This window comes from Pantherophis guttatus, chromosome 4 (assembly GCF_059756535.1).
Source record: "Pantherophis guttatus breed Tessera chromosome 4, ASM5975653v1, whole genome shotgun sequence".
NCBI lineage: Eukaryota > Metazoa > Chordata > Lepidosauria > Squamata > Colubridae > Pantherophis > Pantherophis guttatus.
This window is the reverse complement of record NC_142066.1, coordinates 22,725,348-22,793,843: the sequence shown is the minus strand read 5'-3', so window position 1 is coordinate 22,793,843 and position 68,496 is coordinate 22,725,348. Positions and strand designations below refer to the sequence as shown.

General features: G+C 38.2%; 8 protein-coding genes across 8 annotated transcripts; 4 read left to right on the top strand and 4 right to left on the bottom strand.

Annotated features, from left to right (window-relative positions):
• Positions 1-2,619: 2,619 nt before the first annotated feature.
• LOC117662226 (olfactory receptor 11G2-like) lies at positions 2,620-3,576 on the bottom strand. Its single transcript, XM_034411542.2, has one exon. The coding sequence runs from the start codon at positions 3,574-3,576 to the stop codon at positions 2,620-2,622; it is 957 nt and encodes a 318-aa protein (XP_034267433.2).
• A 9,429-nt stretch (positions 3,577-13,005) lies between these two features.
• LOC117662225 (olfactory receptor 11G2-like) lies at positions 13,006-13,959 on the bottom strand. The gene has a single exon (XM_034411541.1). It carries the CDS (start codon positions 13,957-13,959, stop codon positions 13,006-13,008), a length of 954 nt encoding a protein of 317 aa, XP_034267432.1.
• A 10,605-nt stretch (positions 13,960-24,564) lies between these two features.
• Positions 24,565-26,035, bottom strand: LOC117662261 (olfactory receptor 11G2-like). The gene has a single exon (XM_034411583.3). It carries the CDS (start codon positions 26,024-26,026, stop codon positions 25,073-25,075), a length of 954 nt encoding a protein of 317 aa, XP_034267474.2. The 5' UTR covers positions 26,027-26,035; the 3' UTR covers positions 24,565-25,072.
• Positions 26,036-36,494: 10,459 nt separating this feature from the next.
• Positions 36,495-37,439, bottom strand: LOC117662224 (olfactory receptor 11G2-like). The gene has a single exon (XM_034411540.2). The coding sequence runs from the start codon at positions 37,437-37,439 to the stop codon at positions 36,495-36,497; it is 945 nt and encodes a 314-aa protein (XP_034267431.2).
• A 6,951-nt stretch (positions 37,440-44,390) lies between these two features.
• Positions 44,391-45,482, top strand: LOC117662260 (olfactory receptor 11G2-like). The gene has a single exon (XM_034411582.2). The coding sequence runs from the start codon at positions 44,532-44,534 to the stop codon at positions 45,468-45,470; it is 939 nt and encodes a 312-aa protein (XP_034267473.1). The 5' UTR covers positions 44,391-44,531; the 3' UTR covers positions 45,471-45,482.
• Positions 45,483-51,317: 5,835 nt separating this feature from the next.
• On the top strand, positions 51,318-52,247 carry LOC117662259 (olfactory receptor 11G2-like). Its single transcript, XM_034411581.1, has one exon. The coding sequence runs from the start codon at positions 51,318-51,320 to the stop codon at positions 52,245-52,247; it is 930 nt and encodes a 309-aa protein (XP_034267472.1).
• Positions 52,248-59,976: 7,729 nt separating this feature from the next.
• Positions 59,977-60,936, top strand: LOC117662223 (olfactory receptor 11H6-like). Its single transcript, XM_034411539.2, has one exon. The coding sequence runs from the start codon at positions 59,977-59,979 to the stop codon at positions 60,934-60,936; it is 960 nt and encodes a 319-aa protein (XP_034267430.2).
• Positions 60,937-65,292: 4,356 nt separating this feature from the next.
• On the top strand, positions 65,293-66,261 carry LOC117662222 (olfactory receptor 11G2-like). The gene has a single exon (XM_034411537.2). It carries the CDS (start codon positions 65,302-65,304, stop codon positions 66,259-66,261), a length of 960 nt encoding a protein of 319 aa, XP_034267428.2. The 5' UTR covers positions 65,293-65,301.
• The last annotated feature ends 2,235 nt before the right edge of the window (positions 66,262-68,496 follow it).

The following is a 68,496-nucleotide window of genomic DNA, read 5'->3' as shown; positions in this document are numbered from 1 at the left end:
AGAGCTGCATCCCAGATGGCAAGGATTGTTTTTGCCCCCCTAGGAAAATATATGATTGATTTGTTTCCCCCACCAGATTGCCTCCTTACACCAACGAAGTAAGGGGCTGGTAGCTATTGACTGTCCTCCTATGTCATTATAGGCAAATTGCATGAAGACTCTTGGTGTCTTAGAGACAATCATGAGTTTACTTTATTGACATTGCACCTCGTACAATGAAATTAAATGCCACCTTCGGTGTACTTCATACATAAGAAAACTATAAAAATAAAACAAAAACACACATCCCTCACATTCCATACAATTGAATTGAAGACCCCTGATACTGCATTAGTATTACACTTTACAGTAGAATTCAATATAGTCAATGCTGTGGGATAAAAGCTGTTTTTCAGCCTATTTATCCTTGTTTTTATTGTCCTGTACCGTCTGCCAGATGGTAATAGTTCAAAAAAAGGGTGTCCAGGATGAGATGGATCTTTAAGAATGTTTGGAACTTTCTTAAGGCAGCGGGAGCAATAAAGTTCTTCCTAAAATGGGAGAGGGCAACCAATAATCCTCTGGGCAATGATGTTAATCCTCTGGAGCACTGTCCTATCTGCCACTGTGCAATTAGCAAACCATACACAGGTGCAGTAGCAATTTTTCATTCAGTTGTTGTTTCCTGAGAAGTCTCAGGTAGTATAATCTCTGCTGGGCCCTTTTGACCAGTGCTGCAATATGAGTGCCTCAGGTCAGGTCCTCTTTTATGATAACAGCCAAAAACTTAAAACTGGCCACTTGCTCCATTCGGTCTCCATTGATAAGCAAGGGCTGGGTGTCTGATCTACTCCTTCTGTAGTCCACTATAAGCTTCTTGGTCTTATTGGTGCTAAGGACCAAGTTATTGTCTCCACACCATGAAAACAACCGGTCCACCTCATCTCGATAGGCAGACTCATCCCTCATGGAGATGAGTCCCAACACTGTTGTATCATCTGTAAATTTAGTAGTGTGAGTGGGATTTCAGTCATGTACATAAAGAGTATAGAGTAAGGGACTCAACATGCAGCCCTGTGGTATACCAGTGTTAAGAATAAGGGCCGAGGAGATATGATTAACTAATCTGACCCTCTGAGAGCGGCCAGACAGGAAATCCATAATCCAAAAGCAGATTGAATAAGAAAGCTCAAGATCCATGAGTTGAGACACTAGCCTATGTGGAAGAATTGTGTTAAATGCAGAACTAAAATATACAAAAAAGCATCCTCACATAGCTCCCTCCCCCCCACTGCTCCAAATGAGTCAGAGCAGTGTGAAGAGTGATGGCTATAGCCCAGGGGTGGTTTCTGCTTACCTTTACTACCAGTTTGCAATGGGATTGCGCATGTGTGCTGAGCTTCTGCGTGTGCGCCAAGCTTCTGCGCATGCGCAGATCATCTATGATGACATCCGGGTGGGTGGGTGGAGCTTCCCCCCAATTTTACTACCGGTTCACAAGAACCGGACTGAACCGGGGCAACCTACCAGTGCTATAGCCTCCTCTATAAATCTATTTGTTCTGTATGCAAACTGCTGTTTATCAAATATATGCAGAAGACCGGAAGTGATGTGCTGGCAGACCAATTTCTCAAAGCACTTCATGATGATAAGAGTGAGTGCCACTGGTCTGTTGGAGAACTTTACTTGCATGTATTAGTTAGCTTGTATGTTAACATTGGATCCTTCTAGTGGTCCTGCTTCAATTCCACAGGTCAGAATTATTTTATTTTGAGATCTCTTGTAGGGATAATTCACATTCATGGATTCCTTTATTTGTGCTTGTTCTGCCTTGGCTGTTCATTATTCCATTGGAACTTCTATATTCCTTTCTACATTTGCCTCCTAGTTACATTGGTATTTTCTACACTAGGAGATCTCCCCCTCTCCCCCCAAATTCAAGAAACATGATGGAAGGAGAGAGGCCTGCTCTGGGACCCATCCATCTACTGGCAGTTCCATAGCACTCAGGGGGTCAGTTATTTTAAAGGTAATTTTATGGAATTAAAAAAAAAAATCAGTGGCAAATAACTTTGGAAAAATGCCAGAAAAATCATGATATGAAATGGTCATGTGTAGATATAAGCATCCATGTATTCATAAATGTACAATTGTTGCCTATCCGGAAAGTCATATAATTCATCCCATCATGCCAAAGAAACAGAAGGTCTGTTCACTTCATTTTTATTTACGATGAAAGTATTTTTATTTCACAACATCATTTCAAAGAATAGACCAGACGAAACTGGAAACATGGTTAAAAAGAAAAGTATCTACTTAATATTTGAGGAAACAGAGGTGGTATTTTTTTTTCCTCCATTAAATATTTCCCAAAACCTTGTGCCTTTTTTGTTTAATTTTGGGCCATGAAATTAGCTAATATAAAACAAGTGTGAGAGAAAATGTTCCTATATGAATACATCCCTTGATATTTTTCACATAGTCCGACCCAATCCAATTTGATCCAATTCAGCCCAATTTATTGCAATTAAATCAAATCCAATCAAAGTTTTTGTTTTTGAGCTATTCTAAAAGCCAACTAAAAATGCACTATAAATATTTTTGAACGTATTGTTTTGTTTTCCTGTTCCTATCCCCTTTTCATGTTGTCATCTTTTTTCTCAGCCATTGCTCTGTCCTTCTAAGAACTCTACCCAGAGCTTCCTTCACCTGATCGTTCCTCAGACAGTAGATCATGGGGTTGAGAAGGGGCGTAATGGCAGTGTAGAAGACAATGACTATTTTAGCAGAACGTGACTGAGTTTCTCCACTTGGAGCTACATACATTCCTACCACAGAACCATAGAAAAGGGCCACCACCATGAGATGGAACGATATGGTGGAGAAGGCTTTCTTCCTGCTACTTTGGTTAGAGGATTTGATCAATGTGACAATGATAACGCCATAGGAAATAGTTACAAAGATTAAATGGCCTAATATGAGGAAAATATTCATGGCAAAGAGGATAAGTGGAGTATTTCCAAGTGGAGGACAAGCTAAGGTCAGGAGCCCTTGATCACACAAAAAGTGGTCAGAGACATTGGAACCACAGAAGGACAGTCTGGAGATTAAAGTTATTGGGACAGCATATGCCAAGAACCCAGCCATCCAGCAACCAGTTACAAGCTTGGAGCAGTTCTTTGGAGACATAATTGTTGGGTAATAGAGTGGGTGGCAGATGGCCAGACAGCGATCCAAGGCCATGGCCGAGAGGAAGAAGGTTTCATTGATGCCAAGGGAATAGAAAATGTAGAACTGAATGAAACAGGCTTGGAAGGAGATGATCCCTTGAGGAGAAGCCAGATCGAAGAGCATACGGGGCATGGTAGTGGTCACGTAGCAGATTTCAAGCAGGGAGAAGTTTGCCAAAAAGTTGTACATAGGGAGCTGTGCTAATTGCGTATCTACATGCACCAGCATGATAATAGTGGTGTTCTCAATTAAAGTGCTGATATAGATAATAGTAAAAAGGATAAGGAGGAAGAACCGTTTTTGTGGTCCACTGGCCAAGCCTAACAGAATGAATTCCTGGACTGTGGTCCCATTGGCCAGTTCCATCTGAAACCAGAAGAAGTCATAATTATACATTGTTAAAGATCATCAAATATATCAACATAATTCTGACAAATTTCTAAAATGTCTGATCCTGGCATTACCAAATTCAGAAGAAATAGTTTGCAATGTGGATCTCTTCTAAGGGTATCATTAAAAATTTTCAAGACTGGTCCCAGTGCCTTCTAACACTGACGGGACCATTTTCAATAATGTTATGAAAGTGTAAATTGAATGGAATTTCACTTTATATTTCAGTGGATAAAGTGTGTAGCATTCAGTGGAAGCTATTATATTATCCACACAACTGCCATGAACAAAATGTTTAAGCTGCACCACTCCTCAGATGCCTTCATTGCACCTGTAGCCAAGTACTATAATCCATTTGTTATAATTTAAAACTTCTGCTTCTCTTAAAGTTCTTTGTGTTCTTTGAGAACTTTAAGATGTATGGATTCCAACTTCCAAAATTCTGCTTGGGGGAATTCTAGGAGTTGAAGTCCACACATCTCAATGCAGCCAAGTTTGAGAAACACTGTTTAGAATGAACAACATATGATAGGAGACGTCTTTTGACATCTGCTGATAGATAGATCCTCTCTAACATGGTAGCAAGGAACAGAAGTAAACTTAGAGGATAGCAGAGTTTGGTTTATAGGTGTTGGGAAAGATAATGCCTTTGATTACAACTGAGGTTGGACACAAAGATGGAGATAGGTAGAGGAAGACACAAAATTTAGACATGAGCTAATCCCCAGGAGTGGCTGTCTTGATAGTGCCTACATTTAAATTAAAATTCTCAGGATTCTGAGAAAGAAGTTCCCATTCAATGCACTATCAACACCAACAGGAACAGAGCAGCTCCGTTTAAGGCATAACATTACACTCTTGTGTAGTGTAAGCTCAGACTTGACTCTAGAGCAGTGGTGAAATTCAATTCTTTTTACTACTGGTTCTATGGGCATGGCTTGGTGGGCATGGTGTGGCTTGGTGGGCGTGGCTTGGTGGGCATGGCAGGGGAAGGGTACTGCAAAATCCCCATTCCCTCCCCACTCCTGGGGGAAGGATATTGCAAAATCTCCATTCCCACCCCACTCTGGGGCTACAAGAAGTGATATTTGCCGGTTCTCCAAACTACTCAAAATTTCCGCTACCGGTTCTCCAGAATCTGTCATAACCTGCTGGATTTCAGCCCTGCCCTAGAGACTGTCCTGGAAGGAGTGAGGCAAGAACAAGAGAGGGCCAATGAAAGATAAACAACTGCCCAGAGTCAAAAAATTTCCAGCTCTTTCTTTGATATACTTAGTAAATCTGTCAGTAGTCGGTAAGTGAGGCTCTTTAGCAATATTAATGCATCAGAGCAGAGTCAGCTATTAAACTGTTAGAGCTTGTGACACAATGAGGGGGTTAGGGACAGCAGTTTTCCATCTCCTTGTCTAGTTATCACGGTGTTTTTCTGGTTGTGAAGATATATCCAGGAATGCATGTATCAGATTTAGGTCCAGATCTAATCTTATTTTCTTGTAGGAGAACAGGAGACAAAAACATCTATAATGCAGGATGGTTACAACTCAATTTTACTCATGGAACCAAGGAGAAAATTATAATAAGTGGGGAGCTCACAATCTTCATTTCCACCAAACTGCAGGCCCCAGTCACTAAACATGCCACATATAAGTGGGTTTCAGTGACACTGCTGATCAAATTCAAGCTTTGAGTGCATTGCTGATAAACATTTCACTGTTTCCTGTTGTATTAAATGTCCATGTCCTGAACTGGGAAATTGCACAGTTAAATTAACAGCCATCCAACCTCTAGTTGAGTAGCTGTTAGGTGGAGATTTTACTGACAGGACAACAGAAATCACTCAGTCCTAAACTATAGATGTAGAATTTCAGCATCCTCCTCCATGCAACAATTTCCTTAGATATATTTTAATCCAAAAATGGGAAATGAAATACTACAAAGTCTATCCTGATGCAATTTATCAGCCAAGGAAATGTCTCCGTTATGAATTTTAAAAAAAGTTTATGGCAATGGAATAGACCAAGAAAAGGTGATTTTGATTGTTTCTAAACTGAACACTGCACATAGCTATCTCTCAAAGACTTTGAAACCTATAATAAATATTAGATCTGCTTTCTCTCCAGGCAGATTATGATCATGTACCTTAGTTCTGTTCATCCAAAGGATAGGGATGTGTGTAGAGTCCTTGTTGTTCCTCTCAACTGCTGAATGAGGAATCAGTCTGTATCCATAAAATGATCGATATGTATCAGATCAATATGAGCTAAGATTTTGAATTTCCAGAAGCAAGGTGCAAAATAGTTATAAGCCATCTGAATGGACCAATGCTTGATGCCATCAATCCTGATTCAGCTGTACTGGCAGATAACAAGTTCTTTTTTTGCATTCAGCTAGAGCATGTTATCCAGCATGGATCTAAATATTGGTGTGAATAGGTTTGATTTTATGCCAGCAAAAAGCCCCTGCCTGTCCTTTATAACATCTTCTGGCAACACCAGCTGAACACGCCTTATCCAGTAGAATATCACAAATAGTTACAATCAATTAAAAAAAAAAACAATAATACAGAAATTTCCTGGAAGCAATCAAGAGCAGTTGTCAGATGGAATGTCCAGGATAAATTTTGGAGACTTGCATCAATTCCCTGGGCTTGAGCGAAATGATTGGTGGTTTCAGAAGGAGGCAAACTAATTAGCCAAATCAAGTCTAGAAAGGTCCCTGAAGAGGATTAATGTATTTTGAATTCATAGAGAACTATTTGTCTAATGGGGAAACTATCCTAGTTTCACTCTTCATTTACAGTGTAAAATCAGGTGGGCAAACACACACCCTTGTGTGTGTGTGTTTGCCCATAATTGTCAGCATTTCCACAAAAGTAAAAAAAAAAGGGTTCTCTTAACTAACTTTTGGTCAGCAAGCTAAATCTTGGTCACAAGCCCTATTAGCTTCTTTTACTTGTTTTTATAGCTATGCTAGAAGTTCCTGGAAATGACAATGAGGGTGGGGGGGGACACCTTGGCATGTGACCAGGATGGCCTTGGATCAAACCAATCTTTGTGTGATCTGAACTCCATATTTTATAATTTGATCTTAAAGTAGTTTTGTCTATTGCTTCCAGAGGATTTCATAAAAGGCTTTTGACCCCGTATCTAGGAAAACCCTTTGGCAGAAACTCAAAGTCTCTTCAATGACTTGAGCAAGGACTAGCATTGATGATGGTATCTAGTTTGGGTAATGAAATGTCTACAAGGAAACAAGCAAGCTCAGAGAGCCCCAGGGACCTTTCAATGAAGAGTTATTTTCTCCCTCCAGAGCTGGGCTACTATTTTTTTTTTTAATTTGATTTATATGCCGCCCTTCTCTGGAGACTCAGGGCGGCTTACAATGTGCTAAGCAATAGCCTTCATCCTTTTGTATATTTATACAAAGTCATCTTATTGCCCCCATAACCGGGTCCTCAATTTACCTACCTTAGAAAGGATGGAAGGCTGAGTCAACCTTGAGCCTGGCGAGATTTGAACCTGCAGTAATTGCAGGCAGCTGGTCTTAATAACAGGGTGCATTAGACCACTGTACTACCAAGGCTCCTACTATGACCCCTCATCCTTGGTGGTCTCTGAGCTTGGTTGTTTTCTTGCAGATGTTTCATTACCCAAACTAGGTAAGCAAATAAGTGGTATATTAGTTACAGGAGTGGTTTCTACTTACCTTTACTACCAGTTCGTAGCGAGGCCGTGCGCATGCACGAGTGAAGTGAGCACACACGCACAATCTTCTGCGCATGCGCAGAAGCATTTTAGTGACATCAGGGTCGGTGGGTGGAGCCTCCCATCCGTTTTACTACCAGTTTTACTATAGAACTGGTGCGAAGTGGGGGCAACCCACTACTGATTAATTACCTAGTCACTGAGTTTGGGTAATAAAACATCTGCAAGAAAACAATCAAGCTCAGAGAGCACCAAGGACTCTTCCTTACAAATCCTGAGCTACAAATATTCTCCTTTGTTGATGGGCAACTATGGCAACTTTATGATTTATGTACTTCAACTCCCAGAATTCCTGAGCTAGCAGTCTACCCTTACCTTACCCCTATGCTTTTGTTACACTATATCACCTATTGCAAGATAAAGTGCAAATCTGTAGAATGAACATCTTTCGTGGCCAGTTCAAATAGGAAGGTATGTAAGTCAGGATGTTTCTTTAATTCACCTGCCATTTCACATCAAAGCTAAGAGGGCATTTAACTAGGGAAGATCATTGTCTCATGAAGTTTCTTAGGAAACCTGTCCCAGTAGTAGATCTCGGCATTCAATATTTCATCATTTTTCCAATACTAACAATATTGTTCAATCTCTAGACCTCTTTTATGGATACTTTGCATGATTGAAGTCAGGGGTGAAATCCAGTAGGTTCTGACAGGTTCTGTAGAACTGGTAACATAAATTTTGAGTAGTTTGGAGAACCAGTAGCATAAATTTTGAGTAGTTCATAGAACTGGCAAATGCCACCTCTGGCTGGCCCCAGAGTGGGAATGGAGATTTTGCAATATCCTTCCCCTGCCATGCCCACCAAGCCACACCATGCCCATAGAATTGGTGGTAAAAAATTTGGAATTTCATCACTGATTGAAGTCCATTTTTAGGATTTTTGAGTCCTAGTTCTGCCTCTGCTTTTTGATGATCACATCAGAGCTTCTATTCCCCTTTCAATTTTGGCCTCCTACTTATTTATATATTATTAAGAGGTCTTCTTTCCCTTCTTCTTAAATTCAACCAAACATAATGGAATTAGGGAGTCCTGCTCAAAGTTCTAGTTACCTGAGTTCTAGCACTCAGGAGATCAGTTATATGAAAGGTAATTTCACAGGATTTTTAAAATTTATTGGCAAACAGATGTGGACACGTGTCAGAGACAACATGATGTGAAATTGTCATGGTTTAGAAAGTTGTATAGACACACAATTGTTGCCTACCAGAACAATCATATCATTCATCTTGCCATCAAAAGAGCAGACAATCTCTTTCATTTCATTTATAATGTTAGAGATTGCATTTTTATTTCACCAATGAATAGACAAACCAGAACAATGCTGAAATGGGAGGAATAGTTAAAAATGAAGTTATGTATTTAATATTTCAAGATGCAGGAGTGGTCTTTTTTTTTTTTATTGAAAAAGTTTTCAAATACAAATTTCCCCCCCCTTTTTTCCCCCTCTCCCTCCCCCTCCCTAACCCCCCCTCCCCACCCATCCCCCCCTGTGACTTCTTCATAACAAAAAAAAAAACCCTAATTCATAACAGATTACTTACTCCCTCCTCTAGATATTGACCTTTACTTACTAAAAATATTATTAATATTATAACATCCCCCTTTATCCATACATATCAAAAAAGAGAAAAGAAAGGAAAAAAAAAAGACATTATACTATGACATTATAAAATAACTTTTCCACTTTAAAACTATACGATAAGTCCTACTTTAACATTTAATCTTCTATATATATTACTATAACATTCCAAAGCGGCCTTCCCCATAAAATCTAGTTTAACATTTATTCCACTCTATCCATTTCCTCCACTCCCCTAAATATAACACTTAAAAATCCCTTTTCTTAGACTAATCAATCTACTAAATAGCTTATTCACCCACTATCATGCAAAATTGCCATACACAACATTTCTTAACATCTTTGATTCACTGCCCACACTTCTTAAAAATATATGTCTATATTTTCCATTATATCTAAATAAAAAAAAGAAAAGACAATGACTTTAAATTTATAATCCATATAGTATCTTCTTTGAGGTCTTTCCACTGGATTGGTAGAACCAACATCCATAATCGGGTAACATAGCTTACTGGTGCAACAGTTTATTCAGGATCTTCAATCATATCTGCCCCCATCAGTAGTAAATATCTTCTTATATGTATAAAAGTAAAAACAACCACCCGAGTGACATTATAATTATATTCCATATAGTAATAATTGTGGGTTTCATCAGGATTATTAATTCCCATCATCGTAGTGGGTAACAACCCGATCTTCTGCATGCCCCAGCATAATTCTCTTGCCTTGTGATTCAAGATAATATAATATGTTTATCAACACAAAAAGAAATTCCAAAATGGATAATTCAAATCCATCAGTTTAAGGCTCGTTTCACGTCCCCGGATTACGGCCATGCAGAGATCTGCCACAAACCTCAGGATAATATTAACCAATACGTCGCCTCTTCTGTGTTTACCCATAATCGTTCATATTTTAAAATCACTGGCTTCACTGTTGCCTGATTAGAAATTTCTGTTTTTATGCCACCTATTTCTTTTTTTCTTTTCTTTTTGTGGGTTTGGTTTCCATCCTGGTTCCCTTTCTATAAAGTGTGTATCATCTGGTCGGTTTTTATTCTGCTTTGTAGATTGGTCTTGTTGGTTTTGCTTTTGTATCTCATATTTCTTTTTTATCCCTTGTATATCCCCTAATTGGTTTCCATGTTTATCCTTGCCTTGATAAGTCATCACATTAGGATTAGATGCCTCTTCTCTCAAATTTGTAGATAGTCCAGCTGGGGTATCCAATAAATCCAATGGCAATTCATCTGGTACAGTCTCTGTAATTCGATATTTTACCTTTATTTCCGGCTCCTTCTGCTTATCCTGTATTATACCTGGAGATGTTAAGTTCATTTTCAACCTATTTTGATAAAATTCTTCCGCTCTTTCAACAGTATTTAGCTGATATCTTTCTCCTTGGTATCTAAATATAATACCCACTGGGGCGTCCCACCTGTAGGAGATATTTCTCTTTTTTAACTCATTCACCAGAAAACCAAATTTCTTCCTTTCCATCAATATCTTAGGTGGAAGTTCCTTGTAAATCCAAATCTTTCTTCCATACAATTGCAAATTAGAATTGAAGGAGTTTTGAACGATATTATTCCTAATCTCCTTATCTGTAAAATAAATCACCACATCTCTAGGCCATTGCCTTTGCTTAGCAATCCAGGAGTTGATTTGATAAACTCTGTCGATCCTACAAAACACTTCGTCAGGTTGAACCTTTAGAATCCCAGCTAGAAATTCAGAAGATATTTTCCTTAAATCATCTCTATTATTTTCCTGCAAACCTCTTAATCTTATCGCATATTCTGTAAAATTATATTGTACCATTAAAATCTATTTTTCAATCTTCTGTTGCAGATTTTCTACATTACCATACTTTTGATCAGCATCCATTTTAGGTTTTTCTTCTAAGCTATTATCCTGAGTGTTTGTCAAATCATTTTCAATTTTTTGAATTCTATTGTCCAATTTATCTTGAATTTCTTCCATTTTAGACTCTAGTACATTAGTATTTGCATCCAACTGTTTCATAAATCCTGTAAAACCATTAACCACTTTTGAGAGTTTTTTCTCCAAAAAATCAAACTTAGATTTCACCAATTCTTTAATTTCCTGCTTAAATTTTTCAAATTGCTGATTCACAATCTCCTCCCTTCTTTCAATCTCCTCTATAAAAAATTCTATTATATTAAAGTCAGGTTTCTGAGACTGAAGAATTAAGACTTGTTCCTTTAAGTTGTTGGTGGGGGGATCCCCCCCTTCTTGTTTATCTGACTTTATGAGTCTCAGTGCCATGTTTCCGCCCAGGCAGGCTTTGTTAAAAAAAAAAGCAAGGAAAAAAAAAAAGGGACTTCTTTCCAATCAACAACAATATCAGGTCTCCAAGGGAAAAAAAAAGAGAAAAAGACACAGGAGCAAAGTTTTGTCTACAAATGTAGCCAGTGGTATTTATTCCGCTACATTGTAGTAATAGAAAACGGAAAGACTTCCCTTTCAGCCTCTCCTCCAGCCAACGCCATTTTAAAAGGCTTCTTTTTTTTTTCCTCTTTCTTTTCCTCCTCTCTCTTAAGTAATTTTTTCAGTAAAAATCAGTAAAATACTTGCAGTTCAATATTACAGGTCCAGCTCACATTTTCTTTGAGTAGTCTGTTAAATTTGCAGGCTTGCTTTTGACGCCTGGCTCTGCCTCAGCAGAGGTCTCCCAAAGCGCGGAGCGGCGGCTGGGGATACGGGGCATCTCATCCGCTCCGTCCCAAAAGTAAAAAAAAAAACTTTTGGGACTCCGCAGAGAGTTCTACCCACCCCTGCCGGCTCTATCTCCGTTTCCTCATGGAAACGGAGTTTTTTCGAGCCGCCATTCCGTTGTGAAGGCGGCTCTAACAGGCGATGGAAGCTGACGATCCCAAAGGAACGTCTGGCAGCGGCAAACAGCAACCCGGAAGTCCAGGAGTGGTCTTTTTTATTCTGTTATATATTTGCTGAAAGTATTCATGATTTATTTTGGACCGTGTGGTTAACAGGTGTAAAACATCTGAGAGAAAAAATTCCTTTTTTTTAAAATTTGATTTATATGCCGCCCTTCTCCGCAGACTCAGGGCGGCTTACAATGCGTTAAGCAATAGCCTTCATCCTTTTTGTATATTTTACAAAGTCAGCTTATTGCCCCCACAAACTGGGTCCTCAATTTACCTACCTTAGAAAGGATGGAAGGCTGAGTCAACCTTGAGCCTGGCGAGATTCGAACCTGCAGTAATTGCAGGCAGCTGGTCTTAATAACAGGGTGCTTTAGACCACTGTACTACCAAGGCTCTTTTGTATGTTTTCATCCATCTAATCTAGTTCAGTCCAGTCCCCAATCCAATCCTATCCAATCCAATCTAATCAAATGGAATTGAATCAAATCTATTTAATTATTCAGGTTTTAAACTATTTAAAAAAAACAAATGGAAAAAAAAATCACCACGAACCTTGCTGTCAGATTCAGGTTAATGTCAGGATTCCAAGTAACACCCCCAATGAAATAACACTCAGAGGTTTGAAGTTCCTCAAAGTTCCATTTTATTAGAGATGTCATATTGGCACATCTGGGAAAATCTGAATCTGAACACTTCCAGGTTTTCCCCACCCATAGAAAAGTCCAAGTCCCTGCCCAGCACCCATGGTACAATCCAAGCACCATCCCTACTGGAGATTTCTCCCAGTTCCAGCCTTCCAGATGCAGGGCAAGATGTCCTTGACTCTCTGAGAAAGGAATGTTATTATGACTATATCATCCTGGCCAGGGTGGGTTCTACTTACCTTTATGACCGGGACACAATGGTAGTAATCGCAGATCGCCTATGACAACATTTGGGGCTTGGGCAGAGGCTCTTGCCGGTTATACTACTGGTTCTTGTGAACAGGTCCGAACTGGGGGCAACTCACCACTGATCCTGGCTCCACACAATTCCCCCCTCCCAGTTTCCCACAGTAGTAAATGTGGCAGGCCTGAAGATCCAACAAAAAAGATGGCTTCCAGGCCTGACATTTGCAGCTTCAATATTCTCATTCTCAACCCTTTTGCATACATCATTTTTTGACTCTCAGCCTTTGCTCCACCCTTCTCAGCAACCTGCCCAGAGCCTCCTTCACCTGATCGTTCCTCAGACAGTAGATCATGGGGTTGAGAAAGGGGGTAACGGCGGTGTAGAAGACGGTGACTATTTTAGCAGTCTGTGTCTGAGTTTTCCCACCTGGAGCTACATACATTCCTGCCACAGAACCATAGAAAAGGACCACCACCACAAGATGGAAAGAAACGGTGGAGAAGGCTTTCTTTCTGCTATGTTGATTAGAGGATTTGATCAGTGTGGCAATTACAAAGCCATAGGAAATAGCGACAAAGACAAAGTTGCCTAATGCCATAAAAAAGTTCATGGAAATCTGACTTATTAAAAAAACATTTTTTAAAGGTGAACAAGCCAGGGAGAGGAGGCCTTGATCACACACAAAATTGTCAATGATGTTGGAGCCACAGAAGGACAGTCTGGAGATCAAAGTCACTGGGACAGCGTATCCCAAGAACCCAGCAATCCAGCAACCAGCTACAAGCTTGGAACAGTTTCTTGAAGACATCATTGTCGGGTAGCGGAGTGGGTGGCAAATGGCTAAATAACGATCTATGGCCATAGCTGAGAGGAAGAAGCATTCAGTGCTGCCAAACGAGAAGAAAACGTAGAACTGAAGGAAACAAGCTTGGAAGGAGATGATTCCTTGAGGGGAAGCCAGATCAAAAATCATACGAGGTATGGTCGTGCTCACGTAGCAGATTTCCAACCAGGAGAAATTTCCCAAGAGGATGTACATGGGTAGCTGGGCCAAGTGGTCATCTATATGCACCAGAGTGATAATAGTGATGTTTTCAATCAAAGTTATTATGTACATAAAACTAAAAAGGATAAGGAGATAGAATCGCTTTTCCTGTCCTCTCTCCAAACCCAATAAAATGAATTCCTGGACTGTAGTTCCATTAGATAGCTCCATCTGGAATCAGAAAAAAGAATCGGAGGAATCATACATTTTCAAAGTAGTACCGTTCACATGCATTTCTTTTCTTTTTTTAAAATATATTTTTTATTATTTACATATAAATATATTGAATACAGCGTGACTGTCCTGGCATTTCACTTGCCATAAAAACCAAACTGAAGACAAATAATATATATACTACTTAAACAGTGCTAGTGTTGTACAATTATTTTTGACCATCATATTCATTCTAATACAATGATACATATATAGTACCTCATTCCAGGTCCGCCTAGCCTAATTTTTTCATATTCCAACTTCCATGTGTCATAATATTCTGTCTCTCCTTTGTCTTTTATTTTTAATGTTAGACTGTCCATTTCTGCACACACTAGTATCTTCCTTATTATCTCCTCTTCTGAAGGGGTGTTTTCACTTTTCCATACACCATTCTTGCTGCAGTCAGGATGCGTAGTATTAGGTATATTGTCCCTTTATCATATCTATCTAATATTTGCCTCAAGAATCCAAACATGCTTTTTTGTTTTGTTTTGTTTTGTTTTATTAGATTTTTATCCTGCCTTTATTGTTTTATAAGTAACACAAGGCAGTGAACATACTTAATAGTCCTTCTGTCTCCTATGGGAGGGCAGAAGGACTACTATGGGCTGAGAGAGTGTGACTGGCTCAGTTACCCAGTTGGCTTTCATGCCTAAGGAGAGACTAGAACTCACAATCTCCTGGTTTCTAGACCAGAACCTTGCTCAGTACATCAAACTGGAACAGCCAAAATCTACAATTTAGTTTAAGATATCCAGTTTAGCTGCCAACCAATTCTAACAACCTTGATTCCAAAAAGAAATCAGATCACTAAAAGTATAGAATAAATGTAGAATAAAATTAAATTTTTAAGCTTAAAATTTATTCCTATTTAAAGAATAAACAAATTGTAGAATAAAGTTTGTACAAGAATTTTGGAGCAAGTTAGAAAAGAGGATAGGAATTTTAGGAAATCTTTTGTGGACCTTTCACAGAAATCCTGTTGCTGAAAAGTAAAAGAAACCTTCATTACTGGTGGTATAAAATTAATACCAGTATCTTCTTATCACTTATTCATTTTCAATAATACAAAAGTATCATAGAAATTCAAGAATGAATATCATGAATATGTTAACTCGCCCCTTAAAGATAAATTTAAAAGCTTTTCCCTGTTCAGTCTTGTCCAACTCTAGGGATGGTGCTTATTTCCATTTCTTAGCTGAGGGAGTTAATATTCTCCAAATACACTTCTGTGATTATGTGGCCAGCACAGGGGTGAAATGCTCCTGGTTCAGACTGGATCGCTCGATCCGGTAGCGTGGCAGTAGGTGGTTCGAAAATCAAAAAAATCAGCAAAAATCCCTGCCCCCACCCCCATGCCCAGCTGAGGATCATCAGAGGCTTTTTTTTTTTTTTTTTACTTTTAAAAGCATATTTTCTACAACCTCTTTGGCCGAAAAAATGCTTTTAAAAGTAAAAAAAAAAAAAAAGCCTCTGATGATGGTGCGGCTCAGCTGGGATCGTCAGAGGCTTTTAAAAGCATTTTTTTTACAACTTCTTCAGCCAAAGAGGTTGTAGAAAAAATGCTTTTAAAAGTAAAAAAAAAAAAAAGTGGCCATGCATACCCAGTCACATTACACCCCCCCCCCACTAAGCCACGCCCACAGAAACAGTAGTAACAAATTTTACATTTCACCACTGGGCCAGCATGACTATACACTGAGGTGCACAGAACATTGTGGTAATTTATCTACTCACATTTGCATGCTTTTGAACTGCTGGTTCAAAACACTACTTATGAATGGTTGGCAGGACCTGGGGCGAGTAATAGGAGCTTACCACAACACATGGTACTTGGAATTTGAACTCAGGGTGTCAGCTTTCCAGATTTCCTACTGAATCATCACACATACCCAACTCACCCCTTAACAACACAGAAAGCAATGGAAGCAAACTTAGAAAACAGCAATAGCACTTAGATTCCCCCCCTCTCTCTCTTTCAAAAATTTTGAAAGCCTCTGGTAAATATTACTGCTATTTTCTCTTCATATAGGTAATGATTACTTACTATTAGCTCCACTCCTTCACAACTGTCAACTGCAAATAAGGAATGAAGTTGAGGCTGCCTTGTATAAGCTGATCAGCCCAAATGAGTTCAGTCTTAGCTACAAGCAACGTCCAATGTCATTACAAGTCAACCCAACAAAAAGAAATATTTTGGTGCTATGAGATTGGGCTGTACTGGCAAATAAGGAGTATTTTTTGCAGTAAGTAGAATCGTATTATGCAACACAAAGTAAAATAATAGCATGGACAGAATTTCTTGCAAGGAAGAAAAAATATATCACATGTTAAAGCATCTGTTGGCAATCCTGGTTGAACTCTCCTTATCTGCTGAAACATTATAAATTCTTATTAACAATTAAAAAAAAAAAGAATGGAGAAAAAGGTTCCTGGAGGCCGTCAACAGCAGTTGAATAAATAGCAAAAAGGATTCCCTGGACAGGCGTGAGGTGATTAGCCACCTCCCCTGGGTTTAGAAGGAGACAAACTAAATAGGCAAATCAAACCTAGGAATGCCTCCTGTTGACTCTAGTGTCATGTGAATTCATGGAAAATAATTTTACCTGGTGGAAAACCAACCTTGGTTTCGTTCTTCACTTACAATTAAATATCAGAAAGAGGGGAAGGAGTAGAGAGAGAGGAAGGGAGAAGAGAGGAGAGGAGAGAAGAGAAGAGGAGAAAGAAGAAAAGGAAAAGGAGAGGAAGAAGAGGTTGGGAAAGAGGAGTAGAGGAAAAGGTTAGAAGGGGAGAAGAAGAGAGGAGTGGGGGAAGAGAAGGGGAAGTAGGAAAGAGAAAGAGAGAAAGAACAAAGGAAGTAGGAGAAGAGAGAGGAAGGAAGAGAAGGGGAGGAGACGAAGAAAGGTTGGAGTAAAGGTAAAGGGTAAAAGAGCAGCCCTGAAAAACTAAAAATGAAAAATGAAAGTTAAAAGAAAAGATGAATGAAAAATGATGGAAATGACTGTACATGTAAATGTGTTTATGAGAAATAAAAATAAAAAAAAATATTAAAAAAACAATTAAATATCAGCTGCAAAGCATACAATATATTCACATCAACTGATGAAGAAAGTAGTAACTTGAAAGTTGTTAATACAGAGAATTATGACAAGCAGAAAACATCAACCAGTTATATTTGAAAATTATAGGACACACCAGTGTTAACATTCCACATATTAAAGGAAGGACAGCCATTGGCTTGGCCTGGACAAAGGAACCATCACCAAATAATAAAGACTTGAAAAAGGACAGCAGATATGCCAACAATTTAGCCAAATAATATAAAGGAGATATATATACAGTAGATGGTATCAGTAGTAGGTTTCAAAACCCGTCGCTACTGGTTCGCTTGTGGCTACTTGCACGCTTGCACACATGCGCAATGCTTCTGCGCATGTGCAGAAGTGTCCGGGCGGTTGGGCGGAGCCTCCTGCCACTGCTGCTACCAGTTCACCCAATCTAGGGCGAACCGGTAGCAATCCACCACTGGATGGTATCCAGGATATGGATAGATGTGTTCCAAATGTGAAAAGTAAAATCATGTGGCTGAATCTTAGTGTTTTCCCTGCAGGTGCAGGGTCTGTTTTTTGGATCAACGAATGCCATTTTGTGTGATCAAATGCAGCATCTGGGTCAAACTGATCAATTTTCATGTTCACATTTACTGTATCTTGCCATTTTTGCTTTGGCCATCCACGTGGGCACTTGCCATCTATATTAAAGTGGAAGGTGATGTGGACAGCAGTGTGGGGTGATGTTCATAGCAAATGGCCTTATCGTTCTAGGCCAGGGGTGTCAAACTCAAGGCCTGAGGTACTTAGATGTGTCCACGGGGCCACCCTGGAAACAGTGAAGGACCTGGTACTTCTGCTTGCGAAAATGGAGCATGCAGCCCTCCTGAGCTCTGTTTTTGCTGGCAGAGGGTTTCAGGAGGCCGTCGCAGCCAAAAGCAGAATTTGAGAGCCAATTTTCACTGGCAGAGCGCTCGGGCCACCACAGGTGCCCCAACATGAGTGAAATTGAGCTGGCCACGCCCACCCTGGCCACACACCCCTGCCCCACCCCCCGAGGTTGAGCACAACCCTGATATACCCCTGTTCTAGGCATTTCTTCTGAATTATTTTCTGATATTGGCACAGTGCCATGTGCTTCCAAACTGTGTCATTGCTGACAATGGTCATAGAGAGAAACGCCTAATGACCAATGAAGAAGAAAAGTCTGTGCATGTGAATAAATCCCTCATTATTTTTTTCATGCCTTCCACTCCGATTTATTGCCAAAGGGTTTAAAGGGACAAATGAAATAAAAATGTAACCAGTTCTTACGCAGTGTAGTGATTTGGCTTGTTTCTTTCTTCCTCGTGTTTACACTACCTCAGTCGTTGCTTCATTCTCTTCAGGCCCCTATTCACAGTTTCCTTCCCTTATCATTCTTTAAATAGATCACTGGATTGAGAAATGGAGTGACTGAGATGTAGAAGTGAGTAACTACTTTAGTCACTTGTGAATGATTGGGAATGATTGGGAATCACTTGTGAATATGTGTACTCTTCACAAGCATTTGTGTACTTGTGAATAGTACACCTATAGTAGGTTACTATTATTCTCAAATTAATGAAGTTCTCTAACTAACAAAGAACAAAGAAGGTCTCTACCATATCTGTGTAGCTTGTGATGTTTACCCTTCATTAGCCTCATTAATAGGCATGTATATACATTAAATGGTCTCTAATGACAGTAGGGTTGCCAGGTCTGCTTCCAAAAAATAGTGGACAAGCGGGAGGGGGGGGGGTAAGTAGTAAAAAAATTAAAAAAATTTTACAATTAAATTATATATTTTCTTACAAACATTTTAACACGTATTAAAATAATCACTTCAAAACTTTACTTAAAATTCAAAACATCAAATATATTATAATAATATGTAAAATATTAAATTACATTTTACTTTGCTGTCGTGTGTATTTTTTATTTGACTGCGCAGCTTTGATTAATTCTTTGTGTTTAAGGAATAATTCTTTAATTTCAGTGCAACGTTGAGAAATATTAAAAAATATACAAAGTTCACTTCGAACTGATACAAGCAGTTGGTTACGTTCGTCAGTCCACAAATTTCCCATGACGCTGAAAATTCGTTCAACGTTTGCATTTGATACCGGAATTGATGCACAATACTGGAACAGTTTCAGTAAACTCGGAGCTGGCTCTTTCTTGAAAAAGTACGTCCACTTATCAAGGGATGAATCACCCTGCAGATGAACATAAACTTCTTCTAAGGCAGAAATTTCATCGAAGAGAGTGTTGGGTGGAAGTTCTTCTCGCCATGGTGATAATAACCAGATGTTCGTCATTTCTTCTAAAGTTGGAGGATTATTGCGATCAATTAGATTGAAACAACTTAGTGTCTCATATACTGAATCGGTGAAATTATACCACTTTCCTAGGTACGCAATGGCTCTTTGATACACATTGATGGCTTCTTTCTTGAATTTTTGCACAGCATTCTCAGGCAAATGTTTTTTACATAAGGCAACTAAAACTTTCATTCCAAAAAACTGTTCATCGTATTTTTTTTGCAAAGAATCACACAGCTTACACATGATAATGTGAAGATCACATGCAAGAATTTTCTTGCTTTCCAGCTTCAGTAGGGTGTCTTGAATTATTGACATGAAGAAGTGCGTGAAATATAAATACAATTCTGAAATTGTTGGTTCATCGTCCTTTGCAAGTTCATTTTCCTGATCCGAAAAAGGTTCAGATAACCTTATGGCACTCATCAGATCCAAGAAAAATAAAATACGATTTTAGAGGTATCCAGTTTAAAAGAAGTCTTTCGACCACTTTAAACAAACTTAACCAACGTGTTGGAACATGGCGCAAAACTTCATGGAATTCTGACTCGCAAAACTCAAAAAATGATTTCAACTCTTCTCGTTTCTTCGCAGAATACGAAAATTCGGCAAAAACCTTCAGCACTACGTTTTCAATATCAAAAGATAACTGCTTTAATGCATTTTTTGCGCTGTTGTGTAATTGTGATTATTGCAATGAGCATTCGATCTTTGTCTCATTCTAACTTATGAAAGAAAAGACAAAACACGATTCTCCTATCCTTATTCTCTTAGACTGTACAGCTTTAGATTACGTACCATTTCATCATAAAGCTTTTGAATAAAAAAAAGTCCTCTATTTTGTGAAAAAATATAGTGAACATAATGTGAAAAAAGTGGACTGTCCGCTCAAATAGTGGACACCTGGCAACCCTAAATGACAGTGGTGCTGAGGTAGAAATTTTCTTCCTATGGGTTTTCTTACAAAATGGCCGTTGTTCTTCAAACAGTCATTATCCAGGGAAATATCGTCAGAATTTCAGCAGTGATATATCAGAACACAAATGGTCACTCCCTAATTTCCCCAAATGGGCCACCTTTATTTTTTAAAATATTTATTTATTTATTTATTAGTTCAATTTATATGCCGCTCTTCTCCGAAGACTAGGGCGGCTTACAATGCACTTATAGCAATAGCCTTCATTCTTTTGTATATACCTGCTTATTAGAGCTTTTGACCCCCCATAAGTGGTGTTTCTACAAAGTCAGTTTATTGCCCCCACAATCTGGGTCCTCAATTTACCTACCTCGGAAGGATGGAAGGCTGAGTCAACCTTGAGCTTGGTGAGATTTGAACTCGCACTAATTGCAGGCAGTTGGCAGCAAGTGCTACATAACAGCACTTAGTCCGCTGCACCACCAAGGCTCTGGTGCAGCCTTTTAAATACATTAAAAAGAATACATTAACTATCTCCAGGAAAACTCACTCATCATTCTCAACTGTTTTTATTTTCTAAAAAATTGCACGGAATCAAAATCACAAAGCTGAAGGGACTATTTGGTCCCTGAACGTTGCTCGTTTGAAGAATCCAAATTTAAGCATCCCAGAGAGAAGGTTGCCTACCCATTGCTGTACGCATCCAATGAGGCTGACCCTTTTTCCAACATTCACATGGAATCTGCCTTCTTGTGACTCAAATTTTTCTTCTGTGTCCAGCACTTTTGGAGTATGAGGCACGAACAACCAGACTGACACATATAGAGTTCAAACCAGTGGTGAAATGTAAAATTTGTTACCACCTGTTCTGTGGGCGTGGCTTGGTGGGGTGGTGGTGGTAATATGACTGAGTGGGCATGGCCAACTTTTTTTTTTTAACTTTTAAAACCATTTTTTCTACAACCACTTCGGCCGATCCCAGCTGACTTGCCTGATCGGCAGAGGCTTTTTTTCCTTTTAAAAACATTTTTTCTATAAACCCTTTGCCAAAGAGGTTGTAGAAAAAATGCTTTTAAAAGCCTCTGATGATCCCGGTTGAGCCGCCTGATCATCAGAGGCTTTTTTAAAAAAACTTTTAAAAGCATTTTTTCGGCCAAAGAGGTTGTAGAAAAAATGCTTTTAAAAATTAAAAAAAAGCCTCTGATGATCGCGCGGCTCAGTTGGGCAATGCGGGGTGGGTGGGCAGGGATTTTTGCAATCGGTTCTCTGAACCACCGGCTTCCATCGCTACCAGTTTGGGCGATCCGTTCCGAACTGGGAGCATTTCACCACTTCAATGGTTCAAACTAGCCATTTTATTTTATTTATTTATTTATTTATTTTATTTATTTATTATTTATTTATTTATTTAAAAAGTTTTACAAATACATTTTCTCCCCAATTTCCCCCCCGACCCTCCCTGACCCTAACACTAACCCTCCCCTCCCCCCATGACTTCCTCAAAATATAATCCAAATCAAAATCACATTTTATAAAACTTGAACCCCTCCGCCCCGTGTATATTATTCAAATCTTCATAAAATTCAATTATTCTATCCCTATATAGTACATTCAGTTAAAAGCTATCTGATATTTCCTAGTTTGATATTTATTCTGCACATAATCTATCCACTTTTTCCACTCCCATACATAAGTCTCTTGAGTCCGATCTTTTAGATATGCTGAGATCTTCGCCATTTCTGCAAAACTGGCCATCTTCATAATCCATTCTTCAATAGTAGGCATAACATCATTTTTCCAATATTGACCTATCAATAATCTCGCTGCTGTCACCATATACAATATCAACTTTGTTTCATCCAATGTGAAACCCTTAACTATACCCAATAAAAACAATTGTGGAGAAAACTGTAGTTTTTTCTTCAAAACATTTTGCATAACCCACCAAATTTTTATCCAAAAACCCTTCACTTTCTTACAAGTCCACCACATATGGTAATATGTGGCATCTAAGCAATCACATCTCCAGCATTTTGGTTGAACATTAGGATACATACACGATAATTTCTTAGGATCTAAATGCCACCTATAAAACATTTTATAAAAATTTTCCCTCAAATTCTGCGACTGTGTAAATTTAACATTCTGGACCTATATTTTTTCCCATGTTTCCAACATCACTGGCTCTGCAAAATTTTGCGGCCACTTTATCATACAATCTTTAACCAATTCATTTTCCGAATCTCTTTCTAACAAAACATTATAAACCCTCTTAATATGCATTGGACCTTTCTCTTTTATATGTCTAACCAATTCTTCTTCATGCATCATTATACCAGTTTTTTGGTCTTTCCATCTCAGTTGAAGTTGATTATACTGTAACCAAGTTAAATTAGTCCCTTCTTCCAACAGTGTTTCTAATGTCTTTAATTGCCATCTGCCCCCATCCATAAAAAGAACTTCTTTATATAACCCCCCCCCCGAGTGACATTATATTTGTATTCCACATGATATGACCAAGATCCAGCCATAACGGTATTTTATAATCCCATTTGAATTGGTGCTTCTTCCAAACTCTCATCAAAGAGTTCCTAAGTATGTGGCTTTTGAATACTTTATCCACTTTATTCTCATAAAATAAATATGCATGCCAACCAAATTCAAGATCATAACTTTCTATATTCAATATTCCAGTCTTTGTCCTTCCAAACCAATCACTTGTTTGCGTCAAGGCTGCTGCTTCGCCATTTTATTGTTATAATACAGAATTCTTCCAAACTAGTAGCTTTTGCCTGGAAAGACCAGAAAAGGCACAAAGTGTCAGATAATTATCTAAAACAGTGCCACTGAACCACACCGTCTATACTGGAAGGATGGTTTTGTGTTTATACTTTCCCTCCATTTTGTCTAAGAGACTGAAGGGGAAGTGGCTTAGCCATTCTATAAATATGACCCCCTTTACCCACACACACTGGGGGAGACACAGAGGAGACACAGAGGAGACACACAGGAGAAAAGAGAGAAGAAGGGATTATGCTCTAGGCACATTTACCTCAGAAATAAATAAAGACCAAGACACAATGTTCTGTGATTTAAAATGTAAATAGTTTATTGATTTTAAATAAACAAAGATTTTCCTTGATAAAAGAAATCTGGCTTAATTGTAGCTGCTGGGACATTCCAAGATCTTACTGACCTCTACAACCTAAACTAAAAACTTTTCTAACACAAAGGAATTGTATGTGTGTGTGAGAGAGAAAGAGGTGGGGGGGAGAGGGAGAGGGAGGGAGAGAGAGGAGGAGAGGGAGGGAGAGAGGGAGAGAGGGGGGAAGGGAGGGAGGGAGGGAGGAAGAGGGGGAGGGGGACAGAGGGAGGGAGGGAGGGAGGGAGGGAGAGAGAGAGAGAGAGAGAGAGAGAGAGAGAGAGAGAGAGAGAGAGAGAGAGAGAGAGAGCTCTTGTGTTTATGTAGTTCGTTCACTAATTCTCTGCCTGAACCCTCTTTTCAACTAGGACAGTTGCTGTCTAACAGGGACGATAGAAAACAGGCCTTGGTTTTCTGCTGTTTGACATTGTTTGAGATATTTGAATTCTCTTGTATCCCTCTCTCAATGACACACAGGCGCAATTCCTTCAACCTCTGTTTGGGGGAAAATCTGATCATCTCTGAATATATATCAATTTCTCTGATGTCTTTTTAAAATGTATAGTCTAGAGGTGGATATATTACTCAAAAACTGGACATAGTATTTGAATGAAAAATTGTAATTCACACACACACACACACACACACATATTTGGAGACTAAAGATTCACTTGCCCTTTTTAAAGCCACACAAAATACAACCTTATATTTAGCCTCTATTTATTATTCCAAGATCACATTACTCAATCAGATGTTCTCTATCCTATATTTGTTCATGTTCTCTAAATAAGCTTCTCTCGTAAATTGCATTTTGTCACTTTCAGCTTTCTTTAGCGTTATCAAGATTTTGAATTTTGAATAGGATATGAATTGTTTCACCCAGTTTGGGCTCATATGGCAATCTGATAAGTTTTCTCTAAATTTGTTTAATTTTTAATTGTCTCTTACAACAATTGAAGAATATGGGACCCAGAATTGACCTTTGTGGTATATCCATGTAGACATTATCAAATTCATGTAGTAATCAAAGACCTTCTTGGACATTAGAATTGTATGTGTGTGTTTTTGACACAGTCTAAAGGTTCACTTGCCTTTTTTTTTTTTTTTGAAGCCACACAAAATGCACACTCATATTCAGTCTCCATTTAATATTCCAAGGTCACTAGCAATTACTAAATTCTCTATCCTATAACTGTTCATTTATATGTTCCCTAAGTGAACTTTCCTCTGTTAGATTTCATTCTCTTACTTTCAGCCTATTTCTCTTGCCTTATTAAGATTTTGGATTTTATATGTTTTCTAGGATATGAACTGATTCATCCAGTTTGGGCTCAACTGGCAATCTGATAAGTTTTCTCTCCAATTCTTTGTTTAACAACTGTTTAACAACTGTTTCTTACAATAACTGAAGAATATGGGACCAGAACTGACCTTAGTGGTCGGATGGATGGGCATTATGAAATTCATGTAGTAACTAAAGACCTACTTGGACATTAGAATTTTTTTTTTCAGTGTGACATAAATACTGTTTTATTAAAGAAGCATGCCTTTGGTTTAGACTGTACACATTGGTGGTTGTGTTTAATTTTTGTTCATAGTTTTCTTCTACAATTTTTGACTATTCCTTGTTCCATATGACTCTCATCTTTCTCTTTAGTAATGTATTCAGTGCTTCTTTCACTTGATTGTTCCTCAGACAATAGATCAAAGGGTTGAGAAAAGGTGTAAACGTGGTATAGAAGAGAGTCATTGCCTTAGTGAAACCAAACTGACTTTCTCCACCTGGTAACAAATACATGGCTGTCACTGAACCATAGAAAAGCGAGACCACAATTAGATGGAAAGAGATGGTGGAAAAGCCCTTCTTACGACTGCCTTTGTTGGGCGTCTTCATTAGAGTGAAAATCACAGTGCCGTAGGACAGAATAACAAATGCCATATTACTTAGGAGCAAACCACTGAGGCAAACCTGACTCATAGCGGGAACTATTCCAAGTGGAGGGCAAGCCAAGGATAGGATTGGGCCAGCATCACACAAAAAGTGATCAATGATATTGGAGCCACAAAAGGACAACTTAGAGATCAACGCTGCTGGAACAAGATACCACAGAAAGCCAAGGATCCAGCAAACACCCACCAGAATGTAGCAGACATTTTGAGACATAATTTGTGGGTAGTGCAACGGGTGGCAGATGGCCACGTACCGATCTAAGGCCATAATTGAAAGGAAAAAGCATTCAGTGCCTCCAAGGATGAAGAAGATGTAGAACTGGATTAAACACTCTTTGAAAGAAATGATGCCGCCAGGAACTGCTAAATCAAAGATCATGCGAGGAACTATGGAGGACACGTAGCACATTTCCAACCAGGAGAAGTTACCCAGCAGGATGTACATCGGAAGTCGGCCCAGATGGGTGTCTAAAAATACCAAGGTAATAATGGTGATGTTCTCAGCCAAAGTGAGGACATAGAGAAAAGTGAAAAAAATGAGGAGCAACAAACGGTTATGCTGTCCAATTCCAAATCCTAGTAAAACAAATTCCTCAACCGAAGTCTTGTTGGTTGAATCCATCTGGAATGAGATAAGAATTTAAATCCTCACCCATGTTCTCTTACCACATCTTATCAATCACTTCCAAAAGAACAAATGTAACAAGCATTCAAGATTATGTGGGAAATCAGGCAGTAAAGTGGTGCACCAAGGTTTTAATTTTTAAATTGTGCTTTAACATTGCAATAATCAGTTGGGGCAAACAATGTGGATTGAATTACCTAGTACCATGATGGCAAACCTATGGCACGCATGCCACAGGTGGCACACAGAGCAATCTCTGCGGGCATGCGAGCCAACGCCCAGGTCAGCTCTACTGTGTATGCCCATGCGCCTCCCACCGGCCAGCTGATTTTTGGGTCTCTGTTGGGAGATGCACGTGTATGCATGTGGGGGGGGGAGCGGGGCCCCCCATGCCTGTTTTTGGTCCCAGGAGGCTTCAGGGAGTCCTGTTAGCACTAAAATGGGGGTGCCCCGCACTCTCCACACCCCATTTTTGGTCTCAGGAGGCTTCAGGGAGGACTGCTAGCACAAAAACAATCATGCGTGCATGGGGGGGGTCGCATGGGGGGGGTCGCGCACACATGTGCTGGGGTGGGGCCTGGAGGGGGGCATTGCATTATGGGTGTTGGCACACACGTGCATCTGTCACACGTACACATGTGCTTTTGGCACCCGAGGAAAAAAAGGTTCACCATCACTGACCTAGTACATTATAGGAATATTGACCAACCATACTATTTTAAGTAATCATTTGAATAATACTCCTATAGTACCATAGTAAAATATAGTTTTTTTTTAAAAAAAAAAGGAAGAAAAGGACATTGGAATTACAAGATAATTATTTTATATCAGTTGCTTCTTCAAGATGAATTTGACCATGGTTTTTCTGGAGATGATGACGTTTGTGAGTTTAGTGGTCTGTCAAAATGAGCACAGGAGATACCAGCATTTATTTATTTATTTATTAGTCCAATTTATACGCCGTCCTTCTCCGTAGACTCAGGGAGGCTTACAATGCATGATAGCAATAGCCTGCATACTTTTATGTATATACCTGCTTATTAGTGTTTTCGCCCCCCCCCCAAACGGTGTTGTTCTATACAAAGTTGACTTATTGCCCCCACAATCCGGGTCCTCAATTTACCTACCTCGAAAGGATGGAAGGCTGAGTCAACCTTGAGCCTGGTGAGATTCGAACTTGCACTAATTGCAGGCAGCTGGCAGCTAAGTGCTAGCACTTAACGGCACCTTAGTCCGCTGCACCACTGAGGCTCTTCAGCATAACTCTACTACCGGTATTTGTCATAGGACAAGCCTACATTGAAAGTTTATTACATCTCCCTCATTTTATTTATTTGTTTGTTTGTTTACGTTGACCAATGTATATGATCCAGCTATCCAAAAACTCAGCACACAAACATAGCAAAGGATTACATTATACATGAAAAACAACTAAAACAGCATTTTGGCTCAGGAAAAACACTGATCCTTAGACTGTCATTAACATCCCACCCTCTTCTTCCCATCTCCTTCCCTAAATATATGTTTAATATTTAGTAGCTTTGAAATCTGTACGAAAGAAAAACTGGACTCAATATACTAGTTACCCTTAGTTCATGCCGATATTTGATGAGGGGGAAGGGTAGGCTACCTATTGATTTATGATTTAGGTTGATAGAGTTCTGCAAAAGACTTTACCAAGGTTATAAGCAGCCAGAGAGAAACTGCGAGACATTTAGCCAGGACTGCTAAATGAAATTCATAGGAATAAATCTGTCCATGACCAATGGGTTGAGAAACACAAGAAGCATTCTGGAACACCGAACTTTGCTGAAAAATGGAGAATTGCAAGTGAGGCATAAAATCCCCAACAGGTTAAAACATACCACATAAAACATAAAGGAGAAGTTGATCAATCTCATTGTCTCCCAGCCCTGGGAAAAAGGCAATGACAAATCACTTCCAAAAGTACTGGCAAGGAAACCACAGGGCCTAGTCTAGGCAATTGCCAGGAGTCAACAGTGATTTAACTTCACATTTGACCATTTGTTATTTGTTAGATTAAAATTGAGAGAAGAATATTTTATGAATATAAATATTTTAAAGTTGAGTCATTTTAAGATATTGGTATTGTTTGCTTAAGTGTAGAGAGACGTTGTTGAATTGTTATTATCTCTCGACTAAAAGAAAGCCACAGTTTATCATCTTTGTGATAAATTGGTTTGCCGTATTTTTTTTGGTCTCTTCTAATTTGTTTTGCTATTCCCTATCCCTTTTCCCTTTTAAGTTAATTTGTATCTTAATATTTGACTTTGAAATTTAATAAAGGTATTACTTTAAAAAAAAAAAAGAAAGAAACATAACATTTTACATCTCTGCAAGGAAGCTGCTCCAGAGCTTCGCTGTAGGAAACCCATCAGAAGTAGTCTTAAAGGTGCTTTTTCAGGAGGCAAGTGGATTTCCTTGTTTTTTCTGTCGAAGACATGTCACTTCTCATCCAAGAAGCTTCTTCAGCTCTGACAGGATAGTGAAGAATGGAAGAATTTGTATTCCTTGCAGACAGCTGGTCATTTGCATCCTTTTAGAGGGTCCATGAAGCACTTGGAAGTTTGTCTGTGTCCTTGGGGTCAATCTGTTTATCTGAGGACACAGATAAACCTCCAAATGCTTCAACAACCCCCAAAAGGATGAAAATGACCAGCTGTCTGCAAGGAATACAAATCCTTCCATTCCCCACTATCCTGTCGGAACTGAAGAAGCTTCTTGGATGAGAAGTGAAACATCTTCAAAAAAACAAACGAACAAGAAAGTCCAGTTGCCTTCTGAAAAAAGCACCTTTGGGACAACCATAACCTGGATAACTGAGAATCTCTACAGACCACCAGAAATAGCTAACAGTCTTGCAAGGAAAACCTTGGCAATTTTTGCTTTGGCTGCTGGCTGTACCCCACTTCCTATAGGGGCTCTTCCCACTTATTCTTTCTTCTTTGCCCAGTTTTGCCTGAGTGTTAGGGAAAAAAATTCACAGAGGGAAGATCAATTTCTTCATTGCTTGTTCCTTGATCCCTGAAATGATGATTGCATGAGTTGGAGAATTGAAAATAGAAGACTGGTTATCCCACTTCTTCCCCATGAAAAGAGATGGAGGAAGAAGGTGGGAAAGGATTCTTCTCTTTTGCTGACACTTTTGCTATGGGTGACAGAAGAAATGGGGAGAAAATTGGGAGAGATAAACAGCAGAGATGAGAAGTGTTCTCCACATCCTTTCTCTCTTCTCTATATAGACTGAACCTCTATACAGACTGAACCTCTATTTTATTATTGTTCAGTCCTGCTTAAAGCTGGCAGCATTTTCTGCATCTTCCCACACTGTGTAACTTCACTTTGGTTGATTTAAATCATTGCATACTTGATAGCTGCCATGTAGAAAAACTGCAGATCTACTTTTTGGCATCTTTAATAGAAATATCAATAGCACTTAGACTTATATACCACTTCACAGTGCTTTACAGCCCTCTCTAAGCGGATTACAGCGTCAACATATTGCCCCAACAATCTGGGTCCTCATTTTACCCACCTCAGAAGGATGGAAGGCTGAGTCAACCTTGAGCCTGGTGAGATTCGAATTGCCAAATTACAGGCAAGTAGCCTGCAGTACTGCATTCTAACCACTGCGCCACCACAGCTCATATTTAAGAATATGTCATTAGCTAAAAGATATTTTGCTATTTGTTTAAAAATCTATTCCCAAAGATAGAAAATATTTCACAAGGATTGAATGCTCTGTTCTGCAGCTATAGAAATAGACTTTTTATTAAGGATGTAAGATTTATGGAGATCAATGTGTAAGATTGCCAACTTGGTGAGAGTAAAATATGCTGACAGTTCTGCAATGCAATCTATCATTGTTTTGGGGCAGATACAATCCAAGATATTACCAACTTCCCTCCCCCAAAACCCCCCAGTTTTCCTCTCCCCTTCTTCCTATATACAACCCACAACAAGACATGACTTGCCATCTTAAGTGTTCACAACATGCATATTTATTTTTGTAAAGTTCAATGTGTGGTAAGAACCGTCTCTATATAGTAAACCTATTGAAACTATCCAAACCTAACAGACCTGGTGGAATGATACAAATCCTCTTGTTTCTCTTTGCTAAACAAACCATATCTTGTCAACAGTAGTTATTAATCATCATTAACCTGCAATTTGAAACGAACACCGTATACCAAATTAAACCTGAAGTATTCATTTCTTGCAATAGCAGAGGCTGAATTTGGTTCACAGTGGAGAGAAATGCTGAAAAAACAGTCTCTGTCATAGTCCAACTATATAGAAGAAACTAAAAGAAATAGGAAAAGGAAGCATACTAATTTGTGCTCTACTACACACTGTGTCCTTTTCTCATCTATAAAAAGTGGACTAACCCGTATATGTGAAGTCACATTTTTTTCTTCCATTGACAGTATCTTTCCAACAAAATAAGCTTGTTTTTATTAGGTGTTCCATGGGATCGATGCAGTATATTGTCTACCTGTTTGTTCCTTTCAAATCACTACAGCAAATCAATTTTTTAAAAGTTGGAACTACAGAGTAAGTCTTGAAGAAAACTATGATTACTTGGTGGTTTAGGATTGTAAAAACAGCTGTGAGTTCAGGAAGGACAAGAAGAAACTGCCTAAAATGCTATTTTGTGCAGCATTTACTGTAACTCATGAAAGTTGGTACTCTCTTGCTACAATACATCTGTGAATTTTCAGGGTCAGATACATTCATGCAGGATGAATCTATCAATGTTTATTACAAGTCAAGATAGCTAGTTTGTGAAGTTTCTGTGAAAATATCCTTCCAGTGGATTCAAGAGTTTTGTGGTCTTTAATGGTGAGTTTATGAATAATATTCCACAGGAATGACTAAAGTTTGATATTCATATTCTCTACCTGCTTCTTCCTTTCAAATCACTATAGATGTAGAAATAATTTGCCTTAATTCCAATTCTGCTTAATTCCAACACAGCCCTTGCTGTGTCCCAAGAATGAAATACACATAGAGCAACCAGGATGATTAGGGGACTGGAGATTAAAACATACAATGAAAGGTTGCAGGAACTGGGCATGGCTAGTCTAGTGAAGAGAAGGATCAGTGTTCCAATATTTGAGGATCTGCCACAGAGAGGAGGGGGTCAAGCTATTTTCCAAAGACCAGACAAGGAATAATGGATAGAAAATGAACAAGGAGAGATTCAACCTGGAAATAAGGAGAAATTTTCTGACAGAGGGATCAACCAATCAATGGAACAGAAATTGCCTTCAGAAGTTGTGGGAGCTTCATCACTGGAAGCTTTCAAGAAGAAACTGGACTGCCATCTGTCAGAAATGGTGTGGGGTCTCCAACTTGGGTGGGGGGTTGGACTAGATGACCTACAAGGTTCCTTCCAATTCTGTTAATCTGTAATTCTGTAACATGCTCCATTGAGAGGCAAGAATTAGCTTGGATTATTGATTGCACATTTATTGTATTTCGACCTGAATAATAAAACTTAGTACAATTCTTCAGATTCAACTCATTAGTTTAGAATGGACTCCAAAATGAAAAAACAAACAAACAAATACACAACGGAAATTCTCCAAGTTAAAAAAAAGAAAGGGACAAATTAGATGAAATGGTCTACCTTAGTGCAGCCTCGTGTCTGCATTTACAAAATTCAGAAAAGTGGTTAAGATATAATCTACCCACATAAAGGTTTTTATTGAACAAAACTATTCTGTCTAAGCCACTATGTCTCAGTCATAAATTGCCCATGAATTATCTCCCAAATGGCACAACGGTATCTTACCTTGGTCCTTCTCAAAGGTGTTGGCTCAGCTACCAAGAAGGATCTGCTGATAATATATAAGTTATGTGCTGGATGCTGAGAAATTGTTTGGAAGGATTGTAATCATAGGACCATGATAAGGGGATATCACCACAGGACCTTCCCAAAAATGCAGACAAGCTATTTTGTGAAATCGGAAAGGAGTTAAGTTGGAAAATCTTCCTGGGTTGAGTTCCCCAGCGGTTCTAAGTTTCATGTCTTCAGCCACATTGATTCTTGCTCTACCAACCATAACTTCAAACTTTCCAAGGTGATGTTCACTTGGATAGTTCTTCTGTGAAAACTTTCCATCTGTTATGGCCTCTTCTGTCATAATGCAGTAATTCCAGTGAGAATTGTTCAATCCCTTTAGTCATTTCCTACAGTTTGTTAAAAGTTAGTTGGCTGCTGATCTTGACCTCAAGAACTTAATAATGGGAAAGTTCTTTGAATATCTCAAAGTTAAAATGCAGAATACCAAGCAAGGTGCTTATGGCACTTATTTTTTTTCCCCAATATCAATAGCAGCAAATCATACATTCCCTCAAACATCCATAGAATATAAATAAAGCAATTGATATTCTTCAACTATAAAAAAATGGGCTGCTAAGAAAAAAAGATAAACTCAGAAAAGGCAATATCAGACCATTTATATCCTGCTGCCAAGAAAATGACATAGATGTGACATTGTAGACTGTCACATTCAAGGCAGATCAATCTAGGAAATCAAAGTCATGCATACAAATACTACTTTTGTTATATGGTTATAGTAGCGTAACTTTGCAAGTCAGAATATGATTTATCATAGTGAAACTTTCTCAGATTACAATTCTGGCCCAGACTTGTATTTCTTTTAGCAGATCATTGTCTGAATAGAGGATCTTCCTCCTATACCTCATGGTTATTCCGTCTGCCCATTACAAGACCCCTGGAATCAAAGTTGCTCAATACAGGTAGTCCTCCACTTACAATATTTCAGTGGCCATTCAAAGTTACAACAGCACTGAAAAAAGTGACTTACAAACATTTTTCAGTTATAATCTTTGTAGCATCCCCATGATCATGTGATGAAAATCCAGCTGCTTGGCAACTGGTGTCAGGCCTGGAAGCCATCTTTTGCATTGGGCCTTCAGGCCTGCCACATTTACTACTGTGGGAAATTGGGAGGGGGGATTGTATGGAGTCATGGTGATATATAGTCATAATAACATTCCTTTCTCAGAAAGTCAAGGACATCTTGCCTTGCACCTGGAAGGCTGGAACTGGGAGGCATCTCCAGTTGGGATGGTGCATTGATTGGGCCATGTGATGGACATGTGGGTGCTGGGCAGGGACTTGGATTTTTCTATGAGTGGGGAAAACCTGGAAGCTTTCAGATTCGGGTTTTCCCAGATGTGCCAATATGACATCTCTAATAAAATGGAACTTTGAGGAACTTCAAGCTCGGAGTCTTCTTTTGTTGGGGGTGTTACTTGGAAACCTGACAACTGGTTCATACTTACGACCATTGCTGTGTCCCAGGGTCATGTGATCCTATTTTGCTACCTTTTAAACAAGCAAAGCCAATGGGGAAGCCAGATTCACTTAACAGCTGGGTTACTAACTTATCAACTGCAGTGATTCACTTAACAACTGAGGCAAGAACAGTTGTAAAATGGGGCAAAAGTCACTTAACAAATTTCTCACTTAACAGAAATTTGGGGCTCAATTGTGGTCATAAGTCAAGGACTACCTGTAGATATGTCTCTGTGTGCATATGTGTGCACATGTCATAAGCTTAACTGACATTATATAAATAGTTGTTTTATGACAATAGATGTGCAACTAATCTCCTTATTCAGAGAAAAGAATGAGGAATCAATTATTATTATTTTTTATTGAAAAGTTTTAAAATATTTTTACAAACAAATTTCCCCCCCACTTCCTCCTCCTACTTATTCCCTTCTCCCTCCCCCTCCCTCGACTTCCCAGAGCAAAATACAGGGTATAGCATTTAACAAACATAATCAAACATAAACAATCCATTTTATCATGCAGTCCTTCACTAACTCAGTTTCTGAATCTATTTCTATCAATGCATTATACAACCTTTTAATATGCATTGAACTTTGATCCCTAATTTGTTTTATCAAATTTTCCTCATTTTGCGAGATACCAATTTTCTGATCCTCTTTCCATCTAATGTACAACTGTCCATACTGAAACCAAGTTTGAATTATCCTTTCTTCCCTTAATACCTCTAAAGACTTTAACTGCCATGTAGTTATTATTTTGACAATCTGGGTCACAGTTTCCTTAGTCTTTTTGTTTCTAGCTATCCAAAATCAAAAGTAAACCATATTCTTCAGATGCCAACCCCCAAAGAATGATGATCCTCTTTTAATTTAAATTTAGTATGTGAAGATCTCCGGAATGCTATCTGAAGATGTGAAAACACTTAAAACATTTCCCAGGTGTACAATTCACAGGAAGGTTTCTATTCTTCTTCTCAAGTAAGGAATGACTAATTATAGGAATATTGGGGTTATGTCATAAAATCATTTAATAGGTCTGTATTTAATAGGTTCTTTACTCCTGTTAAATAATTTTTTCTAAGCATCTCCCACTATTTGGGGCATACATTATCCACTATATTTTGTGTAGTTAGATTTTTAGACTACCACCACTAATTCATTTGAGAAATGCTTTTATACACACCATACACACACACATACATGAAAAAGTCAAGAAGAAAGTATTTAATATTCATTTTTATTCAAAATCCCCATATGATCCTAAATTGAAAGTTCATAAATCCCAAATTCAAATTATTATTTTTTCATCAAATACATGATAAAAAGAGAAGACATTGCCAAAAACTTTATTTTGTCCACAATTCTATTATATTCAGACAGAATCCTTCAATATTTTAACACTATGGTTGTGTTTGCTCTTAGGAGACCCTACAATGCAATCCTATTAAAATTGTTTCAAAATAAAATCTCCTGCATTATACTGGAGAATATTTCACAGTATGTTGTCTTTGTTTTCTGAAGTGTATGAGAAAGTAATAGGTTCATCGGACAAATGTTTGAGATTCCATAAGTCGTTAGTTCCCAGAGGCTTTCTCCTAAAGATTCAGATACCTAACAAGCATTACATTATGTAAAACTTTGTTTCAGGATATTTTAAAACATATTATTTGGTTGATATGAAAGAGGTCATTCTCTTGGGCTTTCCCTTGTGCTCCCCCCCAGTTTAATTTTTAAATGAAACCATTGCATTAGGTCATCTGCTAGCTTGGAGGACAATGTTATTGATATACAGATGATACCCACTTGGCCAACTGATCCTGTTAAGTTCTTGTCCCAGCGTCTAAAAGCTGTGCTGATCTGGATGCAGACTTTTAATCCTACTGAGTGGCTGTGGACTTTATGTCTCCTCTACCATGTTTCCTTGAAAATAAGACCCTGTCTTATATTTTTTTGAACCCTGAAATTAGCGCTTAGCCTTATTGCCATGTGCTCAAAAGCCCGATTGAGCTTATTATCAAAATAAGACATAATCATGTCTTATTTTGGGGGAAACAGGGTAGATGATGAGTTTCCACCTTTAAACTTGGATTGCAGTCCACATTCAAAAATAGTTCACAATCTGAAGATTTTCTTGGTATTTGCACAGCTTCTTGTGGTACCCTACATTTGTATTAGAAAATCAATCAGATGGTCACTCTTTCCTTTGTCACCTCATAATTTGACTTTTGCAATGCGCTCTACATAGATCTGCTCTTGAAGACTACTCTGAAGCTTCAACTGACCCAGAAAACATTGGGAAATGATGAGCATGTGCCTTCCTTCTTTGTGAGCTGCACTGGTTGATGGTATGCTTCCAGGTGAAATTCAAGGTGTGCTTATCACTTGTAGAGCCACACATGACATACAGCCAGGTTATTTGATGGACCACTTACTGTATTTCACATGGTATCTATCCGGAGATTAATCTTCAGCCTTGTCAAGATTCTTCTGAAATTTATTTCTATCTTCTAGGATGTTAGTTATTCCATCCCAGTTTGTCTCATTTACAAATCTGAACAGCTTTTCCCAAGCTTTTTAAGTCACTAAAATATGGATGATTAGACAATCGATAAGAGATTTTGAGGAAGCTAGAGAAGGAAGTGATAAAAGAGGGATCAAGGGATTGCTGACAAAGTAGAAGACAGCATCTTATCTCATAAATAGCAACATGCTCAAATGAAAGAAATCTGGGAAGAATTCAAATCACTATAAGGGACTCTTCCTTAATTAACTCACTATAAATGAGGTTGGGAAATTTATCTTGCAGTTATCAAAACTCTGAATTTATCCCACTTTACTAAAATCTACGTACTTGTTTTCTCTTGATTTTGCCCAAGTGTGTGGGGCTTCACAGGATCTAGGATGAAGCCTTGCTATAACTTATATGGGTGTTATGAGGATAAGGTGGGGCCTAGGGACATTTTTTGGAAATAAAGAGGAGGCTGGGCATTGAAAATGTCAGGATGATGTGAATGTTATTTAAATAAGCATGCTTTGTAGTTCGCATTTTCTGTCGGTTTTAGCATTTTAGTTTGATTTTGCTTGTACTATATATATTTTTTGTGCATATAGACACTCATTTACTCCATATCAGTGTCACCTTTCTCTTTAGCAATCTGCCAAGGGCTTCTTTCACTTGATTGTTTCTCAGACAGTAGATCAAAGGATTGAGAAAAGGTGTAATGGCAGTATAAAAGAGAGTCACAGCCTTTGTGACTCCCAATTGGCTTTCCCCACCTGGTAATAAATACATGGCTGCCACTGAGCCATAGAAAAGTGAGACCACAATTAAATGGAAAGAGATGGTAGAAAAGCCCTTCCTAAGACTGTCGGAGGTCTTCGCTAGAGTGAAAATCACAGTGCTGTAGGAGATCACGACAAAGGAAATATTGCCTATCAGTAGACCATTGAGACAGATCTGGCTGAAAATGGGAGCTTTTCCAAGTGGAGGGCAGGCCAAGGATAGGATTGGTCCAGGGTCACATAAGAAGTGGTCAATGACATTGGCATCACAAAAGGACAACTTGGAGATCAACTTTGCTGGAACAAGATACCACAGAAAGCCAACAATCCAACAAAGAGCCACCATCAGGTAGCAGAAGTTGTGAGACATAATATGTGAGTAGTGCAGTGGGCGGCAGATGGCCACATACCGATCCAAAGCCATCGTCGAGAGGAAAAAACATTCAGTGCAGCCCAAGGAGAAGAAGACGTAGAACTGGATGAAACACTCATTGAAGGAAATGATGCCACCAGGGACTGCTAAATCAAAGAGCATGCGGGGCACCGTTGTGGAGACATAGCACATTTCTAACCAGGAGAAGTTGCTCAGCAGAATGTACATAGGCAGCTGGCCCAGGTGGGTGTCCAAAAGCACCAAAATAATAATGGTGATGTTCTCAACCAAGGTGAGCACATAGAGAATAGCGAAAAGGATGAGGAGTAGCAATCTGTTGTGCGGCCCAATTCCGAATCCTAGCAACATGAATTCCTCAACTGAAGTCCAGTTGGATGATACCATCTGCAATAAGATAAGATAGTTTCCACCTTGAACCATATTCTATAACTTCATTTTGTGCCTTCTTGTACTATTTTGGACTTCGCTTCCAGGACAAGAAGCTAAACAAAACTCCCCATCTTCCTCAGCAGGTTATATCTTTGCATACTGTGATTAAAAATCAGAAGGCGGGGGTGGGGGGGAGAGGAGAAGAAAGAAAGAAAGAAAGGAAGGAAGGAAGGAAGGAAGGAAGGAAGGAAGGAAGGAAGGAAGGAAGGAAGGAAGGAAGGAAGGTGAATCTGAACAGTGAACACAATGTCTGGAGATCATGAAGTTTATAACATGATGGCTCATTGCCTTCTAGAGGATCTGTGAAATGAATAAAGGAGGCATGGCCTGACTGTACTTTTTCATAGGTCTGACTAGCATTAGATGGGAAGCATCTCACTGCTTCTCATGCAATGTCATTCTCTTTATGTATAGAAGGCAGGATAAAACACTGATGGGAATTTCCCCTCACTTCTCCTTTCCAAACATTTCATTGCCATCATCAGCTCCCTCAGCATAGTACGGGAAGAACATCTCTGAAATTCTCAAATATGATACAGTTTCTTGAGAAACAAACATCTTTGGAAATAATTTTGAACTTCTCCATTGTGTTTCCCAGTGTTGTAGGAAGCTCCCTTGTATCAGATCAGATTTTTAATCCATCAAATATAATAACGTTTCCTCTGGTACTCAGGCAAAGCTGCTTCCTTATTTTTTTCTTCTTCCATTCAATCCTGTTCAATTCTTGGAGACTGTCTGGATGTGTCCCTGCAGATAATGGCATGATTTTTTTTTCAGAAGCCATTTGCTATTGCCTCCTTCCTAGGGCTGAGAGAGTGTGACTGGCACAAAGTCACCAAGCTGGCTTTGTGCTTAAGGCAGGACTAGAAATCTCCTGGTTTCTAGTCTGATGCCTTAACCACTACACCAAATTGTCTCTCTCTTCCTCATTAGGCACTCCCTAATCCTTGGAAGAAGATTTAACTGAATTGAAACATTATAATATATTCATTATTTGAATATATTTCTCCCAAATCTTTCTTGACAGGGGATATTCAGGGAAGAGAAAGCAGAAGGTGCATCTGGTGTCCTGTTACTAAACAGTTTAGATGAATCCCTCATTTAAAATCTGATTGCACAGTCTGCAGTCTGAGAAGGACCCATTAGTCTAGAAAATAAACATTAATTTGTGCTGAGATATAGATGCAAAGTAGAATAAACAGTGCTGGACGTTTGTTACCTGTTATCAGGTAACCCATATATTTGTCTGACTGTACAATTTGGAATGAAATATAAAAACACAGCCATGGCTTATTGTCTACTACTGTCTTGCTGACCAAACCTCTTCTTTCTTGAGAAGATGGTAGCTTCTCAAGAAGATTAATTAATCAAATTAATTCCACCATGGTCCTTCTTCACAAAGTAAGTCCTTATCTTATAAGTATAGTTCATACTTTACCTCAGTATTACTCCCTCCAACAGAAAGGATGTTGAAATGTGTTAGGTTTAGGGAGTGAGAGAAAGCTGTCACCCCCTCATTCTTACAGTGGTACTTAAAAATCATATTCAAGGACTGAGCAGGACGAAAGGATGTGCTGTGTGATTTACAAACTTTGAAGTCTGGTGTTAAGCATTGGTTGCCCCATGGGGATTGTGTCTCACAAGAACAGAGATAATTATCTGTAAGCCCCAAAGAGTGTTTCTTTTGGGTTCTTTGGAGTTGTTGTTTAAATGGAAAGATGCTTCATTTTCTTGCGGTAGAATAAAGTCAATTCTTGCAGATAATCAATCCTTTTGTCTAATGTCTATGGAGATTCTCAATTATCCATGTCATGGTTGTCTCAAAAGTGCCTTTCCAAAAGACAGCTGGACTTTGTGTTTTCCTTGAGGAAGAATTTTTGCTTTTCATCCAAGAAGCTTCTTCAGTTTTCTGAAGAAACTTCTTGGATGAGAAGCAAAATGTCTTCCTCAAGAAAGAAAAAAAAACAGTTGCCTTTTGAAAAAACACATTTGAGAAGTCTAATGGTAAACTTTTCTGAGCTCACAAGTGAAGAGAATGTTTAACAGATTAACAGAGTTGGAAGGGACCTTGTAGGTCATCTAGTCCAACTCCCCATCCAAGCAGGAGACCCTACACCATTTCTGACAAATGGCAGTTCAATCTCTTCTTGAAAATATCAAGTGATGAATCTCCCACAACTTCGAAGGCAAGCTGTTCCACTAATTGATTATTCTCACTGTCAGAAAATTTCTCCTTATTTCCAAGTGAAATCTCTCCTTGTTCAGTTTCTATCCATTATTCTTTGTCTGGTCTTCAGGTGCTTTGGAAAATAGCTTGACCCCTTCCTCTCTGTGGTAGCCCCTCAAATATTGGAACACTGCTATCATGTCTCCCCTGGTCCTTCTTTTCACTAGACTTGCCATGCCCAGTTCCTGTAACCATTCTTCGTATGTTTTTGTCTCCAGTCCCCTAATCATCCTGGTTGCTCTTTTCTGCACTTTTTCTAGACAACATCTTTTTTATAGTGTGGTGACCAAAACTGGATACAGAACTGTAGGTGTGGTCTTGAAAGTCTCAAGTGATGAAGCTCCCATAGAGTGGTATTAGTGTAGAATGTGTTGTAGAGGAGGCAGTCACATTTGAAATGTTATAGTAAAATATTCAGCTGCTAAAATAAAATAATAATAAACATCCAAGCAACCTGCAGGCATTTTTCATGATATGTAGCATTTTATTTCACTGGATGGAAATCAGATATCAGAATGTCCATCTATTCTAATTCTGCATTAGGGATTAAGAACAGGCATTGCTGTTGTCAAGCTCAGGGACTTGGCTTTATATTGGTGTAATTTTGTTGCCTCTGATCATTGGATGTCAATCATTGCCCTTGGCCTTCAAACCATCTTCACCAACAGATTTGCTTCTTTTAGTCAACAAGGATGCATAGTTGAATTGCATGCCTTTTGTCAGAGTTTGTTGCAGCACACACAATCAGACACAATTAAATGAACTTCAGCAGGATTCAAATTACATAAAAAACTTCTTTATATACAATACCATAGAGCAGAATTCAGCATACAATATCAGGAACACAGAAGCAATATTCATAGAAGCAAGTCATTACAGAGTAGAGAGATACAGAGGCTAATATATTATACAGAGGCTCCCATTACAGAGGCCAAACCAACTCTAAAATACAGTTCAACAAATCTAAGCCACGCCCAGACTCCAAACTGTCTCTTATGGCCCCATACAAACAAATACATGTTTCAGTTATCAAACAGCCCTCATTGGCTGACTCAGTTGCCATGTCCTATTCCAGTTCATGAATATACTCTGACACCTTTGTCTTCACTCAGTGCCAGAGGAGTGCTGAATAAATAATTAGATTCTGGATTGGATTTTGCAATAATTTTGGATCATACATGCATAGATAATGAGTGTGTTATGGATTTTAATTTGAGAGTTGATTTAGACTTAGACTTAGAATAACTTTATTGCCACTTTAAATGTGCACTAATGGATATACATTAAAATGGAATTTTGTTGCCTACAGCTCTCAAAGGGTCACCATTTCCAATATACACTACATAAACACAACAAATAAATAAATAAATATTATACATATACCCACATACCCACATATATTATATGACACAGAGAAACAGCAGCGTCTAGTTTGAATGTACATATGTAAATGGCGAGAAAAAATTGAGAATGGCATCATTGCTGAAACCCTTATTAAAGGTGACATTAGAATACTGTGTTTCCCCAAAAATAAGACCCTGTCTTATATTTTTTTGATCCCTAAAATAAGCACTTGGCCTTATTTTGGGGAGGTCTTATTATTTTGGGGCACATGGAGCAAGATGGGGCTCCTCTTGCCATCTTTATCTGATTTCCAGCTCTGCGTTTAAATATTTTCGGGGAGGGCTTATTTTCAGGGGGGAGGCTTATTTTAGTGCATGAGTTCAAAAGCCCAATTGAGCTTATTATCAGGGGATGTCTTATTTTCGGGGAAACATGGTATTTTTTTTTATTTTGACCTTGATGGTCCCCTTATTATTAGCTATATCATGTTTATTTTCCATACATTCATCAACAGTTAAGTAGTTTTGAATGCTTTTACTCCAATAGTCCTGTCCTGATCAATCTATGAGGATGAGAATCAAAATCCTATTTACAGTACATCTAAGCCATAAAAAGGTTACTTCGCTCCCCCTTTCTTGGAGCTTTTTAAGGATCATTTTTTTTGTGCTACATGGATTTGTGTGAAGTTTCTTTTTGTTTAATGTGGGAAAGTGAATCTAGTCAGTTATTAGTGGCATGGAGAAAAGTGTAGCAAGAGGAAATCATCTTGATTTTGAAATCTGTTCTAATGCAAAGCCTTTAAAGCAGTGGTTCTCAACCTGTGGGTTGGGACCCCTTTGGGTGTCGAATGACCCTTTCACAGGGGTCGCCTAAGACCATCTGAAAACACATATTTTCAATAGTTTTAGGAATAATTTTATGGTTGGGGGTCACCACAACATGAGGAACTGTATTAAAGGGTCGCGGCATTAGGAAGGTTGAGACCCACTGCTTTAAAGTCACAGAGAAGGAGATGGACATTTTAAATACTCAAAAATGTCAGCTGGACATCGGGTTATGTTCTCAAGAACATCTTACTGAGCCTGATGGAAAGAAGTTGTTGAATGAATGGTGAGAAAACTGCCTTCAAAAGTAGTTCATAAAAATACAGCTTCCAATATTAATTAAGGAATTCAGCCTGTATAACAAAGGAACGTGCTGGATCTGGATATTCGAGATAAGATGAGAAGGGAAGTCTTGTTTCAATAAAAGAAAAAAATTGAGAGCATTAGAATCCCACTTTAAGGTGGACCTTTCTGGTGAGATGAGAGAATGTTGTGGTTGCATCCTACCATTTTTTTCTAATTTTCTGGAAAAAGTTTTTTTTTTTAAATAATAATAATAACTTTATTGTCATTGTACGTATATACACAGTATACCCATACAATGAAATTCACTTAACACCCAAAGACCAGGTCCAACACATATAACAATCCCCAAACACCCACCCACCCACCACAAATTCCCCGCCCCTAAACCATCCAAACATCCACACAACAGACCAAGTAATGCTGTCCAAGAACTCACTGAACCCCTTTAGTTCATTGTTGAGTGCAATTATACTGTAGCTCTGGGATAAAAACTGTGTGTTTGTGTGTGTTCCTTAAAATCACTGGTCTCCTACTTTGCCAGCTTCAATCTTTACACATTGAGTTTTCAAGTTGAATACCCTTGAGAAACCTGTCCTCTATTGATTTATTCATTCTCACAGGAAATTTTGTTTTCATGGAATTGAATCTATTCTCAATAGAGCAGTTCCCAAGAAGCTTTTCTTTGTTGGATGAAAACTGTAGCAACCTTTTTTGGGAAAAAATGATTTAAATTCAGTATGAAGCATATAACCAAACTTAAATCTTTTATTACTTCACCAGCAAGTGAAACTCTGGGAACTAGACATACTGCCATGTCCCTGCCTGGTTGGTACTGCTCTGCTATGGTACAGAAAGAATTCTTAACAAATCAAAATAGGATGTGATTTTAGAAGATAGATTTAGTCAGATTTACTAAGATCTGAAAAATGGTTTGGACTGTTGAGGATGGTTTCTTGACTTTATTGAAGAAATGAATCTTGTTGATTAAATTGTTAAAAGTAGCGGGTGGGGAGAAGAAAAGAGAATAACTTTGGGCCAGTTTCTCCCCTCCTACTATTATATTTAATTAGTGCTTAATAAGCATCATGTTGTCTGGGTTACTTTGTTTGCTTAACAATACAAATTATATTCCTAATCTTTACCCCTTTTTTCCAGCCATTGATAAAATAAATTCCATGTTTGATAGTATTCTGTATCTTCTTTCAGTTTGATCTTCGATGTAAGTATGTCCATTTCTGCACGGTCCAATATCTTCTTAATGATCTTTTCATCTAGTGGTATTTCTTCATTTTTCCAATGCTGAGCAAATACAATCCTCGCTCCTGTTAATACATGCAATGTTAAATATACACCTTGTTATCAATTTTTTCCTGGTACTATACCTAATAAAAAAAAGTTCAGGTTTAAGTTCTACATGTTTTCCTAACATCTTTACTAATCACATGCATATTTTTGCCTGAAAATTTAACACAAGTCCACCACAGATGGTAATATGTGCCAGATTTTTGGTTACATTTCCAACATCTACTAGACATATTTTTCAACATTTTGGCTAACCTAGCAGGTGGTTGATGCTATCAATAAAACATTTTATATGTTTTCTTTATATGAAGTTGCCATTGTTAATTTATAATTTCTTTCCCATATATTTTGCCATTTCTCTAATTCTATATTATATCCAAAAAATTTTGACTACTGTATTATTGCCAGCAGTTTGGGAGTTCAAATCCCACCAGGCTCAAGGTTGATTCAGCCTTCCATCCTTCCAAGATCGGTAAAATGAGGACCCAGATTGTTGGGGGCAATATGCTGACTCTGTAAACTGCTTTGCGAGGGCTGTAAAGCACTATGAAGTGGTATATAAATCTAAGTGCTGTTGCTGTTGCTATTGCTATTGTTTCTTTTACTTGTTTGTCTTTGGGTCAGTTTCTGATAGACTGTCTCTAGCTGCTGACTCTTAGAATTTGCTTGGATTTTTGAAGAGTTTTGTACAAAAAATTATATAGAACACATATAGAAAAGAATGTGTATACAAAAATCACAGAGTACTAACTTTTTAAATAACCTCAGTGAATGGATGACAGATATCTAGCAAAAAGAAACACTGCAGGTAAGACTTAAATCAACTTCTCTTTTAATAGGTATGTGACTTATTACAATCTAAATTACTAATAGTGAAATGTATCGTACCATGATCCAGCAATTCTACAATAGGACGGATTTATTTTGGCTGCTGTTTCCAAAACATCTGTTGCCTACTCTCTCCAATTCATACCATTTCTAAAAAAAGTTGAGGCTCAAATAGGAAACTTTGGATCAACAGTTTCTCTGGGAATTGTGCTCCAGATGGAACAGTTTAATGCAACAACACTGCAGGAATTCATTCTGCTTGGCTTCAGAGTTGGACAACAAGGACGCCTGCTTCTCCTCATCTCATTCACACTGGTCTACATCCTCACTTTGGTTGAAAACATGGTCATCATCCTGGTAGTATCTCAAGATGCTCATTTGTCTTCCCTTCCTATGTACATTTTGCTGAGCAACTTTTCCTGGTTGGAAGTCTGTTATGTAAGTGCTACAGTGCCAAGGATGCTCTTTGACTTGTCCTTCCCAGGTGGGGTCATCTCTTTCTATGCCTGCTTCATCCAATTTTATGTCTTCTTCTCCCTTGGCACCGTTGAATGCCTCTTCCTCTCAGCCATGGCCTTGGATCGATATTTGGCTATCTGCTGCCCACTACAATACACACAAATTATGTCTAAAAAGGCCTGTTTCCTCCTGGTGACTCTTTGTTGGATTATTGGCTTTCTCTGCTACATTGCTCCAGCATCCTTGATCTCCAGGTTGTCCTTTTGTGGTCCCAACTCTATTGATCACTACATTTGTGACTCTGGAGGACTTTTAGCCCTAGCCTGCCATCCCCCAGAATATCTCTCTCTTTTCTGCTATATCACCTCTTCTGCCTTAATTCTGGTCACTTTCTTTTTTATTTTGGCCTCCTATGTGGGGATTATTTTCGCACTGGCAAAAAAGTCCAGTGAAAACGCTGGAAATAAGGGCTTCCAAACTATGTCTTCTCATCTAGCAGTGGTGACTCTTTTTTACGGTTCTGTGGCCACTATGTACATTGGGCACACTGAGAAAAACCGTACTGAGAATATGAAAGTGATAACACTGTTCTACTCTGCTGTTGCCCCTTTGCTTAACCCCTTGATCTACTGCCTCAGGAATAATCAGGTGAAGGAAGCATTGGTTAGGGTGTTGAGGAAGAAGGGAGTTATATAGGGAAATAAAAGCAATTGTAATGGATTACATCAGGATCAAGTATGAGACATACTTGTTGGGAGGCCAACATCAACAGTGGCAATGAGGAGTAAGAAAATATTATGCAAATTAATAGTAGGGAACTATTAAACCTTAATAGTAATATTCTCTTTAATACCAATAATATTTATTCTTGCAGTTTTAATAACAATACTGATGAATACCAGTAATGCTTATTCTTGCAGTTGTTATTTCAAATTGTAATATTTCAACAAGTATATAATATCAGCACATTTCAAGTACACCATGCCATTTTTTTTCCACAGCAGATCTCAAAGTGACTCTTCTGGAAAAGTAGGACTTGTCCATTGAATAAGAAAATATTGAAAACACATACATCAAAAGAGTTTAGTCAGTATCAGATCTCAAGAAATACAATAAGTTTTAATACATTACATTTGTTAAGTGATGAAGTACTTGGAATCTGTTTTGCATGTAACCTCCTGTATCAATATAAGTAATCTGTCTTTTTTTCTCACCTTCTCCCCTTTTACCTCTTCCTAATTTAAATCCTATTTCTGTCACTGCAGCTCATGAAAATATATGTCTTTTAATAAATGCTGTTACTTGGAAAAGATGCTTCTAGACTTCTGATATTTTTTTCCATATGAAGTATGTGATTGCCACAGAAAATTTAGTAAGGATGCAACAAACAGGATTTTGAGCAGGATTTGGAAGATCTTGTTATCTTGGCCAGCTCTCAAGGAGAGGCTGGTGTAAGCATGTTAGAAAGGATTTAAGGACATGATTTAGTTATAGGGTGGCACGCATTTTTGTGTGTGTGTGTGGGGGAGAAACAAAATACCCATGAATATTTTAAAAGACATACAATTAGGAATTCATTATTAATAATTTGGAATAAAATTAAAAAACAACATTATATACAAGTACCATTTTGGATTTCCCCAGATGAAACACTAACACACCCAAATTTAGTAGATTGGACTAAAATAATCAGATATAGTGATATAATAAATGAGAGGGGAACACTAAAAACCAAATACGAAGTGGAACAGGATTTAGGTAGGGAAGTGCAATGATGGGTATATCTACAGATAAGATCAAAGTATACAGAGGAGATAAAAAAGGATCAAGTCCTACTAGAACAAACTGAACTAGATAAAATTCTATTAGGGAATGAACGAAAACCAATCAGTAGATTATATAAATTTCTATTACGGTATAAAATGGAAGGGGAAACAGTGAAAGACACGATGATCAAATGGGCAAAAATTTTAACCATGTGATAGAATTAGAGAAGTGGGAGAAGATGTGGAAAACGAATATGAGATTGACAATTGCGACGGCATACAAGGAAAACCAGATGAAAATGTTTCATAGATGGCACCTCCCCCCAGCCAGAATTGCGAAAATGTTCCCTAGCAACTCCTCGAAGTGTTGGAAGTGCAAAACTAGTTATGGAACTGTTACGTCCGGACGGCAAGCACGGACGGCCAATTGAGCAGCCGATTGGTCCGTGTGCTGGCAGGCAGCCGGCGGGAAATTGGTGGCTCCTGATTGGCCCAGTTTCTGACAGCTGAGTATAAAAGAGCTGTCAGTGCCTCAAAAGCTGCTCGCTCTCCATGGTAGTTAGCTAACCAGAGCAAGTCACTGTTAGCTGTTATTGTTAGCCAATAAACATGTTATGAAGTGTTTATCCTGCCTTGCCTCCCTTCTTTAGCCTTTGTTTTGTGAATAGAACAACTGGCGACGAAGGTGGGATTACTCTGAGGCGGCAGGTCGAGCAAAGCCACTACAAGAGCTGAAGCACTGAGCTGAGCCACAGCGACGAGACGTCGCAAATTCTAAGATCTGACACTGTTCTTCAGGAAGATGTCCACCCTATCTACATTCGCGCCTTTCAACCAGGCAGTAGAGACCTGGGATTCCTTCTTCAACCGTTTTAACTGTTTCCTGGTCGCAAATGACTATAAAAGTCTGCCAGGGGATAGAAAGTTAGTTGTTTTCCTCAGTGTCTGTGGGCATGATATGTTTGAGACAGCTAGGACACTATTAACACCTCAGACAGTCCATAAAGTTAATAGTAAATATTAACACACAAACTAATAACAATAGTAATAATATAGTAACAGTAATAAGAATATAGCCAAAAAGCTTAAACTAAATTTCTTCTTACAATAGATTATTTACATTTTTATCAATTATTATGGTTATGATTATATACATCTTTATTTTCAATAGTAACAATATTAACATTCATAATCTTACATTCTCTAATTTCTACCTCTTTTCTCTATCCGTTCATAAAATTTATTCTATGTCCGATAGTATTCTCGGCAGGGAAATCCAGTGGGTTCTGACAGGTTCTGGAGAACCGGTAGCGGAAATTTTGAGTAATTTGGAGAACTGGCAAATACCACCTCTGACTGGCCCCAGAGTGGGGGGGAATGGAAATTTTGCAGTATCCTTCCCCCAGGAATGGGAAGGGAATGGGGATTTTGCAGTATCCTTCCCCTGCCATGTCCACCAAGCCACGCCCACAGAACCGGTAGTAAAAAAAATTGGATTTCACCACTGATTCTGAGTCTTCTTTATCTTTAATTTTTTAAAGTTAGTCTGTCCATTTTGGTACAGTTTTTCCCAAATTTTTCGGATTACCACCTCATCGGGTGAGGTGTTCACATTTTTCCAGTATTGAGCACATATGATCCTTGCTTCTGTCAATATATGTAACACTAAGTATGTGGTCCCTTTATAAAATTAATAAATTTTATAAATAAATTAAATAAATAAAATCTGAGGAATTTGCAGCAAGCTGAGGCGGGAGCCGCAAGGCCATTAGTCCATTTCAGAACTGAAACAAAAAACAAAAATCAAAAACCCAAACCCAAACCCAACTTTATTAAAGGCACCAAAAGAAAACAAGTTTCCACTCACACAACACCCTGTTTAAATATAAATAAACCTAGCCTAATTCTAAACAGAGGTAAACTGCTCCATTTCTAATCATGCCTGAGGCAATCCCTCCTGCAGATTCCATCCAACTCCCTCACAAAAGGAGCCCAAACTTTTCCCGCCAAAATCTCAGAACCTCCCTCTCTTTTTTGATTGGCTATCAGTGATCATGTGATTCTCTCTGGGTACATCAGGCTGTTCCTGCTGCAATTATAATGAAACTGAAAGGAGCTAACATAATCTAAAAATCAAAAGAATAATCCAAATAACATATTAAGAGGAGAGTTAAAAAAAATATGGAGTCTTGAAAATGGGACAAGTTATAATTTTTAGTTCAATATGTAACTATTTTGCAGTGTTATTTTGCCAGGAAGTTGTCTCTTTGTAAAGGAAATGTGCTTTGAATCCAATTAAGGAGGGAATATTTTTAGGAAAGAAAATATTGCTTTAGCCTACTCTGATGTCACTCCTCAAAGGATCCAACCCTGCAGTGTGTTTGTAAATAAACAAAACCTAACCTAACAGTAACAGAGTTGGAAGGGATCTTGGAGGTCATCTAGTCCAACCCCCTGCTCACGCATATTGAAGAACAAGCTACTTTATTGCTGTTTCCTTGAAAGGAAATCAAGCCAGGATCAGGACCTTGGCTTTGGAATAAATAATTCTTTGGGGAAATAAGGGGCACATGACAATATGGATTAATGCAGCTAACAAAAAACCAGAAAAAAACAGGTGGGCAGAAGACATCCTCAGAAATATTGTTTTATTGGGAAATAGCACTTCTTTGATAATCGATAGGCTGTGCAACCCCCTGAAATGCTAGTGCGCACACTCCAGAACATAGATGGAGTTTCCCTCTTGTAAATCTACAATAGAGTCCTTTGTGCTTTGACTGTCCTAAAGGTGCTTTTCCAAAAAGCAACAGATGACTTTCTTGCTTTTTTTCTTTGAAAACATTTCACTTCTCATCCAAGAAGCTTCTTCAGTTCTGGAGAATTGAATGGAAAAACTGAAATGAACTGAAAAACTGAAGAAGCTTCTTGGATGAGAAGTGAAATGTTTTTTTAAAAAAACAACAACCAAGAAAGTCTTGTTGCCTTTTGAAAAAGCACCTTTGGGACCTGGATGATTGAGAATAGACATTCTTTGCCTGATTGATCCTGCAGGGAAACGATCATGTCAGGCACTCGGAAGGAAACTGTCCCTCCTGAATCATGATGAAATCCTTGGGCAGAATCTTTCCAAGGGGAAAACATGACTTAAATCCTACTGAGGTATGAGAAGGGAATGTTTTTGGAGAGAAAGGACTTTCCATGCATTCACACTCTTTTCCTTTGTCCTGGAGTGCAACATTTCTGATCATGGATATTGTGGAAGGACAGAAAAGGATGGAGGATTTAGTATATTATTTCTAAGCTTTACTGCCAGCAATGCAGAGAGGTCCTGTGACAATACAAGAGGATCTGACTTAAGTACAATGCACTTTGATTTCAGTAGGTCTATTTGTGAATCTGCCTGAGGCTCTGAGCAAAAATGCTGGATCGGGAGCTATGTTAGGCTTTTGCAAGGGATCCTGGAGGGAAAGGATACTTTATACTCAGGTTGTGCTAGGATTTTGCAGGGGATCATGGAAGCAAAGGAAATTTAGAATTTTTTTTTTGGAACAATATAGTTTTTCTGTGGGGGAAGGGAGGAAGGGCTCAAATGTTTGCAGCAAAATATCTCGGAGCCAATGCTGGAGCAAGCCATTTAGACATGTACCATATAGAAATTTTTATGCTCATAATAGGGGTATATTTTCCAAGTTTAGTATTATTAGTGAAAATATCACAATAAAATAGATAATTATTTGTCTTTTTAAAACCAAAATATACTCTGTAATCATACTGTATTGTTTTTGGTTATGGGACAAAACAGGTTTGTGAGTTGTTTGATGTATCAGCTGATCTTGATTCTTGAATACTAATGTTTGCTCAGTTACTGTTTCATATTTTTTGATGAACATTTCAGCACAACTTTATAGCTTCTGAAAAAAACAGTGCTTTTCAAATATTATAATTAAACTTCAGAGCAACTTTTTTTTTCAAAGTATCATACATCTACATGATTCAGGTAAATATTGGCACAATCCATCTTCTTTGCTGGTCATTAGGAAAGATATGGTAGAACTTTATCATTTCTGGCAATTCATGAAAAAATGGCAACTGATTATTAAATGAACATAATCTCTATATATAAAAGTGAAAAACACTCACACAGCATCAAGAAATCTCCAGAACCGTAAAGCCTACAAACTTGAAATTTTGCACGTACAGTATATTCCTCTTTGCTTCTAGGTGCTCGCTTAGAAAGGATTTTTTGAAATGACCATCAGAGCATTAGTATTTGTTATATTATTATTAACACACTCTGATGCTAAGCAGTTAGACATCTTACTCCCCCTCCCCACCTGAAAAAAACTCTGTTCCAACTGCCACTTGGACGTGGGGTGGATTCATCCAGCCTGCGGGCTGGGAGTTTGGAAGAGGATCAATGGGGCCAGCCTGAGGGAGAGAAGGGGAGAGGAAAGGATCAATGGGGCCAGCCTGAGGGAGAGAAGGAGGATAAGATAGGAGAGACTTCTGTGGGGCAAGCTTGAGGGAAGGAGAGGCTTCTGTGGAGCAAGCCTGAAGAGAGAAGAGGAGAGGAGAGTTCGATTGTAACTACTCATTAATTTTCAAGCTGTAAGTGTCAATTTATCAAGCCCGATCACATAGTTTCGAGGTGGAGCAAGGGTATCCAGTTAGTAGTGTATATTCATGAATATGTTTTTCTTTCAAGCTAATCCAATAGATACCTGAGATAATAACAAATGTAACTTTATATGATAGTGATTCTTATATACGATTACAGATGGAATCGACCAATGGAACAGCAGTCCAGGAATTCATTTTGCTGGGATTTCAAATGGATCAGAAGAAGCAATTCCTGCTGTTTGCTTTTTTGATAGTCCTTTATGTGCTCACTTTGGCTGAAAATAGCACAATCATCACTGTGGTCCTTATAGATAATCAGTTGAGTCAACTCCCCATGTATATCTTGCTAAGCAATTTTTCTTGGCTGGAGATTTGCTATGTGACTACCAGTATTCCCCGCTTGCTTTACAATCTGGCAACCCAAAACCAGGTCATCTCCTTCCATGCCTGCTTCTTCCAATTTTATACCTTCTTCTCACTTGGCAATACTGAATTTTTCTTCCTCTCAGCCATGGCTTTAGATCGCTATTTAGCTATCTGTCACCCCTTGCATTATCCCACTATTGTGTCCTCAAAGTTCTGCTATAGATTGGTAACTGGATGTTGGTTGGTTGGCTTTCTAGGATATCTTCTCCCAGTTGTTTTGATCTCCAAATTGTCTTTTTGCGGAGACAACAGCATTGACCACTTCGTCTGTGATCCTGTGCCAATTCTTTCCTTAGCTTGCCCTCCTCTTGGGAAGGCTCCACTTGTCATGCAAATTAGCATGCAAACTCTGTTTTTGTTCAATGTCTTCTTTGTGATATTCTCCTATGGTAATGTGATCTGCACTTTGATGAAATCCTTCAGCAAAAGTCGGTGCAGGAAGGGCTTCTCTACCATCTCCATGCATCTCCTAGTGGTGACACTTTTCTACGGTACTGTAGGAGCAATGTATGTAATTCCACAAGGTAAAAGCCACCCAAATACTAGTAAGGTGATTGCAGTATTTTATGCTGCTGTCACACCATTTCTCAATCCCTTGATCTACTGTCTAAGGAACGACAAAGTGAAAGAGGCCCTGGCCAAGCTGCTCAGAAGAATATGATAAGATTTCTGCTGAAAAAGATCACAGTGGAAAAGATATAAACCTGACTGGAGAAAATCCAAATTCTTTTTAATTCATTTAGGGAAAAGAAAGGATCTGACTGATCTAAAAGTGTAAAAAATGTAAGACTCATGAACTCTCTGACGTGTGATAGACAGAAGAAAATGCATATTTACTTGATTGTCTCATTGGTTCAAAATATTTGCCTTTCCTAATAGCGTCTATGGAAATTCTCAGTCATCCAGTCATGGTTGTCCCAAAGGTGTTTTTTCAAGAGGTAACTGGCCTTTTTTTATTTTTTCTTGTAGACATTTCATTTTGCATCCAAGAAGCTTCTTTAGTTCTTTCCCAATAGATGGTGTTAAAACGGGATAGAAATATCTTAGTCAGATATTGGCAATATTTATCATACTTTAAATAACTTGAGAAGTATTTCACCATAGAAGAAATGGATAAAGTAGGAAAGACTGGATGAAGAATACTTTCCAGTATTCTGGATGGAGTGTACAAAATTGAATTGAATACCTGAGCAGAAATATTTCTTTACTTTGAAAGCATTTACTGATGCTTCTGACATGTAATTCCCATAGAAAATAGTGTGCATTGGATATTATTGCCTCTAGAAGAGACAGGTGGCATTCGACATACGATCACAACTGAGCCAAAAGTTCTGTTACGAAGTGAAACAATTGTTAACTGAGTGTTGACCCATTTTATGACAGTTATTAAGTGAATCACTGCAGTGGTTAAGTTACTAATGCATTTGTTAAGTGAATCTGATTTTCCCATTGACTTTGCTTGTCAGAAGGTCAGAAAAAGTGATCACATGACCTGGAATACTGCAATTGTCATAAATACATGCCAGTGGCAAAGCATCTGAATTATGAGACCATGGGAATGCTGCAACAGTTTGCAAGTATGAAAAACAGTCATACATCAGGGGTGGGTTCTACTTACCGTTACTACCGGTTCGCAACGTGATCACGCAAGCGTGTGAGCAAAGCAAGCACACGTGCCTTGCTTCTGTGCATGAGCAGATCACCAATGACGACATCCAGGGTGATGGGCAGGGCCTCCCACTGGTTTTACTACCAGTTCTTGCGAACCGGTCTGAACCAGGTGCAACCCACCACTGTCATACATCACTTTTTTCAGTGTTGTTGTAATTTTGAATGGTCATTAAATGAAATGTGGTAAGTCGAGGACTACCTATACAACTTGAAATTCTTAATTTTTATTTACATTATGTTATTAATAACAATGTAAAGTTAATAACAACAATCAATCATCAATTGATTGGTAGCACAGTGGTGCTACAATTGAGCCTTGGTAGCACAGTGGTCTAAGGCACCCTGTTATTTAGCTGGTTATTAAGACCAGCTGCCTGCAATTACTGCAGGTTCGAATCTCGCCAAGGCTCAAGGTTGACTCAACCTTCCATCCTTTCTAAGGTAGGTAAATTGAGGACCCAGTTGTGGGGGCAATAAGCTGACTTTGTATAAATATACAAAAAGGATGAAGGCTATTGCTTAGCGCATTGTAAGCCGCCCTGAGTCTCCGGAGAAGGGCGGCATATAAATCAAATAATAATAATAAAAAATTAACTGTGGGCCAAATTAATTTAATTGGTTTTTAATATTGTTTTAATTTTTGTATTTTCTGTATTTTATCTGCTGGCTGTTCACCACCCCGAGTCCTTCGGGAGAAGGGCAGTATACAAAATAAATAAATAAATAAATAAACAAAATAAATAAATAAATAATAATAATATTTAAGACAAAAAAAATCAAATGATAAACACCAGCCTAATCAAGGAACCATCAAGGACTGTTCCTCCAACACTGACATGACAAATCTTACTCTCTTCTAATTCTAACATTAATCCTAATCCTAATTGGATAATGAAATACTTGCAAGCAAACGATCAAGCTCAGAGAACACTAAGAATCTCATAGGTCAATCCTGGAGTAGAAAAATTCACTTCTATTGATCTTCTCCCTGAACCATGCAAAAAAAGAGAGAGTACAATGGGTAGGATAAACAGATGAAACAATGCCCATAACTATTACAATGATATGAAAAATGTGGCAAGATCATACATTTAGATGTAGGATGCAGTTATATTCATTGCAAATCAATAGCCTGCTGATGGTATTCAGAATGGACTTTTTCTCTCTCTTTTTTTGCCTGATATAATTCATTATATAGCACCAGGTCTCATGAACTTTACTGATAAGTTGTGGACCGCTTATACTTTTACTTTGCGTTACTAGTTCATAAAATCTCATTTCCATTAAACACATTAAGTAATCACTACAGGAAGTGATGGGTGATAAATCTCTGAAATTTCAGGATATTTACTATATTCGTTTTGCAATCTTTTACTGGCAAATTTGTAAATAGGTTCCAGTGTGATTTCTAACCAAACTTTCTTACAAACAGAGGTCGTGGATGAATGATCAAGTTGCATTTGCAGAATAATATTGAAACAAATGGCAATCTCCCTGAATACATAGTGGAGAGTGAAGGATAGTTAATAAAGTAGAATTCTTTTTTCTGGGGAAAAAAGAAAAGATGATTAGGGGACTGGAACAGGCGTGGTTCTACTTTATTATCAGTTTGCAACAGGGCTGTGTGTGCGTGCTTCTGTGCATGCGCAGAAGCTTCCTGATGACTTCCAGGTCGGTGGGTGAAGCCTCCCACCGGTTTTACTACCGGTTCTTGCGAACTGGTCCGAACCGGGGGCAACCCACCACTGGACTGGAAGCTAAAACATACAAAGAACAGTTGCAGGAATTGGGTATTTAACTAGCCTAACGAAAAGAAAGACTAGAGGTGACATAATAGCAGTGTTCCAATATCTAAGGGTCTGCCACAAAGAAGAAGGGAGTCAAGCTATTCTCCAAAGCACTTGAAGGCAGGACAAGAAGCAATGGATGGAAAATAATCAAGGAGAGAAGCAATCTAGAAATCTCTGGTGAAATTTAACCAGTGGAATGGCTTGTCTTCAGAAGTTGTGGGTGCTTCAGCACTGGAGGTTCTTAACAAAAGTTGGTCAGCCACCTGTCTGGAATGATATAGGGTCTCCTGCTTGAGCAAAGAGTTGAAGTAGAACAAAGGCCCTCAACCTTTTGGGCACCAGGGACCAGCTCCATCGAGAGAGGTTTTTCCATGGACTGGAGGGAGCATGGTTTCACTTGTTGCCTACCTCCCACAGATAGGTCTTTGCTTGTTTGCATGGTCTGGTTTCTGGCATGCTACAGACTGGTGCCAATCCACAGACCAGGGTTTGGAGACCCCTGGACTAGAAGACTTCCAAGGTCCCTTCCAACTCTGTTATTAAAACTTTCTTAGATATTTTCTTCAAAAGATATTTTTGAGGACTTCCTGTTTGCTGCTGGCCGCCGCCAGACGTTCCTTAGGGATCGTCAGCTTCCACTGCCTGTCAGAGCCGCCTTCACAACGGAACGGCGGCTCGAAAAAACTCCGTTCCCATGAGGAAACGGAGATAGAGCCGGCAGGGGTGGGTAGAACTCTCTGCAGAGTCCCAAAAGTTTTTCTTTTACTTTTGGGATGGAGCGGATGAGATGCCCCATATCCCCAGCCGTTGCTCCGGGCTTTGGGAGACCTCTGCTAATGCAGAGCCAGGCGTCAAAAGCAAGCTTGCGAATTTGACAGATTACTCAAAGAAAATGTGAGCTGGACCTGTAATACTGAAGCGCAAGTATTTTACTTATCTTTTAAAAATTACTTAAGAGAATAGAGGAAGAGAAAGAGGAAAAAAGTTTCTTTTTAAAATGGCGTCTGCCGCGGCTGGAGAAGAGTTTGAGAGGGAAAGTTCTTCCGTTTTTTATTATTACAATGTAGCGGAATAAATACCACTGGCTACATTTGTAGACAAAACTCCGCTCCTGTTTTTGTTTTTCTCTTTTTTCCCTGGAGGCTTGAGTGTTGCTGGCTGGAAGTCTTTTGTCTTGTTTTTTTTTTTTCTTCCTCTAACAAAGCCTGCTTAGGCGGAAACATGGCACTGAGGCTTGTGAAGTCAGACAAACAAATAGGTGGGGGGGATTCCCCCACCAAGAATTTAAAGCAATATGTTTTAACTCTTCAGTCCCAGAAACCTGATTTTAATATAATAGAATTTCTCTTAGAGGAGATTGAAAGAAGGGATGAGATTGTGAATCAGCAACTTGAAAAATTCAAGCAGGAAACTAAGGAATTGGTGAAATCCAAGTTTGACTTTTTGCAGCAAAAAATTTTAAAATTGCCAGAATTCATGATTCGGTTGGATACAAATACTAATTTACTAGAGTCAAAAATGGATGAAATTCAAGATAAATTGGACAATAGAATTCAAAAAATTGAAAATGATTTGTTAAATATTCAGGATTATAGTTCAGAAGAAAAATTTAAAATGGATGCTGACCAAAAGTCTGGTAATGTAGAATATCTGGAACAGAGGATTCAAAAAGAGGTTCTAAAGATACAATATAATTTCACAGAATATGCAATAAGACTTAGAGGTTTGCAGGAAAATAACAGAGATGACTTAAGGAAAATATCTTCTGAATTTCTAGCTGGGATTTTAAAGATTCAACCTGAGGAAGTGTTTTGTAGGATTGACAGAGCTTATCGAATAAACTCTTGGACTGCCAAGCAAAGGCAATTGCCTAGAGATGTGGTAATCTATTTTTCAGATAAAGAAATTAGGAATAAAATTGTGCAAAATTCCTTCAATTCTAATTTGCAATTGTATGGAAGAAAGATTTGGATTTACAAGGAACTCCCACCTAAGATATTAATGGAAAGGAAGAAATTTGGCTTTCTGGTGTCTGAGTTAAAAAGGAGAAATATTCAATTCCGGTGGGACGTCCCAGTTGGTATTATATTGAGATATCAAGGAGAAAGATACCAGTTAAATACTGTTGAAAGGGCGGAAGAATTTTATCAAAATAGGTTGAAAATGAATTTAACGTCTTCAGATATAATACAGGATAAGCAGAAGGAGCTGGAACTAAAGACAGAGACTGTACCAGATAAATTGCCTTTGGATTTATCGGATACCCCAGCTGGATTATCTACAAATTTGAGAGAAGTGCCATCTGATTTTAATGTGATGACTTATCAAGGCAAGGACAAGCATGGAAACCAATTAGAGGATATACAAGGGATAAAAAAGAAATGCGAGACACAAAAAATTAGGATGGAGGTCAAACCCACAAAAAGAAAACAAAAAAAGAAATAGGTTGTACAAAAATAGAAATTTCTAACCCAAGCAACAGTGAAGCCAGTGATTTTAAAATATGAATGATTATGTGAAAACATAGAGGAGGCGACATATTGGTCAATATCATCCTGAGGATAGTGGCAGATCTCTGCATTGCCGTAATTTTGGGACATGGAAAGAGCCTCAAATTGATGGTTTTGAATTATCTATTTTGAAACTTCTTTTTGTGTTGATAAATATATTATAATTATCTTGAATTATAAGGCAAGAGAATCACATTGGGACATGCAGAAGATCGGGTTGTTACCCAATACGATGATGGAAATTAATAATCCTGATGAAACCCACAATTATTATTATATGGAATACAATTATAATGTCACTCGGGTGGTTGTTTTTACTTTTATATATATAAGAAGATGTTTACTACTGATGGGGGCAGATATGATTGGAGATCTTGAATAAACTGTTGCATCCGCAAGCTATGTCACCCTATTATGGATGTTGGTTTTAACAATCCAGTGGAAAGACTTCAAGAAGATATTATATGGACTATAAATTTAAAGTTATTGTCTTTTCTTTTTTTTATTTAGATATAATGGAATATATATATATATATATTTTTAAGTAGTGTGGGCAGTGAATTAAAGATATCAAGAATTGTTGTGTATGGTAAATTTGTAAGACAGTGGGTGAATAAGCTAGCTACAGACTGATTAGTTTAAGAAAAGGGATTTTTAAGTGATACATTTAGGGGAGTGGAGGAAATGGATAGAGTGGAATAAATGTTAAATTAGATTTTATGGGGAGCCCGCTTTGAAATGTTATTAAAGTAGGACTTATTGTATAGTTTTAAAGTGGAAGGTGGTTTTGAATTGTTGCAATAATGCATAGATATAAAACACTATTATGCTAAATTAGAGTTATTTTATAATAGTTATAGTATAATGTGTTTGTTTTTTTTTGTTTTGTTTTTTTTTCTCTTCTTCTTTTCTGAAATGTATGGATAAAGGGGGATTTATAATACTTTTAGTAAGTAAAGGTCAGTATTTTGAGGAGGGAGTAAGTAATCTGTTATGAATTAGGGTTTTTTTTTTGTTACGAAGAAGTCACAGGGGGGGAAGGGTGGGGAGGGGGGGTTAGGGAGGGGGGGGAGGGGGGGGAAAAAGGGGGAAAAATTTGTATTTGAAAACCTTTTCAATAAAAAAAAAAAAGATATTTTTGAGGAAATGTTGGTATAAGTAGAATTCTTTCTCCCGAGATACGTTATTTCATTGCAAATTGCCCTGGCATATTCCCAAGCTCCATTTCCAGATAATGATGAAGGTCAACTGGGAGAATCTTTCTACAATATTTGAGCTCTTACTTATTATATATACATAGTGAGCCTTTCTACTATCAATCTCACAGCATGATTTATTCTGCATCAGTCTTCTAGACACGTATATCAATAATATACAGCAACCAACTTTTGTGATGAGCTTACCATTATAGGGACCAATATTTTTTACTCTGCTAAGGTATGAAACTTGAAATTATATTTATGAAAACTGTTGGGTAGGAAGAATAAATAAATGAACTGTAGTGGATGATACTTCCACTTTAATCTTCAAAGTCTATCCAGTGTAATTTTGGCACATTCCCATTATAAGTCAAGAGCCAAAAAATTGTCATGGCTTTCCCATTTATTGTACTGACACAAGGTATCAAACAACCCCTAGCTACCTAATTTGTTATGAGAATTAATTATACATGCAAAAAAGAAGTAACATTAATAATATATAATACAGTGTTTTCCCAAAAATAAAACCCTGTCTTATATTTTTCTGAACCCTGAAATAAGCGCCTGGCCTTATTGCCATGCACTCAAAAGCCCTATTGGGCTTATTATCAGGGGATGTCTTATTTTGGGGGAAACAGGGTATTAAATAAGAAAAAGAAAGAAAGAAAGAAAGAAAGAAAGAAAGAAAGAAAGAAAGAAAGAAAGAAAGAAAGAAAGAAAGAAATCAAGCACATAGTGTATCTTGTTCTGCAGATATCAAGCACCATGCTGTTGCATTATTCAATGAACATGAGTATCTAACCTCATTATTTTAATTCATTAGTATGAAGATAATATTCAGTTAGATTTATCATATATAAAATAATTACATCACAGCCTAAGGTGTGGCTATAATATCGGTGACTATATAAATCTTTTGAAGCTCAAATATTTTGTCCGCCAAGTGAGAAGAGATGACCCTGATGTTGGTAAAGGCAGAAAGCAAAGGATAAGAGGATGGCAGAGGATGAGATGGTTAGATAGCATCATCAACACCATCATCAATGCATGAGTTTGGGCAGACTGAAGGAGAGAGTGGAGAACAGGGCAGCCTGGCATGCTGAGGTCCATGGGTTCATGAATAAATGACCCCGACATAGCAACTGAACAACAACATATACATCTTTTAATGTTTTTAAAATGCCTTTTTATGTGATAGTGGCTTTATTATATGATTCCAGATGGAGTTGGCAAATGAAACTGCCATCCAGGAATTCATTTTGCTGGGATTTGGAATGGATCAGCAAAAACGCTTCTTGCTGCTTGTTTTCTTGATTATCCTTTATGTTCTAACACTGGTTGAAAACAGCACCATTATAACCCTGGTCTGTCAAGATAACCATCTGGGCCAGGTTCCCATGTATATCATCCTTAGCAACTTTTCCTGGCTGGAGATGTGTTATGTGACTACCACAATTCCCCACATGCTTTTTGACCTTGTGACCCATAACCAGGTTATCTCTTTCAATGCTTGCTTCTTCCAATTCTATCTCTTGTTCTCTCTTGGCACCACTGAATTCTTCTTCCTTTCAGCCATGGCTTTAGATCGATACTTAGCCATCTGCCACCCATTACACTACCAGATCATCATGACCCCACATTCTTGTTATATTCTGGTAACCGCTTGTTGGATCCTCGGTTTCCTGGGGTACATCACACCTGTTGTTTTCCTCTCTAAATTATCTTACTGTGGACCCAACATTATTGATCATTTTGTGTGTGACCTCATTCCACTTCTGTCCTTGGCTTGTCCTCCTCTTGGAAATGCTCCATTGATTTGCCAAATTATTGTGAACATTCTGTTTTTAAGCAATGTATTATTTGTTATACTATCCTATGGCATTGTGATTTACACTTTGATGAAATCCTCCAATAAAGGGAATTGTAGGAAGGGCTTCAACACTATATCTATGCATCTTTTAGTGGTGACACTTTTCTATAGCACAGTAGGAGCAATGTATCTAATTCCAATTGGAGAAAGCCATTTAAAGATTAGTAAGACAATAACACTCTTCTATGTTGCCATTATACCTTTCCTCAACCCTTTGATCTACTGTCTGAGGAACGATCAAGTGAAGGAGGCACTGCACAAATTATTGGCAGAAATATCAGGCTTCATAATGTCAACAATCACAGTTTAAAAGAAGTCAGTCTCTCCTGATGGTACAAAATCAAAGTTTTATTTACTTTTCTGCATAAATGAGAGTGATGTAGCCCTGAATGCATACAGTCTCCTCCCTATTTCCACCTCAACTATGTCACACACACAAAAAACAATGCAAGATCCTGGGTTTTTCTTGACCAGTTGTTTCCAAAGAGTTGACTTAAGGTAAAGGTTTCCCCGCACATGTGTGCTAATTGTTTCCGGCTCTAGGGTCTATGCTCATCTCCATGTCTAAGCTGAGGAGCCAGCACTGTCCGAAGACGTCTCCGTGGTCATGTGGCTGGCATGACTAAATGCTGAAGGGGCACGGAGCACTGTTATCTTCCCACCAAAGTGGTCCCTATTTTTCTACTTGCATTTTTTACATGTTTTCAAACTGCTAGGTTTGCAAAAGCTGGGGCAAGTAATGGGAGCTCACTCCGTTACACGGCACTAGGGATTTGAACTGCTGAATTGCCAATTTCCTGGTTGACAAGCTCAGCGTCTTAACTGCTGAGCTACCACGTCTAAAAATCATAGATTTTTTCTTGACAAGTTGTTTCCAAAGAGTTGACTTACTACTTAGCTAATTGGTGGCTCTAAAGATTGACTCTGAACAAATTACTCCACTCTAATATGCAACTCATTTTGAAATAGACCAGTATTTTATTTGAGAAGAAAAAGAGAGTCTAGACCAAACTTATTTTATAGCATGAATTAAATGGGGAACATCTAGAATTACAATGAAATTAATGTGTGCCAATATTATTTTCTCACCAGTATACCAGTAGTGTATACTGGTGAGAAAAATGCTTATTTTGCATGATGTTTTTTTTCACTGTAGCACTTTTTAATTTTACTTGCAAAAGAAACATTTTTGGTTCACACCAGTTTTCCATTTGTTATAGAATTTTAAGCTGACTTTTTAATTGTTAGTGAAGTGCTTCAGAGCGGTTCACATTTTTATTTCTTGTATTGCATTAAACATAAGTGGCACAATTACAATGGATAGAAAAATGAGTTCAAAGACACAAAGTAGTATACAGCATTTTGAAATGTTAATGACTTCATGAACTTTTTATAGGTGGTGGTTAAATGAATCATTTGGGGGGGGGGGCAGAAACCAGGAGTAAATACTGGTTCCGGCCAAAACTTTGTGAGTTGTGACCCTGTGATGCTGCAAAAGTCCATAAATACAAGCCAGTTGCCAAGTGCCCAAAATGCAATCACATGACTATGGGGAAGGCAGCCATCAGAATTCTGAATCCTGCTCATAAGTAGGCCTAGGGAGCAGAGATGGGTTTCAGCAGGTTCTCACCAGTTCTGGAGAACTGGTAGTGGAAATTTTGAGTAGTTTGGAGAACCGGTAAATACCACCACTGACTGGCCCCACCCCCAGTGGGGGAGGGAATGGAGATTTTACAGTATCCTTCCCCTGGGGTAGGGTGGGAATGGAGATTTTGCAGTATCCTTCCCCTGGAGTGGGGTAGGAATGGAGATTTTGCAGTATCCTTCCCCTGGAGTGGGGTGGGAATGGAGATTTTGCAGTATCCTTCCCCTGTCATGCCCACCAAGCCACACCCACCAAGCCATGCCATGCTCACCAAGCCACACCCACAGAACCAGTAGTAAAAATGTTTGAAACCCACCACTGCTAGGGAGGTCATAATTCTGAACATTTACCAAGTAACACGTTGTAAATCAAGGAATACCTGTATAGCAGAGGTGGGTTTCAGTAGGTTCTGACCAGTTATGGAGAACCGGTAGTGGAAATATTGAGTAATTCTGAGAACTGGTCAATACCATCTCTGACTGGCCCCACCCCCATCTATTCTCTGCCTCCCGAGTCCCAGCTGATCAGGAGGAAATGGGGATTTTGCAGTAACCTTCCCCTGGAATGGGGAGGGAATGGAGATTTTACAGTATCCTTCCTCTGCCATGCCCACCAAGCCACACCTACCAAGCCATGCCACGCCTACCAAGCCACAACCACAGAACCGGTAATAAAATGTTTTGAATCCCACCACTGCTATATAGCCAAAAGGGTTTTTTTCTGATTCGTTTTAATATGCCTATGCATAGTGCTTTGTACATCCTGATTTGAAATTCATTTGAGGATCTATGGGGGAGTTGATATTTGTAGTCAGCATAAAAATTGCATTAGATAAAAGAATTACAATTAATTAACTTAACTATGTTCTTCATTAGCCAAGAAAAAAAAAAGAATATAATGAATACTATACCACCAATGGATGAAGAATGCCAAGGCAGCAATGTCCATAATTACTACAATGACAAGAAAGCTATTACTTCGTCATAGATTTAGATGTTGAATGTTAATATACTCGGAGGAAAACTATTGGCTGATGTTGACATTTCACATGGATTTTTTTGCACTGTACATTGTATTATATTGTAGTTCTGATTATTGTTCACCAACCCAGAGTTAATAAAGTAGACTTCTTTTACTGGGGAGAATAAAAACTTTCTTAAATATTTCTTTAAAAAAAAATGTTTGTGGAAATTTGGTATAAGTAGAATTTTCCCTTCCAAGATACATTATTTCATTACAAATTTGCCTTGTTCCTGAAAAGCATATTCCCAAGTTACATTGCCAGATAATCATAAAACTCAGTTGGGATAATCTTTGTTCAACATTTGAGCTCTTACTTATTACATAATGATGGTGACTCTTTCTACTCTCCAACTCATAATATGACCTATTCCTCCATCAATCTTCTGGACAAACACCAATGATGTACAGCAAACAATTTTTCTGATGAGCTTTCTGTTACAGAGATCAATCTTTTTACTCTGCTAAGGTATGAAAATAGAAATTCTGTTTTTGAGAACAGTTGGGTAGGAAGCAAAGACAAATGACAGTTCCTCTTGAATCTTTAAAGGTTATCTAAAGTAATTTTATCAAATTCCATCCAAGATCAAGAGATGAAGATCTGCATAGAGTTCCCATTTGTTGCATCTAATAATAGGAAGTCAATACTTTGCTACAATTTGTGATGGTAACATGGAGAAGGAAGGGAGGGAAGGAGAATATTAAATTGTATTTCATGCTACTGAAATAACTAAAGCATGTGAAGTTTCTTCTGCAGTTTTTTTTCCAGAACAGATATAAATAATCATGATTAAATTTAGTGGGATTAATACCTAAGTGTATATATGATTGTAGACAAGCAGTGTTAAAAAGATTAAGGAATGCTTTTTAGGGAGATGGGATAGTCATTGCTCTAATTCGGGATTTTATTTTGCAAGACTCTATTTCAAAGCACGCATTAGTTATATGGAATCAAGATTCTACTGTATCTACACACAAGTCTTTTAATTGTTCTGCTGTCCGTAGAAAAAAATCAAAAATAACAAAGTATAGTGGCCCTTAACAATATTAGAGTTTACTCATTGAAATGATTACAAGATAGAAATAGTTATGGAATATTATCTCAAGAGCTGCAATTTATTATAAGCTATGTCTAAAGTTCAGCAGGTTGGTTTAATTACTTTTTTCTTCTCTTTCTTGGAATTTTTAAAATGTTTTTTTACTAATATGTCTAGGCCTCAATTTGCACTTTTCTTTGAATATTTTATCTAAGATTCATGCTGTTTACCAATATTTCCCGTACATCTTTTGATGCATTTTTTCCACTGATAAGCAATTTTATGCAGACTTTTCTCAAAACAAATATGCTTTTCTTGAACACTGAACTGTGAGATTTAGAGAGATTATATTTTTCAATGATGTCTAAATTAATGTGACAATAAATCAGAAATTTTTACTCTGAAACTTCTATTCCAGAGTAATGATTCAAAGAATAAATGCTAGTGATAACAGAGTATTACTTGACCAAAATAAACAAATGAACATTAGACTGAAGGTCGATCTGTACCCAGCAATTTCCCAAACTGGTTTCTTCCAGATGTCTTGAAACTATACTTTCTAGGATTTTCAAAATATTTGAAAAGTGTTACATCATACTCTACACTTGCTGGAACCAGCTCTCCAAGGTGCAGCTGTCTTGTCTGAACTACAAATATTGGGATGATCTGTACACAGCATTAATGGATTTCTGCAACCATCCAATGGTTGCTTGGATTTTTGCGGTCTAAATAATGTGATTCTACTCCAGAAATTCAAGTAATGATACCTTCCAACATCCTTTACAGAAATCAAGCACCAAAGTGTGTTATTCAACGAACGTTGGCGAAATTCATGGTTTCTTAGAAATTCTGTGAAAGTCTTGAGTTATCTAGTTTATTATTTCGGATGTCATTAGTACAAGGCATAATATTTTGTCAGATGTTTGATATATCGAATAGTTACCTTGTGGTATGTGAACTTATATGATTTCAGATGGAGTTGGTCAATGGGACTGCTGCCCAGGAATTCATTTTGCTGGGATTTGGAATCGATCAGCAAAAAAGCTTCTTATTGCTTGTTCTCTTGATAATCCTTTATGTTTTAACACTGGTTGAAAACAGCACCATTATAACCCTAATCTGTCGAGATAACCATCTGGGCCAGGTTCCCATGTACATCCTTCTGAGAAACTTTTCCTGGCTGGAGATGTGCTATGTGACTACCACAATTCCCTGCATGCTTTTTGATCTTGTGACCCATAACCAGGTTATCTCTTTCCATGCTTGCTTCCTCCAATTCTATCTCTTGTTCTCTCTTGGCACCACTGAATTCTTCTTCCTTTCAGCCATGGCTTTAGATCGATACTTAGCCATCTGCCACCCATTACACTACCAGATCATCATGTCCCCACATTCCTGTTATATTCTGGTAACTACTTGTTGGATCCTCGGTTTCCTGGGGTACATCACACCTGTCATTTTGATCTCCAAGTTATCCTTTTGTGGACCCAACATTATTGACCATTTTTTGTGTGACCTCATTCCGCTGCTATCTGTGGCTTGTCCTCCACTTGGAAATGCTCCTTTGATTTGCCAAATTGTCGTGCACATTCTGTTTTTAAGCAATGTATTATTTGTTATGCTATCCTATGGCATTGTGATTTACACTTTGATGAAATCCTCCAGTAAAGGGAATTGTAGGAAGGGCTTCAACACTATATCTATGCATCTTTTGGTGGTGACAATTTTCTACAGCACTGTAGGAGCAATGTATGTAATTCCAGTTGGAGAAAGTTATTTAAAGATTAATAAGACAATAACACTCTTCTATGCTGCCATTATACCTTTTCTCAACCCCTTGATTTACTGTCTGAGGAATGATCAAGTGAAGGAGGCATTACACAAATTCTTGGCAGAAATATCAGGTTCAATAAGGTCAACAATCACCGTATAAATGACGTCAATCTCTCCTGCTGGTACCAAATGTACTGTATTTTTCGGAGTATAAGACACACTGGAGTATAAGACGCACCTTAGTTTTTGGGGAGGAAAATAAGAAAAAAGCTGATTGGCCGGTGGATCGGCCTCCCTGAATACCTCCAATTAGCTGTTCCCAGATGTGAATTTTAGCAACAGGTTCCTTGGTTGTGAGCTCTGTGCCTTCCTTTTTTTTTTTTTTTTGCTTTTTTTCCTGCCTCTGAAATTTCTGAAAATCCGTTTCAGAAAAAAAAAAATTTTCTGCCTCTGAAAGCCTCCGAAACAGCTTCAGAAAAAAAGCCTCTGAAGCTCTGTTTGGGGGCTTTTTTTCTGAAGCTTCGTTTCTGAGGCTTTTTTTCTGAAGCTTTGTTTCTGAGGCTTTTTTTCTGAAGCTTCCTTTCTGATGGTTTTTTTCAGCCTCTGAAACCTCCGTTTGAGAAACTGGGCTGGGTTACATTCAGAGTATGAGACGCACCCAGATTTTCACCCTCTTTTTTGGGGGGGAAAAGGTGTGTCTTATACTCCAAAAAAAATACGGCATGTATGTGCTGTAGCCCTGAATGTATACAATTCACTCCCTATTTCTCCTCAACATTGACTCACACAAAAACCAACAAAAAAATCCAACATTTTCCTTGACCAATTGGTTCCAAAGAAATGCCTTATTACTTGGCTCATGGTTGGCTCTGAAGATAGAATCTAAATAAATCACTCCACTCTCTAATTTCAACACTTCTTACCTTGAGATAATTCAGTATGAAGATAATTTTATTTGAAAAGATCATTTTTTTTCCCCAGCATGAGTTAAATGGGGAACCATTTGTCTACAATGAAATTAATCTTTGCCAATATTATTATTCTTTGCTAGAAATAAGTAGAAATTTCCTGACAGTCAGAACAATCAGTTTGCCTTCAGACGTTCTGGGTGTTCCAGCATTAGAGGTTTTTAAGAGGAGATTGCATAGCCATTTGTTCAGAATGGTATTGGGCAGTGATGGCTAACCTTTTCCATGTATGCGAATGTGTGCGCGTGCATTCATACCCCAAAAATGTAATGCGTGCACAGTCCCTGTGCATGCACCCTACCCTCCGCATATGTGCACCTGGCCCCCTGCATGCACCCCGTCCCCCAGGCATGCGTGGCAGAGACCTGAAAACCAGATGGCTGGTGGGAGGTGCTTGCGCATGCACGGCGGACCTAAACTGGGGCAACAGCTCATATGCCCACAGAGAGGGCACTGCATGCCACCTCTGGCACGCATGCCATAGGTTCACCATCACGGGTATTTATTTATTTATTTATTTATTTATTTATTTATTTATTTATTTGTTTGTTTGTTTATTTATTTGTTTATTTGTTTGTTCGTTCAATTTATATGCCGCCCTTCTCCGGAGACTCAGGGCAGCTTACAATGCATTAAGCAATAGCCTTTATACTATAGGGTCTCCTATATAGGGTATAGGGTCTCCTCCTTGAGCAGGGGGTTTGGCTAGAAGGTTTCTACCAACTCTGTTATTCTGTAATTCTATTGACTACTGAGTAATGTACTGGTGAGAAAAATGCTCACTTTACATGATATTTTCTTACTGCAGGAGTTTTTAGCTTAATAAACTTTTTTTTTTTTTTTACAAATCAATTTTCTACTTCTTATGGAATTTTAGTCTGATCATTTAATTGTTGGTGAAGTGCTTCAAGAACAGATCACATTTTTATTTCTTGTATTCCATTCAAAATTAGTGGCATTAGGGTGGATAGAAAAATGAATTCAAAGGCACAAAGTAGTATACATCATTTTGAAACGTCCATGATCATCGTATCTCCATGTCTCCATGGCTCATCGTATTAGTGGCTGATATCTTTTACGGTATTGACATAGCCAATCATTTTTTAGTCAAGAAGATTACTTAAATAATCCTTCATTGGAGAGAAGCCATCAAAAGTCAAAGACAGAAGCCATAAAAAGCCAAAGACAGAGACATGCACAACTAAAAATAAAGATTTATTTGCTTCATATTTGTATAAATAACAGAATGTGGCATGATTCAGCTGACCTAGGCTTATATATATAAAAAAGAAACTAAGAAGGATTATATTTAGTTAATACTTGGATGGGAAATTGTCAGAGGTCCAACTGCAAAGAAGTAAAAAAAAATATTAGAAAGAACCAAGCTTATATTAGTGATGAGTATAGTTACAGTCACAAAAATAATG

What these genes read in the sequence shown, in the direction of transcription:
- LOC117662226 (XM_034411542.2), bottom strand. Translation starts at nt 3,576, where the DNA reads ATGGAACTGGCCAATGGGACCACAGTCCAGGAATTCATTCTGTTAGGC.
- LOC117662225 (XM_034411541.1), bottom strand. Translation starts at nt 13,959, where the DNA reads ATGGAGCTATCTAATGGAACTACAGTCCAGGAATTCATTTTATTGGGT.
- LOC117662261 (XM_034411583.3), bottom strand. Translation starts at nt 26,026, where the DNA reads ATGGATTCAACCAACAAGACTTCGGTTGAGGAATTTGTTTTACTAGGA.
- LOC117662224 (XM_034411540.2), bottom strand. Translation starts at nt 37,439, where the DNA reads ATGGTATCATCCAACTGGACTTCAGTTGAGGAATTCATGTTGCTAGGA.
- LOC117662260 (XM_034411582.2), top strand. Translation starts at nt 44,532, where the DNA reads ATGGAACAGTTTAATGCAACAACACTGCAGGAATTCATTCTGCTTGGC.
- LOC117662259 (XM_034411581.1), top strand. Translation starts at nt 51,318, where the DNA reads ATGGAATCGACCAATGGAACAGCAGTCCAGGAATTCATTTTGCTGGGA.
- LOC117662223 (XM_034411539.2), top strand. Translation starts at nt 59,977, where the DNA reads ATGGAGTTGGCAAATGAAACTGCCATCCAGGAATTCATTTTGCTGGGA.
- LOC117662222 (XM_034411537.2), top strand. Translation starts at nt 65,302, where the DNA reads ATGGAGTTGGTCAATGGGACTGCTGCCCAGGAATTCATTTTGCTGGGA.